The sequence below is a fragment of the Sorex araneus genome, chromosome 2 (assembly GCF_027595985.1).
Source record: "Sorex araneus isolate mSorAra2 chromosome 2, mSorAra2.pri, whole genome shotgun sequence".
NCBI classification, from domain to species: domain Eukaryota; kingdom Metazoa; phylum Chordata; class Mammalia; order Eulipotyphla; family Soricidae; genus Sorex; species Sorex araneus.
This window is the reverse complement of record NC_073303.1, coordinates 72505978-72578066: the sequence shown is the minus strand read 5'-3', so window position 1 is coordinate 72578066 and position 72089 is coordinate 72505978. Positions and strand designations below refer to the sequence as shown.

General features: G+C 36.3%; 1 pseudogene; it reads right to left on the bottom strand.

The window, feature by feature from the left end:
* Positions 1-29083: 29083 nt before the first annotated feature.
* On the bottom strand, positions 29084-44140 carry LOC129401682 (histone H3.1-like; annotated as a pseudogene).
* Positions 44141-72089: the final 27949 nt, after the last annotated feature.

Genomic DNA, 72089 nt, shown 5'->3' with positions numbered 1-72089 from the left:
CTCTGTGGAATGGACAAAATGTGTGCAACTTTGAAGTGAAAGGATATTTTATTAGCTGTTTTGGTGAGTTTTCAGTTTCTAAAGAGAGACATAGTTATCTATGAACAAAAGTATTTCTGGAGATCTTCAGTTCCCTTAACATGCTTTACAATATACCAAAGCAAAAAAAATAAGAATAACTGCACAAGTAGGGTAGAAAAAGAGTATTTTTTTTACCTTTAATATGTAGCTATAGTAGCTATAAAGAAACCTAGTAATGGAATATATATATGTATATATACACACATACATACATATGCATGTACATGTCTATACATATGCACAAGAATATGTATCCGTATGTATATATCTATTGTGTATATAGGTAGTACTGCATTGTTAGATGACACAGTTGGAATTATAAAAAGTATATAAAATTGTGTTTAAGACAAGGAGATAAAGCCTTTGAAGGAGTAGGAAGATGATCAAATGGGTTTGGATGTATGACAGGAAACCCATAGATTTGATTCTTAGCACTGCAGGCCTCATGAGCAATGCTGAATGTGACCTTGTGACTCCCAGTACCACCAGGCCAAATATAGCCAGCAGCGAGTCCTGGCTACAGAGCACTGCTGGTCTCAATGACATGAATTAAGGTTTGTGTCTTACTTTACATGTGTCTGATCCAGGTTCTATCTCCTACACTGATTGTGGTGACCTAAACACCAGCAGGAGTGATCCCAGAGCACGAAGCCTTGAGTAATCCCTGAACACAGTCAGTCGTGTACCACTCCCCCCCACCCCCCTACACACAAAAGATCCCATTAACATGAATAAAAGAAACCTAAATATTGTCATTTAAGAACAATGTATCAGTTATGGCAAACTGAGCACCAATTCATATAAATAAGATAAAATCTAAAATCATTATGCTACCTGGAGTACTCCTATTTTCAGCTGAACTAAAAGAATGTGTCAAAATCATTACTCAAGAAAAAAGTAACTTCATTTGTTTGAAAATGATACTAAGCAGCTATTAAATGAGTTTTTGTTTAGCAATTTGACTTAAACAACAAAACCACAATAACAAAAACACTTAGAGGGGGCTGGACAGAGTACCCAACAGGAAAGTCATGTATCTTACACCTTCTGTGGTCCTTGAGTTCGCCAGGACTGACGCCTGAGTGCAGAGCCAGGAGTAGACCTGCTATCACGCAAAAACCAAAACCAAAAACATGACTGTAAGCATTGTATACTCCACTATAATTAGTCAGTCTCTAATAGTCGTCAATGATATTTACGTTCCAAAACCTATCATCTATTTTTCAGTTCTCACATCCCTTTGTGTCTCGGTAGCATATCCTGTTGACTCTCCATTTTATTTGACAAACTGCCTTCCCCTGTTTTGGTTCTAATTTTTTGACATAAAATTCTCCTGTGTTTCTTTCTAAAAGACTGATCATTCCTTCTCAACTTCTATTGATAGAACATTTTCTTCTATCTTGCTTTTCCCTGTTAGTGTTGTAAACCTTGTCCTGTTATCTTTTAATCGAAGTACTTCTGTTCTCTCTCAGATTTCAAGTTCCCCGTGTATGTGAGGGTTTGGGTTTCTCTTTATTTGTGAGTATTTCAATATAATAAATTAATTCCAAAATGATCTTTCATGCTAACCTGTTCAGTTAAGTTTATTATACTTTACACTAACCTCATTTCCCGCCCAATGGCTTGTATCTCCATGAATGACCCTTATATCCACTAACTTGCATAAGTCAGAAGCAGTGACTCATTATTTATACTTCCTCTATGTTATATGTGATAAAAGATTAATCAGTGCAGAGTTTCCAGTCATATTATTCCAAAATGTGATATAAATAAATTAGTAGCAACATGTTAAACAAAAATAAGGGCAGAAATACAAGCCGTTGTGGGAAAAGTATAGTAAAAGCGGGTGAGAGTCAAATATGAATTCTTTTTTTTTATTCAATTCTTGCATTCCTACTTGGAACAAAGGAATGACAGAATCAACCAGATGTGGCTCTGTGAAAGAGAAATATCTACCCAGCTACCTCTGGGGTTTCTCTGGGAAGTGGAAAGTACTTATTGGGATGAGCCTTTTAAAAGAGACATTGTTTCTCTCAATGCCAATGGATAGGTCTGCTTTGAATCATCACTTATTATCAAAAATGCATTTGGACATTAGTGTTCAGTATGCTCGCTCATCTAACTTCAGCTCTCCCCAAACAGGGCGGGTTCTCAATTCTGGGAACAAATGGAAAGGTTTTAGCTTGTTTGTGTTCTTTTCCAGAGAACATGCTTCAGAAAAAGATACATTTTCTACTCTTTGTAAACTACTGGATAATGCATCTGAAGTAACTATCCTGGTACTTTCAGAATTAGCCGGCAAGCCTTGTTACTGCCTTAAAGAGATTTTTAATTATATAGTTTATTTCAGTAATTGCTTTATTTTATAGTGCACTTACTTCCTGTAAATGCACTTTGTGTACGTGGCAACTGTTGTTCCTTTAATTATAAGGTTAAGTATCATGTAATTATAGGGTAAATACACAGTTATTTTTGTCCTGTGTGCCAGTATTTAGGTGACTTGGTATTTGTACAAAGAAGCTGAATAGTTCTTGGTTGTCTTTCCATGATTTCTATAAAAATAGACCCCTGTAAAAAATTTCATTGTGTATTATATTATATCATTTTACCTCATAATCATTAGCTAGTGCCAACCCAAAGAACATCATTATGAAATAATTTATATCACAATGAAAAAGCTGTAGGCTTATAAAAAAGATGGCTCGAAAATTCCTTTCATAAGTACATAAGATACAGTTTTACCTTCCATTTAATATTTCCCAGTTTCAACTTACATCTAATCAATATTTGAAATCTAATGTATATCTAAAAATGAGGGTTAAATACCCACAACTCAGAGTCTGTTCTAATATTGATTCCCACAAATGGAAATACAAAAGTGCAAATCATAGGGATTCTCATTGAGAATCTGGATCTGTTAATACAACTAGTCAGGATACTGGTATTTGTGAGATTTGGGTGGACCTTCTCAGTGAAGTTCAAAGGCTCACGAATGCCACTCCCGGTTATCCTCAGCTTGGCAAGCAAGACCTGGTGCTTGGTTTGATACTCTAGTTGTGCTGCTATTCTGGGGGTGATGTGTAGCACCAGGAATACACCAGGAGTGCCAATAAGCAAACTTGGTGCATGCATGGAAACATTTATTTCTCACCTTTGAACTATCTTCCTAGACCCTCGTTGGAGATTTTAGTGAGTAGAAAAAAATTTTTTTTTGCATCAACATCAATGATTCTGTTACTGAAAAATAGTCAAATGCTATTTTTATCTTTATGTGTCTCCTTATTAGTCATGCCTAGAAACTAAATAAGGGTGGTTTATTAAGCAATTTTCATTTAATATTTATCATTCTTTCAGAACTAAACACACTGCATTCAGTGTGTTGATTATCTAGCAGGAGAGCAAACAGATACATAAAATAATTATAATTTGTATTCATTTTTACTCCATTGAATACTCACATATAACACAAAGGAAATAATTATAGCTGAGGATGAAGACAAAAGGAGTGAAAAGAAGATGGAAAATTGAGTCTTAAAAAGTAAAAAGATGGGGCTGGAGCAATAGCACAGTGGGTAGGGCATTTGCCTTGCATGCGGCCGACCCAAGTTCAATTCCCAGCATCCCACATGGGGTCCCCTGAGCACCACCAGGAGTAATTCCTGAGTGCATGATCCAGGAGTAAACCCTATGCAATGCCAGGTGACCCAAAAAGGAAAAAAAAAAAGTGTAAAGGTATCTTTACACTGGCAAGATGGACTTTCAAAATTATAAATGTATAATTACATATGATTTAGAGAAATAACTGTTCAACTTTATAGCATTATCATATCTAAATAATTCAATTAAGCCAAATGTTCTAATGCAATTGTTTGAAGTCTACAAATGATAATATTTTTTATTGGTAAGGAGCATGATAAATGCAATTTTGTATTGATCAAAGACTATAACCCAGATAGAATTAGTATTGGCATAAGGATTAGTAATGGAGGATGTGATTGTGTGTAAATAATGATTAACCAGAGAACTTTCTTCCATAAAAGGGAAAGAAGGGACACCATGGAATTAACGTAAGCAGTTGAGTCTTCATCATGTATTTTGATCTACTATTCTGAGTGAACTCAGATGTTCGGGACCTGGGGCTGAGAACTCCAAGCTTGCTCGGATCAGGACTGGGTCTTTTCTGCCCAGATTCCCCATTTTCCAGTAGCTAGGCGGTCTCACCCGGAAACTGCCCCCGGCACCGTGAAATCCCACCAACAGCCAACATACAGAGACTGTAAAATCAAGCTCCCAAGAGCTTATAGCCTAGTTCTCCCTCTCAGAGAACCTGGCAAGCTGGCAAGCTTCTGAGTTTTCCTGCCCACACAAGAGAGAGTGGCAAGCTCCCTGTGGTGTATTTACATGCCAAATACAGTAACAATGATGGGTCTCATTCTCCTGATCCTGAAAGAGCCTCTAATGGGACACTGTTGGGAAAGACGAGTAAAGAGAGGCTGCAAAAATCTTAGGGCTAGAATGAATGGAGACGTTACTGGGTCTGCTCGAGCAAATCAAGGATCAACAGGATGATAGCGATGATGATGATGATGATGATGATGATGATGATGATGATGATGATGATGATGATAGCGATTCTGAATGAAGGGAATGGAATGGAGCCATTCCCTTTTGTGGTTCAGCTAATACGCAGTACTAATAATCAATTTTGCATTGGGCAAGGAGTTGCATTGTGTTTTGAGAGTGCATTCTACAGTATAATGCAAAGATTCTGATCCTAAGTTTGGATTAGGAAACATATGTCCTCTATATAATATGGCCACAGTTAAATTTGTAAACATCTGAACAGATGCAGTAAAAAAACATAAGCTCAGAGAAATCACTCATAAGGCTATGCGCACACACTGCATGAGAGAGAGCTAGTGTTCTATGCCCAGTTGCACGATCACCCACACTCTGCAGGAATGAGCACTGAGAACAGAGCCAGGACTAGTGCCCAAGCATTGCAGGGTGTGACATCAGCTCCCAGATAAATAATGCTCATATGTATAACCTATGTATATTTAAATACCCATAATTAACTGTGGTCTTTCCCCTTATAATTTCTGCATGATAATTATATTTGAGACTTCTAATGAATTTGAGCCCTTGGATGTCCTCATGAACAGCACTTTGCATATTTTATCATTATTCTGTTTAAACCGTAGTTAAAATAGCAATATCTTATATGTACAGTACAACTAAAATCCACATAAGCAAGATGGTCAGAAGGAAAGCCCTAAAAACATAATTTAGCATAACCCTTGTGAACTGTTCAGGCTATTATGGAAAAATAAATTTGTGTAATGCACATATAGATACAAGGAATTCTATCAACAGATACAATCTTAATCCAAATCTTAACCTAGTACAAAAGACCAGGCTTGGGCCTGGAGCGTTAGCACAGTGGGTCAGGCGTTTGCCTTGCACACAGCCAGCAGGAGTTTAATCCCAACATCCCATAGGGTCCCCCAAGCACCACCAGGAGTAATTTCTGAGCGTAGAACCAGTAGTAACCCCTAAGCATTGCTAGGTGTGACCCAAAAAGCCAAAAAAACAAAAAAAGAAAAAGAAAAATACACAAAAGACCACGCTAACTACATCTGAGCTAAAATTTTTATTTACTTATCATTAAGATATCTTTGAGTCTTCTTCAGACAAAATCATTTCAGCTAAAACTAAATATACTTTCTAATGCTAAAAAAACTTCCAAATTTTGATGATTGTTAATGTTTAAATATGGTCTAAATATCACTTTATTACTTTTATGTCTAAATGCCACTTTTAATTGTTTTAAATTGAAATCACGGCTTAGATAATATGGATAATAACTTGATAACCAAATGCAGGAATACATACACATGCACATTCATACACATTACCAGACAACAGCCTCTACAAAACTAAATGGGTAGCACTGGGATCACAAATCTTTAATAGCCCTTTCCATTTGTTCTAGTGACTCCCTCTGAAAGGTATAATCACCACAGCCTACATTTCATCACTGACCAAGAATGATGTTGAACTATAGCCTGACCCTTAGGTAGAACTAAAATTACGCCCATTATAATTTTCTAATGGCTAATTATATATCCTCACATTGTTGGTGGTGACTGATTTGGGCTAGTCACTACAATATCTAATTTGGAGAACAAAATTTTTGCAAGATACCTCTCAACATCCGAAGCAAGTGTTCCTCAGTATATTTTGTTCATTTAAATTGTATTCTTCAATGCTGTTCTTCTCTGAGATAAAGAAATCTGGAGATCAGAGATTTCTTTGGGTAGCTGTCAACATGCTCTCATTTGTTTTGTTTGTTCGTTTTGCATTTGATGTTCCCAATATTAGTATTTTAAAATAATATTATCAATGTGAAGTAGTATCTTGGAAGACACACTGTATTGATATTTTTATGTTTACATGATCCCATCTCAATTCTCAGATTACGTGGCTTTTCTAAGTGCATGAAAAGAGACCCCCAAGATGTTTTTCTCTTGAAAGATTAAATTTATAGAGAAATTTTAGCATTAAACAGAATAAAAGTTAATAACCTAAAGAGGTTAATCTAGAAATTTCTTTGTATTTTACCCAAATATTTTAGTTCTGCTAATATTGAAAGGGAGTCTATATAGGGGGTGCTTTTTTTTTTTATAACACCTTTCTTTAATTTGCTATCCTCTGCTTTAACAAAGAGCTTATGTTCCCAGCCCTGGGCCATGTATATAACTACTGCAGCCAAGACAATGCAGCTAGTGGGCTGAAGCAACCCGTAGGAGCATCAATCAACTGAGCACATGTCATGTTGATAATAAATACTGAAAACCAGGAATCTTGAGTCCATAGACCCAGAGGCTGTCCTGTATTTCATTCAGACACTGTGGTTGCACTGTCCCATTCATCTGAGTTTCCTGATTGCTAGGCAAACATGATCTTAACCTCCATAATTTTGTGTGCAGCTCATCATATTATAATTCTTGGGTTACCTCTCCATGGGTTCCTATATATACTTTAGAGAATATCAGACTTGCTTCTATGGCACCTCAATGCATGCAGGTGTTTTTATATTTCATGGCAAAAATAGTAGGATTGATAATTAAAACAGCACGTTAAAAGATAGTGTTCCTCTCTTTCAAATTCTTGTCCCTAAGATTTTTCCAAACCCCAGTAAAAAATTTCCTGAGAACACAGGACTTCTTACATAGATGGAAAAAGTCAGGTTATCTACTATTTTGTGGGTAGAACCCGGAAACTGTAAAAAGTATTAGTTAATGTTTGTTATCAAGGAAATTCCTTTTAAATACTTACTAAACATATAGTAGAGCTAGTTGCTACTGGGAGTTAGGAATAAAAGAAAAAATAACAAAAATATATAAACAAAATAAGTAGAATTTCCTTCCAGGCATCCATTCAGATTTTGTACTTTTAAAAATAATACACAGAAACTAGAATACCTGCAAAACAGTAGTTGTTTCTGTTCTTCTAATACATATTTAAAAAATTGCTATGTAGTTTGTACAATTAACAATGAGGTCCATAGGTGAATCAGAGATATGGCTCAGAAGAAAAGCACTTGACTTTCATGTTTGTTGTCCTTATTTTGTTCCTCAATACCACAAGGGATAGACAGATAGATAGATAGATAGATAGATAGATAGATAGATAGATAGATAGATAGATAAAGTACTAACCAACAAAAGCATAAATATATGGAAAAAATTCACTGGTGGAAGCACTGAGGTCTAGATATATTGGGGAATTTACACACATTATAAAACTACTAAGTAATGATCCTCACTTGAGCTTGCATCTCTTCATCGATATTCTAGTCTTATGGTCCAGAGGTGGTCAGTGGCAATACCAATGTCCAATATAGGTCTGGCTTGTCCAACTCAATGTTCTTGATTTCATGATCCCCCAGTGATGGCTTCTGAAAAAAATTGTTTATTTAACAAATTTTTTTATTAGTGAATCACCGTGAAGTACAGTTACAGACTTACAAATTTTTGTAGTTGCGTTTCGGTCAAACAATAGTCTAGTGCCCATCCCTCCACCAGTGCCCATTTTCCACCACCAATGGTCCCAGCATCCCTCTTGCCACCCCCACCCCATCCCCTCCACCCCACTCCACCTCTGTGACAGGGCATTCCCTTTTACTCTGTCTCTCCTTTTGGGTGTTGTGGTTTGCAATAGAGGTATTAAGTGGCCATCATGTTCAGTCTATCGTCTACTTTCAGCCCGCATCTCCCATCCCAAATGGGCCCGCCTAGCCCCCTTTACTTGGTGGTCCCTTCTCTGAGAAAGATCACACTCATTTATGGAATATAAAGTCATAGAATGGGAGAGTAACACCCAAGAACAGTAGAGATAAGTACCAGGAGGGTTACTCCACAGCTTAGAAGCCGGCCTCTCATGCTGGGGGGGGAATTGCTTATTGAGTGATCCAGATGAAGATCTATTCTTCCCTGTACTTTAATTTCACATGGATTATGGTGTCTGCATCATAACTCCGTATTAATAAGATGGGTCTTTCTAGATTGCGTTCATACCCTGACATTCACACTCCTGGAGAAGTTCCTGCAAGGGGGAGAAAACAAGGGGGGGAAAAAGGAAATAACCATTATCAGAAATTTCATGGCTGAGTGATAATTTTCATTCTTTTTAGGCTACTGGTTGGTTCTAGGTCTCTTAAAAGTGGGTAATTTTCAACTTAGTAGATAGTTCATTAGCCTCCATCACCAGGAAATTCACTTATAGCCCAGACAAGCATGACTTTGAGGAATTTATTAAATATACATATGAACAAGAACAAGAACCACAAGAAAAATAGCTTTAATACACCTTAAAATTTGAAATAATTTTAGATTTATAAAAAAATGCAATATAGTAGAGAATTCTAACTTATCCAGCTTTCACTAGTTTTAGCATTTATTTATTTTAATACACTTAGGAACCATACCCAACCATGTTCAGGACTTACTCCTGGATCTTTGCTCAGAGATCACTCCTACTGGGAGTCAGGGGACAAGATGGGTCGCCAGGGATGCATCCTAGGTCAGCTACATGCAAGGCTCTTCACAAGTTACTGTCTCTAGGCTAATGTTAGCATTTTCTTGAAGCTAGAAATGCACTATACAGAACTCTAAATACTTTGTTCAGAATCATGAAAGTTTCATGGTTAACTGAAGTTAAATTTCAAACCATTATTTGTATTTGGAAGACTTAATATTTTAATGATGCTATTTCTCTCAGTTAAATAATTTAATATAATCCGTCTGCATGACAAATGGAAATTTTAGAACTTTAGACAACTATTTGAAGTCTCATTTTAGAAAGGGAGGTAATAAAAAGATTTTTCTCTTAGATATTAGTATGTATTATTTTAATTGGCATTGAGTGGGAAAATAAATCAAGATTGAAATTTCAGAAAAGATACAGGTAAGCAAAAATATGATAATATTAGAAATTAAATCAGTTGAAAAGGGCATGTTTTATCAGAGACTTGTTTCTTCAGATTTTTGGGCCATACTCTGCTATACTAACTGTCCTGTCTAGCCCTGTCTATCATAGACATTTTGGATAAAATTAACTAGAGATTTATTTTGACTTTGAGAATAATAAATTAAAATAAACTCTTAAAAGACTAAAATTATTACATAATTATACATGTATATCTATATGTGTGTGCTTATATGTACATGTATTTAAATGTATGTACATATATTTCAATTGAGAAAATAATGTTAAAAGTTAAAACAAAATCAGGAATTTTAAACTTTAATATTGGCTTGATTAGCAACATTTTTGATATATCATCATACAGAAAAGTAGAGAAAAAACTGTAGAAATATGGATTTGCCAAATAGGATATATGACTTCCAAGCTATACATCTTTATTTTATTATTAGTTTTCTTTTTTCTATTCATCTTTAGTTTGTTATTTTGATCTAAAGGAATTTAAAATAACAACAACAAAACAAATAACATAAAAAAACCTGCAGATGCAAATTTATTTTAGGCATGAAGAGGCAATAAGTGGGTAGGATATTTGTCTTGTATGTGGTCAAACAGGGTTAAATCCCTGGCATCCATTATGCCTTCCTCTTTCAGACCCACGAGAAATGAGGACAGAAACAGGAATAATCCTTGAGCACTGCTGGGTATGTTCACAAAGCACAAAACAAAACAAAACTCCCATACACTCTAATCTTACCCTTTTTCCTTTTGGAAGAGAGAGAGGGAGAGAGAGAGAGAGAGAGAGGGAAGGAGAGAGGGAGGGAGAGAGGGAGGGAGGGAGAGAAGGAGAGAGTGAGGGAGGGAGGGAGAGAGAGAGATCCCTGTGAAAGATTTATTTATTTATTTATTTATTTATTTATTTGTTTGTTTGTTTGTTTGTTGTTTTGGTTCTTGCCCAGCTGTGCTCAGAGCTGATTCCTGGCAGAGTTCAGGAGACCATGTGTGGTGACTGGGATAGAATCCAGAACTACAGCGAACAAGGCCAGCGCTTTATGCACTGAAGTTTCTCTCTGGTCCCCATGCAAAAAAATAAATTTTTAAAGTCAAAACAAAGGAAATTCAGAACTTTCCAATCAAATTCTTACCATCTTCAAAACTCCTTATATGTTTCATTTTTTGTTTTCCACAATTGCTTCACTTCACTTTGATCAGCTTAGTATCAAAGTGTTAGTTTTTGTAACGTTTTTGAATTTCTTTGAGTCTCATTTCCTTCTGAAGTTTCCTATATCCTATGAAATTGTTTTAAATGTGTGTCTTATTAATAATACTTATGTCACCTTAAGTCTCAAACCCAGATCTAAACCCTTTGAGAATGAAGGTAAAACAGCCTATCCCACATTCTAAATAGATTACATTTCAAATAAAATTATACATTCAAAATAAATTCTAAAAATTCAAATATAAATAATGTACTAAAATTCTAAAAAAACTTAAATTTAAGACAAATGTTTCATTTAGGATGAAAAAATGCTCTTGAATAGAACCACACAAGAGAAAACATAGCCAATAGATATCAAATTTATACTCAGCCAGTTAAACGCAATTTTCAAAAGGTACTATGGATCATTTACAAATTTCTGGAGATTCAATTTACAAAGTGTTATAAATATGGTTGTCTTGGAATAAAGAAATTTTTAAAGTAAACTAATGAAATTTATAGCAGTGTTCTATGAATCACATTGACTAATGTAGATACAGATATAAAATCATGAAAACTCTGAAATTCCATTTTTAGTACCTACCCTGAGAAAAATCTGATACATTATGATAAATATTTAATCACAAAATAAATGCAGAAAATAAATAGATAAATAAAGTCAGAGATAAAGTTTGAATTTATATAAAAACATTCAGTAGAATGATTGAGAAAAAATAGTTACTTATTTGGGAAATGTTTTTAATTTATTATAAAGTTAGGAAGCATCATGACATGTATTATTGTATAAATATATAGATTCATAAAAAGGTTTGGAATATATGGATCAGCAAGCTCAAGATTTTTGTAATAATGACTCAGTTGGTGTGATTACCAGTATCTTTATTTAACTCTACATTTATGCATTTTAATAGTTTAAATTGAAAACTAAATAATTGCTCTTCTCTATACTAGTCAGATAATACTCAAATTTTATTCATATTAAAATGCATATGAAAAATAGTCATCAGTTGCTAGTGAGCAATCATTTTTCTGAGCAATGGTATGAAAGACTTTTTAAAATTTACAGGAAATGAGAATATGTTCCATCATTAATATCATTTGAGCTAAGTTAAAAAGTCAGATAAGGCCCTAAGGTCACATGGAATCTTTAATGGAGCATATATTTGATTCAATCAAAACGTTGTAGTCAAAACATTTGCATCAATGAACTACACATGAATTAAAGATAAGTGAATCAAAAACCTTAATGTACTGTTTTGGAGCCACAAAATCTGTATAATTGTTAAATGTTTCATTAATTTACCAAATGGTACCTACTTTATGTCTTTTTCTATTTGCAAATTAGAGATAGTACAAAATACATTCAGTCTGTACACCATACAAAATGCTATGTTAATACTTAGAAGAAAACACTTAAGACTATAAAATGTATATCAATAGAAACCATATTTAACAGAGAAAGTTTTAAGACTACAAATAATTTTTGAAATTGTATTAAACTTCAAATGTAGTTTGTTATCAGCGGAATAATAATAATGATGGGATGAATTATATAGAATATACAACTGAAGCGCATTGTCACGTTTTTGAAATCCACATCAACTGTGTGGTGGATTAGTAAACTTTATAAAGCTTATTTGTAAAAAATCATAGCGCACAGAAGCTAACACATGACAGTAACACTGCTGATCAAGCAAACATGGACAGTTATTGTGTTTCTTGAAGCAGTTGATATATTTTCACAAAGTGAAAGCTAGGTTTATACCTTACATTTTTTTCCATGTGAATAACAACTAAAAAACCTTAGGAAAATTAGATTGGGGAAGACACCCAATAGACAGAGACAAAAATCAGGCTCAAATGTCACAAGGCTGGCATAGACGAAAAATTTCAAACTATTTTTGTTTTGTTTTGATGCAAAAGAAATTTTGGTTTAGAACCAGTTCTGTCAATTACTATGAGACCTACTAGTCTTGAGTTTCTAATTTTTAAAATTAATTTAATGATATTTTATAAATAAGTAGATAAAATAAATTAATTCTGTATTTCAGTGATTGGATGCAGATGGTACTTAGGATTACTGCTATCCTGAGCTGGGTCATTCCAGGCAATGGTAGGGGGACCACACTGTGTCAGAAACTGGACCTGGGCCTTGCAAAGCAGGTGCTCCATCCAGTCTACTGAGGTCTCTCTCCAGCCAAAATATATTTGAGCTTGAGAAAATAATGCATTTAGATTAAATAATACTTCAAAACAATAGCAGGAAATTTATTAAGAATAGTAGGCCTATAGTTAATTGCCTAAAATCACTGGGATAGCATCTGCTACATGGAATAATTATTAGAAAATATTTAGAGCATTAAAATCTCTTTGTCTTTTCATGTCCTACAAAGCCATTCCATCTGTAGTTAGTATTATTTTGATAAGTTGGTTGTTGTATCAAAGTTAATCTCCTGGATGAGAGTAAAGCATACCCATTTTTAGATAATTGATTTTTCTGAGTACCTGAGTTTGATTGGAAATATTAAGTACTCTGTATAATTTAGGAGGCATACTTTTTGACCCAACTAATCAATGCCCAACAAAACAATATTGAGGAAACATCTTTCTCCCGTTTAGATTAGACTACTCTTAAATTATTCTTCATATATAAGCATTACCAGTGGTAAAGATTGAAGTATAATCCAGGGATGGCAGGGCCTGAAAGTTCTAAGAACTGGTGAGAATTCTCCAGTGACCTTGTTTATTTGACTGTATAGAATTTACAAGCCATTCTAGTTCCATATAACTTAATTCCAGACATCACTAAGACTCCAACTTCAAAAGTATAAACTAAAAAAGTCTTTGAAATCACCAAACCACAAGCTTAATGTTATATATTTATAGTTTCTACAATGAAATAAGATTACTGCAACATTCATTGACTATTGACCTTGCATAAAAGATTAAATCACTTAGAACCCCAATTACTACATTTCTAAAGTAAGAATATTTAATAGTAGCTGCCTTAAAGTTCTATTGTGGGGAAGACAAGAATAAGAATATTTAAATGATCAGATTTATTGCGAAATAGAAATGTTTTCTATTAATAATTACTAAAGTGGTCATAATAACACTTTGTGGGTACAAGACCTTTTGGAAGAGCTTAGTATGTGCAGCTTGAGAATTTCTTCCAGGCTTTTCTTAGTTTTGTGGGCACTTAATTAGATTCTGGCTAGCTTTGAAATCCTGTTCAAAGTTTTCTGATTGGTAGAATTTTCACTGACAGTAGCTTTCTAAGTCTGCTTTCTCAGGTTTGGATAATGTACATATCTTAGATTGTAAGCCTTGTATACTTGGGGAAAATGTAGGAAAAATCTGTCAAGGTGAATGACAGTGCAATTTAGAAATGGAACCATTATACATAAATATTAGGGAAGAAAGAAGAGGCTGGAAGAAATGAGAAACTGAAAGGTTAGATAACTGGTTCACTGAATAAAGTGAAGTTCTGCTGAAGAGGATAGAGTCTAAATTGTGTATGGACTAGATCCTTTGAGTAAAAAGAGAAAAATAGAGCGAGGCAAAGCAATAGCCCAGGAGGTAGGGCGCTTGCTTTGCTGGTGTCCAATCAGATTGGATCCCTGAGATTCCAGAGTCCCCGGAGCACCACCAGAGGTAATTTTTGTGTGCAGGGCCGGGAATAACCCCCGAGCATCACCAAGTATACTCCACTTTCCCCCTCAACAAAAGGTTAGACTACATAAGCCAAGTTGTGTATGTATATACTATTTTTTGTAGGTTTAATACCTTACAATACCTAATTTATGACATTAGAGAATAAGAAACAATCATAACAGATAAACAAATATAAAAACATGTATAGAATTTTCCAGTAAGATCTGCTTTAAAATATTTTTAAATATTAAAAGGTAGAAGCGTTTTTAAATATATCAATTAGTTGGGGCTGGAGTGATAGCACAGCGGGTAGGGCGTTTGCCTTGCACGCGGCTGACCCGGGTTCTAATCCCAGCAACCAATATGGTCCCTTGAGCACCGCCAGGGGTAATTCCTGAGTGAAGAGCAAGGAGTAACCCCTGTGCATCGCCGGGTGTGTCCCAAAAACCAAAAAATAAATAAATATACATATAAATTAGTTGTGTGAAAATCAAAATGGCTGTCCAGCAATTGAAAAATTGCTGAAACAACTTAAAGTCTGTTCCACAACCACACAAAAATATAGAGAACTACCCAAAACATCAGTTTGTCACTTTATAAAATTATGTAAATACTAATGGATGAGAAATATAATCTGGAAATTCTAGTAATTGTAATTAAAATAAGAAAATGGTAATTATAAGCAATGAAGAAGAAAATATATATTTTTATGCGATTTGGAGATGAGCGCTGAACTGGAGCTGGCCGACTGGATTCCATGGGATGTCCAAAGAATGCCTGGACACCCGCCTACAAGATGGTCAGACTTCTTCGTCAAGACCCTGAATGAATGGTTTGAAGCTCTTTGTGTTCCTGGAGCGAGCAGACACCAGCAGACACCATTGGGTTACACTAGCAGTCGACAGGGACGAAAGGAGATGTTACTGGTGCCCGCTCGAGCAAATCACTGAACAAGTGATACAAGTGACAGCTTTATGATAGACAATAGAAAAATCCTAAGGAATAATGGAAACATTTTAGAAACAGTAAACATTGAACATAAATATGTTAAAGATAAGCACATAAAATCCACCTTCTGTACAACATAAATAATCATTTGGAAAATATAAACTTATCAACATTTTAAGAATATAAATATCAGTTTTTAAAATCATAATTCTGCATACATTTTCTTCCCAAATAATAATATTTATCTTTTCCCATGATTTATTTTTTTAATTGAATCACAGTTATATACACATGTACAAAGTTTTTCATGATTGGAATTCAGTCATATAATGTTCCAACACCTGTCCCTTCAAAATGTACTTTTTCCACCACCAGTGGTCCCAGTTTTTCTCCCCTCACCACCCCATCCCACCACTGCCCCCTGTGGCAGGCACTTTACCTCTCTCTCTCTCTCTCTTTCTCTCTCTCTTTCACTCTCAATCCACCCTGCCCCGTGTTTCTCTTCTATGTCTCTTTCCTTTTGGGCCTTATGGATTGCAATACAGATAATAGAGGTTATCACCCTTCACTTGTGTCCTTCACCCCCAACACACTCTTGTGGCAAGTTTTCAACCATTGACCCGTCTTCCTGGCTCATGTTCTCCCTCACGTTGGCTATTAGTCTCATTTATATATCCCACAAATGAATGCAATCATTCTATACCCACCCCTCTCCTTCTGGCTCATTTCATTCCACATGATATTCTCCATGTCAATCCATTTATAAGCAACTTTCATGACTTCATTCTTCCTAATAGCTGCATAGCATTTCATTGTGTAGATGTACCTAGTATCTTGTTCAGTCATCTGTTCTTGGGCACTTGTTTACAGGTTTCGGATATTGTGAATAGTTTCTCTATAGGTCTTTGAGACTGTGTAGGAAAACATCTGAGCAAGTAATTCCAATAATATTTGGAATAATTAAATTAAATAATAGGTCATACATTTTTATGAATAAAGGATGAGGGAAGATATTTAATTAGGTTACAAAGGCGATTCAATGGGTGAACTCTTTTTAAAATTGTACTGATACAAGAAGATAGTTGTGTAGGAAAAAATAAATCTCAAGGAAGGCTAGGAAAAAGAGCTTGAAGGGCTGGAAGAACACATATATTGCATGAGCTCAATCGCAAGTTCCAGCCCTGGAAATTTGTGTCCCTATGAGTGCCACATGCAGCTCTGGATCCTATGACCACTGCTGAGGAGGAATTCCTTACAAACTTAAGCTACAACTATACATAAAATTTTATTAAGTGGAATTTAATTGCAAATTATAAATGTGTAAAGCAAATGCTTTTATTTGTTTTGGGGGGCTACACTTGGTGTTACACCGGGACTCTTAATACCGAAGGGTCACTCCTGGTGGTGCTAGGAGGACCCCATGCCAACACGGGGGATCTAATCTAGGTTGACTGCGTGCAGTGCAAGGGCCTCACCACTGTACTATTTCTCTGGCTCTAAAATATGATTTTTGATTAAGTTTTTTTTTTGAAGATGAAGAAGCCATAGAATAGAGCCTTTGTGACCTTGAGCCAGGCAAAGTGTCCTTGGAAATACTGAAATCACAATCAAGAATATAAATTTTTTTTTTTTGGCTTTTGGGTCACACTCAGCGATGCACAGATGCACAGGGGTTACTCCTGGCTCATGGACTCAGGAATTACTCCTGGCAGTGCTTGGAGGACCATATGGGATGCTGGGAATCGAACCCGGGTCGGCCGCATGCAAGGCAAAAACCCTACCCACTGTGCTATCATTCCAGCCCTAAGAATATAAATTTCTCAAGATACATTAAATTAAAAAGGTTTTCACTGAAAAGAGTATTGTTACAAAATAAAAGTTGAAGTTACAGACTTGTGTACAGGAGAAAATATTTTCAAATCACATGTAAGGTAAGAACTTGTATCTAAATATTAAAAATTAATATAAGTAAGATATAATTTTTATGATTGTTATTGAAGTGACTCCTCACCAAGGAAGATTACATGGATATCAAATTGTCACAGAGAAAAGCTATACCAGCATCACATTAATCATGAGGGCAACACAAATTAAATATAAAATGGAAATTCTTTGATATGTTATAGTAAGTTTCTATTCTTTCTGTTGTGGTAATCACCAGAATCTATGCTTATCTAAATCCCAAGTGACTACTAACTCAATAAAAAGTGATTACTTTTATTTATGTTTTCAAGTTTCAGTTATGAATGAACAAATACTTTGCACACCCAAAACATTTATCAAAGTAGCTTTAAAAAGTAATTTGAAGAAACATATCAAAATATTCATTTGTAATTTAATATATAATAAAAATGAATCACTGAATAAATTGGAGAAATGAACAATTGATTCAATGATGTTGAGACAACTGGAAAACAATGCAAATGACGATAGAGATTCCTAACATAAAAATAAATCTATTTAAATCAAGATTTCAAATTATGAAAGAAACAACCAGAAGAAATTCTTCAATAATATTTTCATACTATGTGGGAAAGAAAATACTTTCTGAGTGGGACAATAAATTCAGAACTTATAAAGATAAACTCACAGATTGTACAAAAATGTGAATAATACAAATAGACAAATGATGAGCTAGGAAATGTGTAGCATCATGCAGAGAGCAATTCTGTTGTCAGCTCAGATTCTTTTTATTTTTGATAGTTTCTTGTTTCTAAAACAAATGTCTTCCCCATTGCTTTAACTTAGTTTTTACAGGTATGAGGGCATTACTCCTTCAACTCAACTCTAAGGTAACCAAGTGGGAGTAATTTCTAAAAATGATGACGGAACTATCAAGAAAAAAAACCTGTTTCCATTAAAATATATTTTTACTGGTAGAATGCAAACTTTGGAGGCGGCTGTGACCATGGAATCTTATGAGATTATGTGGAAAATGTGTGAGGGTGTGAATTAATTGCAGGAGGGAGATAAACAGTGTTTGTGCCACATATTTTTGGCTTGGATCTGTGTCTGAGAATCATTCTGGATTTATTAATTCCATCCACAAGAGCTTCAGCTATGGAATGCATATTACTACCACTCTGTGCCACAGTGAAGACACACTGAGTTTCGGTATCCAGAAGAGAAGTAACAAGAAGGAAATAATTTCTAATGTTTCCTTTTACTCCCAGTTTATCAAAAATCTTCCTTGAACCTAGATCCTTAACTCTTCTTCACCGGAAGATCTCAGGAAATTTGTATGTAGGAAATTAAGGATTTTTAAAATTTCTCACAATATATTACAAGTTTACTGAGATAAAAACATGTTCACAATGTCTGCTTTTCCTTTTAATACTTGATTTTAGATGACTAAAACAGACCTATCAAGTACAATTTGATTCTTCTCTTAAAAACAAAATATCCTCTGACCTATTTAAGTGCCCACTAAGGCCTTTGCTTTTGCATTGCATGGTGATCAAACAGTAGTTAAGCTTTTTGTCTTTATATAAGCAACAACAAAAATTCTGTTGCGGACATTATTGGCTAATTAGCAAAGACAAGTACGTGCGTTTTACTGAAAAGGATGTGTGTTCTTTGCTCCAAGTGTTTGGAGCTGTGCTGTCATGGTTGAAATATTCATGTACAGATGGTTTTTATTATTTCTATAAATTAGACATGAACACTAAATTACAAGTACTAAGACATTCATTGTTCCTAAGAAAAATACAATTAGATTCCTTCAGGCCTCTGATCACATTTTAATCAACCAATCAACATAACCTTGTTGTATTTGACTTCTGATTAGGACATCTTAGTTAATATATAGATTTATTGACATTGAATTCAACGATTCTGTAGTTTATAATTCATGCATGCACGGACAGAACCTAATATGTGTATATTCTTACAAGTCATATCACAAAATTGTGTTTAAGAATATTAGACTATACTTCATTACTGGATTGGAGCGATAGCATAGTGGACTGAAGAAATAGCACAGTGGTAGGGTGTTTGCCTTGTACGAGGCTGACCCGGGTTCAATCCCTCCGTCCCTCTTGGAGAGCCCAGCAAGCTACTGAGAGTATCTTGCTCTGGGGTATTCAATATGCCCAAAACACTAACAAGTCTCACAATGGAGACGTTACTGGTGCCTGCTTGAGCAAAACAATGAACAACGGGAGGACAGTGCTACAGTGCTACTTCATTACTGCAGTTGGAAGTCATTTATAAGAGTGAAATTATAAATATTAATCAAAAAGAATCAGAAAATAACATGGAACAAAATAAACCAAAGGAAATATTTAGAAAATGGAAACTATAAGATGTTGCTTTGTTCAACCTCAACTGGAAACATACACCTTTGGCAACTTAAACTTTTTTGTTACTCTCTATATGCACAAGTGATCCCCCAAAGAGCCTCGGGTATTGATTTTGGGATTGCAAATACATTTTAATGAGTAGGTGAATTTGAAAATACAGAATCCATGATAATGAGGATAAAATGTATATTTAATTGAAATGTTTTGAAGACTCAGCAGGGGCAAGAGGTAACTTCTAAGTTTTACCATTACCATGTTATGCAAATGAGCCATGGCACCAACTAATCAAACCTAGCCCCTGCAGGGACATGGCAATCTGTGTGCCCAGGAAGACATAGTGAGCACATTAGAATAGGGAATATGTGGACAAGAACAAACACACAATTAGAAAAAATAGATTACTATATCTATATTATCATTGCAGAGAACATTGGAACATAATGTCATTAGCTTCTATTACAATATCATTATTTTTTTAGTGTAAAAATATTTCTGTTTGATTTAAATCATACAAATAAATCTGGGCTTTTTTCTGATTTATAAACTGGGCAATGATGGGAAGGCATATAGCTTGTGCCTGATTCAAAGCCTGTATATAATTAAAATAATTCTATAAATTGAAAATGTATGGGACAGTTAAAGTATGGTAATGCTAAAATAGTGGAAGAACATATGTTGGAAATATGTAATAGATAATCAGATAATAAATTTAATTGTATTTTATCTGAAGACCATATAAATAATTTACAATTCCAAAGTTAAAAGCAAGCTTTAAGATGTAGAGCATAAGGTCCCTTGATATCTATAGAAGCAAAATAGATATCCATTGGTGGTAACTAAAAATTGAAAGTACAACCTGAAGTTGCCAATGATAAATATTTTATATTTCAAATTTTGATCATGGTTAATTTTAACTGTCTTGCAATGAAGCCCCATTTCACCTTCTTCTATAAATCCCAAAGGAAGAAACAGTGTCCTCATTTCACTAAATACCTTTTATTTTGCTCAGTGTTATAGATTGATGACGATTGCCCATCATTTCTACAGTGAGTCTTGTGAAACTGTAAAATCACTGTGGAGAATGATAGATTGCACTCCCAGTTTGGCTTCCAAAGACTTGACAAGTCTTTGGACCTTTGCTCACTAAATAATCACTCTCATCCCGTTGCTCATCGATTTGTTCAAGCGGGCGCCAGTAATGTCTCTTATTGAGAGACTTATTGTTACTGTTTTTGGCATATCCAGTACGCCATGGATAGCTTGCCAGGCTCTGCCGTGTGAGGGAGATACTCTCAGTAGCTTGCTGGGCTCTCCAAGAGGGGCGGAGGAATCAGTAGTGCATTCACCTTTCATGTGGCCGACTAAATAATCAGATACCAAAAAATCCATGAGAAAGTTCTGAGATGATAAAGGGTGTTTGGGCCTGATGGATGAATTTGGACCTGTGAATGACTATGTGTAGTAGACTCGCTTTGTGTCTAGCTTAATTTTCTTCCCACTCAACTTCCCATTCCCTCTGGTAATCACCATAGGTACAACCAAGACAGGAGTTAGTTTTACTCTATCGTGTCAATTTACTTCTAATGTTTATTTTATATATAGCACTGCACTGTAGCACTGTCATCTCGTTGTTCATCAATTTGCTGAAGTGGGCACCCGTAACGTCTCCATTGTGAGACTTGTTGTTACTGGTTTTGGCATATCGAATATGCCACGTGTAGCTTGCCAGGCTCTGTGGTGCAGGCAGGATATACTTGGTAGCTTGTCAGACTCTTCTAGAGGGGTGGAGGAATTGAACCCAGGTCGGCTGTATGTAAGGCAAACGCCCTACTCACTGTGCTATTGCTCCAGTCCTATTTTATTTATGAGTTAATCAATTCAATAGTTATCTTATACTTACTTATTTCACTTACTATAGCATCAAGAGTCATCCAGTCTGTTTTGAAGCATATTAATTTCAACCATTTCAGTAATAAACTATTACCTATTGAATATGTCCAGTTTCCTTATGCAAGTCATTTCTTGACATACATTTGAGTTAATTCCATGATTGAGATCATGTGAATATAATTATGAGTGTAAAGGTAAACATATATTTGAATTAGTGTCAAACATTTCCCTGCTATAGGTATGTGACACTGAGTTAAATAATTTATCTAAATTTAGTTCACTGTGAAAAATACATGTAATATTCTAATTTTACTCTCAATTTTTATGATAAAACTATCTATAACATTTTAATCACATTTACAGGCTGGCTATCGATGCTGCATTGAGATGTTCATATATATTTGTTCATTTATTTATTTGGGGGGTTTGAGGGACAGATCTAGTAGTGTTCAGAGCTCACTTCCTGTCTATCTTGAGATCCTATGCATGCTGGGGACCGAACTAGGGCTGACCACATACAACACAAGTGCATTAAGCACAGTTTATGTTTCTGAAACTGTGATAGATTTATTTATGTGAATGAATATTCGGTATTTGATGCTCAGATTGAATTGATGAAGAAGTATTAGTTCCTCTAGCTTTAAAATGAGGGGGGGAGTTAAAATTATATTCCTGGGGCTGGAGAGCCAATTTAGTGGGAAAGGCACTTGTTTTCAACCCAGTCAACCAGGGTTTGATCCATATGGTCCCCTGAGCACAAGCAGGAGTGATCCCTGAGTGAAAAGTCAAGAGTAACACCTGAGCATTGCTGGGTGTAGCCTAGCCTCTTCCCCAAACACATCTCACCTTGGCCCGAGAGAAAACCCAATTGGGTAGGACACATGCTTTGCATAGAGGAGGACCGGGTTCAACCCCAGAACCACATGGTTCCTGTACCTGTGAGCAATGACTCAGCTGAGATTTATCCCTGAGCACTGCTAGCTGAAGGCCCCTCCCTGCTGAGAAAATGAATATTTCTATTTCACTAAGCATCCATATCGCATGACTCATAATCTCAGAATGTGGCTGTTATTTTCAACCTTTTAGGGGGAGTGAAAAAACTTTATCTCAGACCTGAGTTGCCACTAATCCACTTGGTTCTGAGTCTCATTACTCAGCAGAAAGACTTTCTGCTGCCGTCTATGATCCTGACCTTCTTAAGGTACTTCTCGAGCAAGACTTTAGGGTACATCTGGCTGACTCCTCAGTCACTGTTTTGCATTCCAGTTTTTTTTTGATCCTAAAGATCTTAATCTTGTTTTGATTAATAACTTTCCCTTTATACTTCAGAGCAGCTAATAGTCATGTTTGGAGTGAGTGTAGAGATCTCTCACAAACAAACTTTCGTATATACTTTCATTGAAGCTACAAGCTGAACCTGGGGGAAAGAAGGCATATTAAAGACCACATTCATTTTCTTTTTTAAAAAATTTTGTATTAGTGAATCACTATGAGGTACAGTTACAGACTTACAAACTTTCGCACTTGCTTTTCAGTCATACAATGGTCGAGTGCCCATCCCTTCACCAGTGCCCATTTTCCACCATCAATGGTCCCAGCATCCCTCCCATCACCCCCACTCCACCCTCCCCACCCCACCCCACCCTGCACCTGTAGCAGGGCATTCCCTTTCTCTCTCTCTCTCTCTCTCTCTCCCTCTCTCTCTCTCTCTCTCTGCCCTCTCTTTCCTTCCCTGCCTCCTTTAAAAGACCACATACCACATTCTTAATCACTGTGTCACTGTCATCCCATTGCTCATCGATTTGCTCTAGTGGGCACCAGTAGTGGGCACCATCTCCATGCGAGACTTGTTGTTACTGTTTTTGGCATATTGAATATGCCATGGGTAGCTTGCCAGGCTCTGCTGTGCGGGTGAGATACTCTTGGTAGCTTGCCGGGTTCTTCGAGAGGGGCAGAGGAATCGAACCTGGGTTGGTTGTGTGCAAGGCAAACACCCTACCTGCTATGCTATCACTCCAGCCCACATTCTTAATAATGTTTGTGAAATCTTTGGCATTCATATCAAAATTAGGATGGCATTATTTAACAAAATATGGGAAGTCAGTTAAAAATGATGGATACTAATATTTTTTGTATAAAAATATCAAACATATTGCATGGGGAATAGTTATAAAAGAGCAGTTTTAAAATTTGAATGAAACATATATAATCAGTTTATTTTGATTTACTAGACATGGAAATCCTATATTTAGAATAATAAATTATTTCTTTGTACTAAATATTATATGTTCAGGGTCAATGCTTTTAAATCTTCAGGTTTTACTCACAGAACCAGAATGTAATGAGTCTCTCCTAGGATTGCTGTGAAAATTAAATGAGAATGTGTTTGCAAAACATTAACCATGGTGTTTGGCCTAGGTTGCGATACAGAAATGAAAATTAATTATTAATGCATGAAATACTAAATTCACTGAAATTAAATATAAATACTTCAAATTAAGGAATAAAAATAGGTTAATATGAACTAATTATTTCTAGGAAATGTATAACATTTTGGACTTTGATTTAAAAAAATGACTGCCCTTTAAAAATAAAAGAATTGGTAAAAATATTCCTATTTGATTAACTTTGAAATAGAGCTACATAAAAAATTTCTCACTTAATTTGGAAGAACCTACCATGAAGACTTTTTGACAGGTTTTCTGGCACAGAACTGTAAAATCTGTTTACAGGGGAAAGGAAGAAAATGATGATAAAGCATATTGAAAGTTAGACTGAAGAATTTAAACTTAGTGTGGTAGATAAGTGGAAACCGTTATTAGTTCTTGACCAAAAGAATAAAATGATGAAATTGGCTGCTAACAAAATTAGTTTGTCAAAAGTATGCAAGATTGATTAGAGGAGAGAGAGACTTACCAGAGAGATCAGTTACGAAGCTGTAGTGGTAACACTGCTATGAGACAATATGTACTTAGATTAGCTGGTGCCATGAGGACAGGAAAACAAGCCGATGTGAAAGATGTGTGAAAAGAGAAATGATAAAACTAAAGGAGATGACAGGAAGTCCAGGTGGTGTCAACAATTGTTAAATGTACAATTGGAAAAATGATAATGGTGGTGGAAGAAATATGCAACTGATAAAACTCACAAGTAGAATTCATTTAAAACAAACTTTAATGCAGAAATGTAGGTGATTACAATTTTTTTCAATTCTGGTTTGTTCTCTTTTGATTATTTCATGGCAAGAACCAAACCATTGTTCCACTCAGAGCTTCATGATTTGGGCTAACGTTGCTATGCTATTCCAGATAGCCCAGCAGACCATGTGCTTATCTATCAAAGATACAAAATAAGTTTATAATTAAGACAATAATCTGGGTAACAATCTAAACATCAGACACAAATTACTGATATTTATTAAATAGTGTAGTGAAATGTGTGACATAAAAGAGCAATTCTTTCGCATTTTAGAATTTCCTCTTGGATATATGATTTATCACTAGTTATATATACTGGGTTTTATTTTCACATCTGGTCATGCACAGGGCTTACTTCTGGCTACACACTCAGTGTCCATTCCTATACGAGCTCTGCAGATCATACATGCTTCTTCAGGATCAAACCCCATCATCTGTTTGCAAGGAAAGTGCCTCATTGCTCTGGCCCTACATATTATTTTTGTTTGTTTTGTTTTTGAACCATACCAGGAGGCTCTCATGACATGCTCCTGGATCTTTGCAAGTCCTTGCAACTGGCTTTTTGCAACATTATTGTTTCCAATGAAATATTCTGCATTATGGTATTGATAGATTCCCTTACTTGGGAAGTACTTTTATAGGAGACAAGAGAAAGAGGGAAGGAAGGAAGGAAGGAAGGAAGGAAGGAAGGAAGGAAGGAAGGAAGGAAGGAAGGAAGGAAGGAAGGAAGGAAGGAAGGAAGGAAAGGGTGGGGAGGAAGGGTGGGAGGGAGGGGGAAGAAAAGGAGAAAAACACAGATAAATAAAAATTTGTATCTATTTGAACAGCTACCAATATTCTACTTTCCATTTTATTTTCATTTCATAGTTTCATAAAATTTCATTTCATTTTATAAAGCTATGCCTTCAGTGGATTTAATGAAAGACATTGATATCCCAGTTTATATTGTGCATTAGCGATCTTAATGATGTATGCATTCTTACTTCCTTGCCTTTCTATCTCAATCTCTTCCTATTTTTCCCTTATCATCTTTTTCCATGCCCTTCAATATTTTATGAGAATGGTATAATATGTGGAGTAGTGGACTGGTGCAATGCTGACTAGTGATCAGTTACTTTTAGTTATCAATGTTATATTAATGTTTTCCTATTGATAATATTTTATACTAAAGGTTTCAACTAGAGGTCACCTTGTCCCAAGTTTCTAATACATATCAAAGGAAAATTTTTAATTTTATCCATGCTGCATTTTATAATTGGTGCTATCATATTGAATTTTGGAAGTTGGAGGCTAGATGAGGTACAGAAAGTAAACATTGTTTTGAATGGAATATTCTGTTTTTGAATTAATGATGACCTCTGTTGCTTGTGAAGCACATTTTCTCTAGCAGATCTTTTGATTTTTTTCCCTGACAGACTGCTGTATAACATGTTTAGTGAACATGACAGAGTTTGTAGTAAGTATTCCTGACAGTTATGAATAAATATTCATCACACTGAAAGAAGACGATGACTTCCTCTATTCCCTTCATCATTAAAGGATCCTGCACACTTAATTCATTGTCCTATGAGTGCAACAAGCTCTACTGAATGTAATATCTGAAGAGCATTGTTATTTACTTTTAGAAATAATTTTTATTTATGTGTGTTATTTAAGAATAGGCATATGTGAACTTAAATGCTACATGCAAAGAAGCAAGTCAAGTGGTTATTTTAGTAATGCTATCATGGAAACAAATTTAATGTATTGCCCAATGATTATATTTTTTAACTTTAATTTAGAATATTTAGAGTGCTCACAGTCTGGGGCTGGAAGATAGTAAAACAGGCAGGGTGTTTGCCTGGCATACAGCTGACCAAAGCTCCATTCCTGGTATCCAAGATGGTCCCCCAAGCACCACCAGGAGTAATCCCAGAGCACAGCCAGGTATGGTCCAAAGTCTCTCTTTAGTGTCTCCAAAATACAGCACAGACACAGGACAATTACGTAAGGTTTAGTTTAGTGACATTTAAAACAAACTTGCACAACATTCTACTTTGGGAATCATGTCCGGTGATCCATGGGGCCTGTTCTTGGCTCTCTGCTGTGGAGTTGATCCCAGAGTTACTCAATATCTAATCAGGATGGATCTCATGCAAAGCAAGCTCCTTAACCTCTGTCCTATCTCTGTGACTCCTCACTCACTCAAATTAATATTAAAATGGAAATGAATAATGCTGCATGCTTGCTCTTTCATACTAATAAGATTTGTGGGGGATTGACTTCAAGCCTGTCTTTTCCCTTGAATATGTGCTGTCTCTCTTATCTTGCCTCTGTCTCGGTAAGTTTCAATCAAAATTATTTTGCTTCACACACAAAAATAATGATAAAAAAACTTGGAAGAAAAAGTAATATATTAACATCAGTTGATATATTTCATAATGAAATTATTCTGACTAAATTGTGGTGGAATAATAAGCTACTAGAAATGTGACTAGGAAGTAACAATTAAATCACTATATCATTGTCATCCCGTTGATCATGGATTTTCTCGAGTGGGCACCAGTAATGTCTGCATTCATCCTAGACCTGAGATTTTAGCAGCCTCTCTTTACTCGCTCTTCCCAGTGGTGCCGCATTGGAGGCTCTTTCAGGGTAAGGGGAATGAGACCCATCACTGTTACTGTATTTGGCATATGAATAAGCCATGGAGAGCTTGCCAGGCTCTGCCATGCAGGCAGGATGCTCTCGGTACCTTGCCAGGTTCTCTGAGAGGGAGAACTAGGCTATAAGAGGTCAAGTGACTCAATCCTCCCCGCTCTGAGGGGCCCCAGTGAAGACAGCCAGGTGCGGGGCAAGAGACTCTGCAACAATTAAATAATAACTTTGAAATGGCAGACCTTCTTCATTTCATTTTACATCTTGCAATCAGATTCAGGGTGAATTTGTTTATCCCTTTTTTTCTGTTAAGAATTTCAACATAGGGAGGGAACTATAGCATAGTAATTTTCTTGCCTGAAATTAATTTTGTTTGAAAATTAGAGGCTGCATTCATCAAAACAGGTAAAAAAGTAACAATTGGAACAGGAAATGGTTATTTTCACCACCGTTATCATTTATTTCTTCATCTAAAAGTCATGGATTTACTAGTTCCATTCTCCAATAGCTTTCAAATCTACCCTGTATTTAGTATAAATAGAATAATAAGGAGAAATGAAACCTGAATCCAGGAAAGGTAGTGTGGTTAGGAAGTCAGACCTAATGACTCACTGAGAACTATTTCTTCTAAGAGTCCCTATAGTGGAAGTAGTAGAGAAAACATTAGTAAGTTATAGAACTGCTGCTGAATCAAGAGGTGTGATTTTTTGTTTGTGTAACTCTGGGCCATGATGTTTACCTTAGAGTCCACCAGAAAGCATCCCCGAATGGCAGTCATAAGGACCTAAATTGTTCTTTAATGGATTAAATGGAGCCAAAAAGATAGAACAGAGATTAAAGCTCTTGTCTTGCACATGGTCAAGCTGACTGGTGAGATCCAAACCCTGCCCTACATTTTAACTCCTTAGCCCAATCAGGAGCAATTCCTAAAACCAAAAGTAAGTTCTGAGCATTGCTTTATGAAGCTCAAAAACAAAACACAGAAAGAAAATAAGAGGATTGAATAGATTAAACAAAAAGTTTCTAGTAACAGTGAAAGCTTTTAAAATAACAATATACTGTACAAATATAAAATGTTGTTGCTATTATTTTAATTAAATTACAATTAATAAATTATATAACTAGATCCTTTGTTTCCTGGGAAGATGCTGCTTTGTTAGCCATGAGTAGGAAATGGAAATTAGGAAGACAGACATGTGGATTAATAATATATCATTAACTACTAAAATTACATAACAAGCATTGTCATTCTCTGTAATCACAATGATTATATGTAAACGTTTGATGGCAACTTATTATCTTACATTTCTATTTTGGAGACCCTCACATATAGTTTTAGGGGTGCAAAACACTATTTGCAAAGATTTTGCCCTCAAAATATATTCTAGTATCACTGGAATGTAAAGATGGAATATAATTTTGTTACTATACACAAGGATTCCTTACATTTTTATATTAAGTACATTAATTGTTTAAAATCATGTTTCATACACTTTTAGTCTTTAGATAACATAAACTTACTATTTGCTGATTTTATATGTTAAATAAACATAATATTTTATATTTGTGAGAAAACTATTAGATATTTTATTTTAACTCTTCCTAATAAAAAACAAATTTTCAACTTATGAAAAATTTAATTTACTTGAAAGCACTCTTCAAATGGCTCAATGTGCTAGCTGAAACACAAAGGATAAAGAAAATTCTGATAAAAATTGTTTACATCTGTGGACACTTTTCAAGTTCAACTTTTGTTAAATATTAATATCAACAGCTGGAAAGCCTTGTAATACTTAGTAGGGGTAATTTTTCAAAGCACTGGTTGGAGTTTGAAGCCACACTATTCCCACTAGCTTTAATGGAAATCATATTTCTAAAATCTAAGCAAATTATTTGAGAATGTGAAAATTATAGCTTATAATCTAATATTTAAGAATTAACACATAATGAACAATATATTTACTTAAATCTTCTTCTGAACATGGCATATACATGCAATTCTTTAAAAAAAGCTCGGCAAATCAGAAACTAGCTGTATCAAAAATTAAAGAATCAATTCATCTTTAAATAAATGTTTCCCCTAGTTTAAGGGTCTTTTCCCTCCTAATTATTTCCAGATTCTCAATGAAATCACTAGATGGTGTGTGCCGACATCCTTAATATCTTGCCTGGTGCCTGCTATATAACAGACTCCATACACTTTTGAATGAATCAATAAATATACAATTGTTCTGTCCGTATTTTCTCTTTAGTTAAAAGATAAAGATGTAAGTAAACATAAAAGTAAATAATCAGAGAAACAGAAAAAAAAACTCTTTATTTGACTGAAATTTGTAGGCATCTCCATTTCCAGATTTTCCAGTGATTTGTGTGCTGTTTCTGTCCTGTAAAATGAAGTTTTTTCTAGATTTTTTAACTTTAGGATTTACCACATTAGCCATAACTGATTCTGATTATTTTTACTTTCTTACCTTCCTTTCCCTGAGATGATGTTTTTTGGGGTCCACGCACAACGGTGTTCATTGCTTAATCCTCACTCAAGAGATTACTCCTGATGGGGTTCTGAAGATCATACGTGGTGACAGGGAATGAACCCAGTTTGGCAGGGTGCAAGGCAAGTGCCCTATCTGCTTTGCTATCTCTCTTGCACCTGAATATTTTTAATGTATATATCTGCTTGGAAGTCTTGTTCCCAACTTACTAAAATATCAGCTATTTTTTGCTGCATGGAGAATCACTGTCATTGTCACTATCATCCCTTGCTCATTGATTTGCTGGAGCGGGCAAACCAGTAACCTCTCCATTATGAGACTTGTTGTTACTGTTTTTGGCTTATCAAATACACCACGGTAGCTTGCCAGGCTCTGCCGAGCAGTGTGGGTGAGATACTCTCGATAGCTTGCTGGGCTTTCTGAGAGTGGCAGAGGAATCGAACCAGGATTGGCCGCGTGCAAGGGAAATGCCCTACTGCTGTGCTATTGCTTCAGCCCATTAATAAAAATAAATTAAAATGCATCCGAAGGCTGGAGAGATTGCACAGTAAGTTGTACACAGCCAATCCAGGTTTGATCTCCAGCATCTATTTGGTCCCCTGACCACCATCAGAAGTATCCTATGTGCAGAGCCAGCAGTAACCGCTGAGCAGCGCTGGTTTGGCCAAAACAACAAGCAAATTAACAAATGCCTTCATGACCAAAAAGACAGTACAGCAGGCAGGGAACTTGCCTTGCACACAGCAGTGTGGGATTCTATCTCCAACATACCCTAGATAAGCATCCTACCTGCTGCACTGGAAAATAGTCTTTATCCTCAAGAAGGATAGAAAAGACAAATAGTTATAATATGCTGATTTAAGAATTTAGAGAATATAAGAGATGAATCAGCAGTTCTATTTCTTTATTTTTTTTTTCTTTTTGGGTCACACCAGTGATGCACAGGGGTTACTCCTGGCTCGTGCACTCAGGAATTACTCCTGGAGATGCTTGGGGGACCCTATGGGATTCTGGGAATCAAACCTGGGTCGGCCGCAAATGCCCTACCCTCTGTGCTATTGCACCAGTCCCAGCAGTTCTAGTTCTTTACTCCTTAGTAAATTCAAACCCTGTGACATGAAATTATATAGGAAGCTCTGATTCATGTGATTGTTTTGTCCAATGAGATGCTGGCCAAGTAAACTTGAACACAGGAAAAATCACGGAAAGCATGATGATAATGGGTTATTTTGAAAATGGACATGTTCAAGTCAGGCTCTTGTTCCCATGAAGAGAATGAATATTGGTAAAATAAACCAATCCTATTTGCTGGCCTACACCAAATATAGGAAGAAAAACAGGCATTTTCCACTAAAATAAATAATAAATATAATAAGTAGAAGAGAAGGGAAACCTATATTCTTACTGAAAACCTATTGAATACTAAAATTTTATTCCTACAAGGCCACATCTTGGGGACCATGGTGACAGGAATTTGCTTGGAGTTACAGAGGTAATGTGGGCTCTGAACATACATAAAGTTGTGCCCTTGACTACACTTACATTCTCCTAGCAGGTCAGTTGCCTCACTCAACCCAAATGCTTTTTTTTTTAATTGAATCACCATGAGATACAGTTTCAAATCTTTCATGTTTCAGTTTCAGTCATACATGATGAACATTCATCCCTCCACCAGTGCACATTCTCCATCACCAATGTCCCCAGTATTAACCCCCCCAAAAAAACCTTCCCCCTGGCTCTATTACGGACAATTTCCCTCATACTCTTTCTCTCCTTTTGGGCATTATGGTTTGCAATACATATACTGAGAGGCTATCACATTTAGTCCTTTATCTACTTTCAGCACACATCTCCCATCCCGAACGATCCCTCCAACCATCATTGACTTAGTGATCCCTTCTCTATTCCAGCTGCCTTCTCCCCCCAGCTCATAAGACAGGCTTCCAACTGCACTGTGGCACTGTAGCACTGTCATCCCGTTAATCATCAATTTACTCAAGTGGGCGCCAGTATTATCTCCATTTGTGCCAGCCCTGAGATTTTAGCATAGCAAACCTTATGCCCTCTCACCAGGGGGATTGCCCCACAGCTGGAAGACTGCCTCATGAGCAGAGGGGAGAAGGCAGGTGGAATAGAGGAGGGATCACTAAGAAAATGATGGCTGAAGGAACCAGTTGGGATGGGAGATGTGTGCCGAAAGTAGATAGTAGAGCAAACATGATGACCTCTCAGTGTCTGTGTTGCAAGTTATAATGCCCAAAAGTAGAGAGAATATGGGGAATATTATGTGCCTTAGAAGCAGGGAAGGGTGGGAAAGGGGGGGTATACCCGGGATATTGGTGGTGGGGAATGTGCACTGGTAGAGGGATGGGTGTTTGATCGTTGTGAGATTGTATCCCAAACATGAAAGCTTGTAACTATCTCACGACGATTCAATAAAATTAAAAAAATTAAAACAAAAAACAAAAACCTTATGCCCTCTCTCCTCGATGCAGCAGGCCAGCTGGATGTCCTTGGGCCTAATGGTGACACGCTTGGTGTGGATGGTGCAAGAGTTGGTATCCTTGAAGTGCTCCACACACCTCCTGCATCGTCATGATGGCCGAGTTCTGGGAGCGCAGTTCAGTCTTGAAGCTTTCGGATGAGCAGCTTGGTGGACTTCTGGTAGCAGTGGATTTTATGCCGCACCACGGTGTCAGGCCAGTAGCTTTGTGGCTTCTTCACGCCGCCCATGGCTGTCACGCTATTGCAGGCCGCCTTGATGGCCAGCTGCTTGTGAGGCACCTTCCCACCCGATGACTTGCGCGCTATCTGCTTAGTCCGAGCCTTCTCATTCTTCCCAACTCAGCTGGAAGCTCCTTCAGGCTTCCAACTATGGAGTAATATTTCTGGCTCCTGTGTCCACTGTCCTTGTGCACCCAGCTGCGTTCACCTGTAAATGGCAGAGAATTGTTTGCGAGTTTCTTGTGAAATTTAAAAATTGTTTTCATACAACTGTGGTATACAATGCAGGGTGCTTCAATGAATACTTTAGAATTCATGAATTCAGTACATAAAATGAGTCTTTGAAAAGAAAAATTAAGGCACTTTGATTCACAGTACTACTGATAATAGGGTTTCGTGCCTACACATGCCCACACCACACCCTTAACCAGAGTATCTCCCAACTCTGTCAGGCCAGCATGATAAACTCACTTCTGTAGCTCAGTTTCCAGCTTCTGTTTTATTTGATCATGTTATTCCCTTACTATATTTCTGTATACCCCACGTGAGAGAGATCATCCTATACTTATCTCCTTCGAACTTCTTGAATACCTCCAGATCCATCTACATTGCAGAAAATTCCATGACTCTATATTTTCTTATAGCTTAGTAGTATTCCAGTTTCTTCTACAATCATCTGTTCTCAGATATTTGCTCCTTGCCAGATTGTGACTCCTTTGAACAGTATACCATGAACATAGGAATGCAGATGTTTGTTTGCAATAGAGTTTGGTCACATTTAGTGGAGACCAGAAATGGGCATAAGAGAGACAGCCTAGAATGATCAGAACTACAATAAACTAGGAGAAATCATTCAACTGAAAATGTTGCCTGGATTACTACAACTGCTATATTATATTTAATACATGGATGTAATTGAATTCCTAAAGAGAAGCCAGGCACATTATCTTGTCCAAAAAGTAGTCATTAAGGTGCTCGGAAGTGAGTACAAAGAGTGGGAAGATTAAGTAGCTCAGGAGATAGGACAAAGGTTCCGACCTGGAAAGAACCACCCCCCCACCCCCGCCAGTTTCCCTGTGCTTCCCACGGCTAAGCACCACCACGTGACCCTGGTGATTCCCTGGTGCCCCAGAGTCTCAGTAGCATCACATCCTTGGACTCTGGCACTGAACTTTGACAGGGTTGCTGAGATCACAGGGAGTGGATTCTGAGGCCCCTGAACACATTTGGGAGCCCCACCCCTGACTAATAAGAGAAAAGGTAGAGGGGGAGACTAAATAAAGCGAACATTGGGTAGTAACTCCCCTTTGAAAAATCATACTAAATGGCATTAAATTGAGAACATCATTTAATAGGCTATATTCATTATGTGTTGTAACTTTAATATTATAATTAGTATTAGCTGTACATTTAATAGCCATTTTGTCTTCTATAATGTTTTCCTATGCTCTTTTGGGGCTGGAGCGATAACACAGCGGTTGGGCTTTCGCCTTTCACACGGCCGACCCGAGTTCGATTCCTCCGCCCCTCTCGGAGAGCCCGGCAAGCTACTGAGAGTATGGAGCCCGCATGGCAGAGCCTGGCAAGATACCCGTGCGTATTGGATATGCCAAAAACAGTAACAGTAAGTCTCTCAATGAGAGACGTTTACTGGTGCCCGCTCGAACAAATCGATGAGCAACAGGATGACAGTGATGCTCTTTTGATCTTGAAGTGTGTCTTTCCTAAACTGAAGATATGATAAAATACATATATGAAGACTTAACTAGAACTAGTAAAGTCTGAGCTATTTTAGTTCTGGTTTCCAGGGACAAATAAATCTGTAAGCAAAAATGTTGAATGTTTAACATTTTGTTTGATTAAAGTATAGTAATTAGTTTTATTGCTATTATTATTATTATTAATTGCATTATACTCTTTGCCTCAGGTAGGGCCTTTGCCTTGCACGTGGCCGACACAGGTCTGATTCCTCCGTCTCTCTCAGAGAGCCCGGCAAGCTATCAAGAGTATCCTGCCCGCATGGTAGAGCCTGGCAAGCTACCCGTGGCATTTTTGATATGCCAAAAACAGTAACAACAGTGGAGAAGTTACTGGTGCCCGCTTGAGTAAATCTATGAACAATGGGACAACAGTGCTACAACAGTGCTATACCTTTTGCAAATAATTTCTGAACCCAGGTGTGAGAGTTATTAAATATTTTTAGTATCTTTCTTCTCTCCAGATTCATTTTGATATTTCGGCATCAGAACTTTTTTTTTTTTTAGTGCATTAAGAAGGATTTTTTTTAATCTTTTTGCTTTTAGGGCTTTTTCTTTCCTTCTTTTCTGTCCTACAGTCTTGGGTTTTCCCCACTGTTACACTTAAGCAATGTCTTGCAATGTCTTAAAACCAACCTCATTTTCCTAAATACTTTATTTTATATTGGATGTAATTTAAATCATTCTACATGCAATCTCTTTTTTCACACTGATTATAAACTCCTCTCAATATCTCCTGGTTTCTATTTCTAGATTGTGATCAGATAAGAATCTGTCTGTGTTATGCCTATTTCAATCGGTAGGGTAATCTAATCTTCTGTAGCTTCTCTGTGAAGCTTACAAAATGTGTCTTGTTGTAGGTTTTGGTTTTCTGTTTCATGTGTGTGTGTGTATGTGTGTGTGTGTGTGTGTTGCAATAAATTAATATTTATAAAGTGAGATAAGAAATCTATTTTTCTAGTATTTATAATGCTTCCCAAAATGTGACAATGTTTTAAGAAATAAAAATGTTTTCATTTATATTTATGTTCATAGGTTACTGTCTCAGTGCTCAAGTTGTCATTTAGTGAAGGGTCTTTACCAATGTTAAATGCTTCTTCCATTGGTTCAATAAATAGTATGTACTCCTCATAGAAAATAGTAAGTCTAATAAATAAGTCAAAATCAGATTTGAAAGTACAGTTACCACCAAGAGTAAAGAATGTTAATATTTTGATCAAATATGATGGTGCAAATCACAGTGTCTTTTTTAGGTCTAAGCCAAGAGCTAGTCTACTTCAATTCAAGTAGTCAGTGACTTAGATATACAAATAGAAACTAGACTTATGATGACTACTATACACCAATAGAGAAGAAAATAAAACTTTGCACATAATTAATGAAAACATACCTTTTAAGATAGTAAGTTAATAGAGAAAAATCATTGCTATTTTTACTTATGACTAGAGTTGCCAATACAATATATTAAAATAATTGTTATACATTTTACTTACTGAAGATACATTTGCTCACTTCCTGATATATAAAAATATGTATCAATATATATTTGAAAAAAATGGCTTGATCAATAAGTTTTATTTTTCCTTATATAAACTGTTTAAAGTTAATAATCTAGATTTTTACAGCAAAAGAAAATTATGCCACAAAAATTATTTTGAAAGCAGAAAAATGTTTTATTTTCCATTTAAAATATTTTCTCAAAACCTTTGAAGAAGACAGGCATTCTGGTCATTTAAAACATTCATAAGTAGCAACAGTATTTCCTTTTAACTTAAAAGCTCAGATATTTTATAGGCCTAAGAAGCAATTTCTAGGTGAGTAGCAATCATTGGCCTAATAAAGGTAGATTGCAGTAAGCCTCTTTCCTCCCATTTCCCTTCTTTGTGACCTTTATGCTTCCACACTTTGCACATTCTTCCTACCCCCCACCATAAAATTGTCCAGCCATTTCTCACACTCATTTGTATGATTTTCCTTAATGGCCAAATGTGTCATGCTATTCCACACCATCTCTTCATTCAGCTGAATCCACTTGAATCTTTTCCCTTGATTTCCTTTGTCTTTTATGCCTCCCCCCCCACTTTGTTTCCTGAATATCATTTGGTATCTAAGAAATTAACCTAAGTAAATACCTCACATTTGTTATGCCGGTGCAACATCTGTCTCTTCTCTTATTCCCATCCAACTAAGGTATTTCTTTTCCATGGAATAAAACTGCAAACTGAACTCAAGAATTTGCAGAACATTAAAACACCCATCTTCTCATTGAGAAGAACCTTATATCACAAAATTAACAAAACTAAGGTTACAGGCGTGATGCATAACTTTGTACAGTTTTCGGATCTTTAAATTTCTTATTATAAGCCAAATGCCTTAGGCTAATCCAGTGAGTACAAAACAGTTTAGTTTGCAGAAATGTAGACTTCTTTTAAGTGCACATCATTTTAATTTTTAAAATAACATGAAGGTCTGTTTAATTTATAATGTGATAATCAGGGTACATGTATATGTTGTTTTACTTCATGATGTTTCTGTCATTTTGATTATTTGTAAATGAAATATGCAGCATTATGCAATTGCTACCACAAGCATTGATTAAACTCTCTGCTGTTCATGAAAGCTGACAGGGATTCAAAGGAGGAAATGTAAAACTTGACGGTACAGCAAAGTAGTGACATTTCACTCTATAGAGCTGCCAATATTGTAATCTTTCATGTAAATCATTTTTATCAGTTCAATTCCATATCTTAATTTGTATACCAAAGAAATCTCTCAGTTGAATTAACTTTAATATGTAATAACATAATAATAATCATGTTGTATTCACAATCTCTTTAAACCAGCAACCACTTTTATTCTTATTGGCCCCCAATTTTATTACTTACTCATGAATGGATTTTTAAGCTATATTTTTCATTTTCCTGCTGTGAACAACCTACCCTTCATTATTTTGTTATTTAGAATCTACTTTCTCAGCTTAAGTGATGTCTTTGTCAATGATAGCATTGTATTCATTTAGAGTGATGATTGATATGGTAATAGATACACTGTGATTGAAAGCAACCTTTGTCAATAAGAAGGCCAAATACTCAAACTGCGTATTGGTCTGAATTTGCTCATTATTGGAGACCTTTCATAGTCATATTGACTTGCTGTCCAAATGTTGTTACTTACCTGATGCTTCCATTGTTTAAATGGTATAGACATTGGTTTTGAGCATAGCTTTCCTCAATATTTGTTCTAAAATACACATGACTCAATTGTGTATTTTTAAAGCATGTTATATATATGTACACAATAGAAATTTTAGCTAGAAAGGAGATGTTTAGGTTCAAAATATGAAAAATACACACAAAAAAAGAGCTACAAGTACTATATCTATATACCCCAATCAAGCCTTTTCAATTTTGAAATGCTACTTTGTATATTTTTTAGTAAAAGATATAAAAACATTTGAATGGAAAATATTTTATTATCTACCTTAGGTATTTATTTTATTATATTTGTCATAAAAGGATCTTTACAAAACACTTTGCTGCAATTGGCCTGCATTTAAATATATATAGTTAACTAAATATATGTTCTAAACTGACACAACTGTTGCCTTAAAAATACTAAGCAAAGATCACAATTGTTTAGCTTTTAAACATTTATTTTCACTCAGAAAGACTCTTTCCCCCTCACCCAGATGCTCCAGCCATTATAATCTTTTCCTATAAGATTATAGACTTCCAAAAACTAGTTTTTCTTGTTCATGTTCCTCCCAGAGATTTATATTTTGCCTAAGACTTTGTGGACCTTCTATTGATTTGAATAATTTAGGATTTCATAACGAGAGATGACTGCAATACTGGAACTTTCACATAGTACTTATAATATAAAGATATTGCTAAATTTGCTGTGAATATATTTAACTTAGGCAATAATATGCATATAACATTTTTCTTACTACAGATATGATAATGATTTAAAAAGAAGTAATTTCTTTGTTTTCTTTTTTGTTTGTTCTTTTTTTTTTCTTTTTGGGTTACACCTGGTGATGCACAGGGGTCACTCCTGGCTCATGCACTCAGGAATCACCCCTGGCGGTGCTCAGCGGACCATATGGGATGCTGGGATTCGAACCTGGGTTGGTCGAGTGCAAGGCAAATGCCCTACCTGCTGTGCTATCACTCCAGCCCCAAGAAGTAATTTCTTAATTGGTATCTATCTACACATGTAGCAATGAAAGCTCTTAAATTTTATGTTATCCTCACATATTTATAACAATAAATATTCTTCAGTTTATATAAAGTTTCTTCTCATATTGCATTTCATATTTCCTACTCTCACATTTATGATAAACTGGTTTCACAAATGTCTACAACTTTGCTTTCTCTTCTTGTTTTTCTGAATTGTTAAGGGGCATGGTCATATCCATGACCCCCTCCACAACTATTCAATGTACATCAATATTTCATTCGCATGGTTTTCATATGCATTCCTTGTTTCCTGCTTCTGTTGCTGGCTTTCTAATTCAGGTACCAATAACCAGTACAACTGGCTTACTAATTATACCTTAGGCCCTATCTGTCCTGATCTTCTGCTCCCATTTCTCTGCAGCTTGCTTGTGATCACGTTACTCAAAGGCTCCATTTGCTTACAAGGTGAAATTCAAACTCATGCTCCTTGCAGTCATGTGATTCCTTATTTTGATCCCAACCTATAATTTTAATCTTATCTGTCCGGTGGATTCTACGTGAACTCAATCTGTTTAACATATCCGACTCTTTCTTCACTCCATCCATGCTCAATTACATATTCTTCAGTAAAATATTTTCATTTGGCCATTTTCATCATGTAAAAGCCCAATTAATCTTTCCTGATTCTGTTTCAATACTCATCATGTTTTAAACTATTCTGGTTCTTCCAGCTAAAAGCAATCATCCAGTTTACCTTTGGGGTTAGTGGAAGCACAAAACACCATCCTACATCTTTCATTCTTTTCTACTCAAGGAAGAAATATTGTATTAATTGTTAGATATTCTATTGTCTATTTGCAGGACCAACTTCATGGGCAAAGGAACTCTACAGTTTAAATAGGGACATACTCTTAGAAAAGTCTTGTGTTTAAGTCTCTACTTTTTGGTATATTTCTTTGCCACCCCAAAAGTTGTATAATCAGTCCTAGTAGTTTCTTTTGCACATATTTTCAAAAACTATTGATGAAATGGAATGTGTACTTTCTTTTGAGTATATCTGATTTTGAAACAAAGCTCAAATGATATTTTATTATATAAACCTGCAATGAGATTTGAATAAAATGAAATTTTAACATGTTTAAAATGTTTTAAACTCTTCCCAATGTCTTATAATTAATTATTAAAATAAAACTCTTAGCACATTGAATTTTTTTTTTTTGCCACTCCTGACTGTTGTCATGGTTTACTCCTGACTCTATGCTCAGAAATTACTCCTGGCATTTCTAGGAGACCAGAGGTGGTGATGGAGATTGAACCCATATTGACTGAAAGAAAAACAAGCACCTCACTTGTTGCCTTTGACTCTGTGGTCTATGGAATAATTTTTAAAATTTTTTATTTAAATTCATATTATACTTACATTAAAAATAGTTTAGGATTTTGATATTTGACCCCTGAAATTGATAGATATAATTAACATTATGGCTTCCATAAGTGTTTTACTTAGAAAATATCATCAGCAATCTATTAAAGATAGCAATGATTCACTATTAAATCAACTCAATTGCATTTACTAATTTATAAGGTTTTACTCAAGTGCACTGGAGTGCTTGCAAGCACGTGCATGCAATTATTATTTTTTAAAATAATCACAAAGCAAGATTGTGAAAAATCTGAGAATTAGAAAGAAGGCTGACAACCCTTAAATACAAGTCTGAGTGGCTCATTATATGCAGTATGTTGAACGTCTCTGGCAAGAATTTTTCTCTTTGAGTAATTTTGAGGAATGTTGATCTAGAAATATTTCCAGACTATTTAGCCTTTTTATCCTCTATAGATTTTCTCTTGAGTACATGTTCAAGGCTAAACTCTCTCTGCTTAAGACTAAGAATAGGTCTTTCAAGGACATTGCAATTTTTTCCTTTCTATATTAAATGCTTCAGCTAAACCTGTGATTATTTGCCTATGTACATCTGTATCTATGATGCACAGAAGGGGAATCTCAGTTATAGTGCACTAGTAATAACTTCTGCCTTTTCCTGTTTTAGGAGTTATATATATTTTATAATCTAATATCTTTACTCTATGCCTTACTTTCCAAGTGACTATAATAAGTAAAACTGATTTTTATTTAGCTTTCATAACAAATTCCAAAGCCTACAGACACATAATTTAGAAAAAATTCTATATTTCAAACCATAAAAAATTTTGGATTTTCAAATATTAGTGAAATATGTACTCAAAATCTTTATTTGGTGAAATGTGATGTATCAAGTTCTTTACGACTCAAAGTGTCTGTACTTAGGAAAGCTTCATAATCAGGCCTTGCATTTAGATGCACTTTTATTAATGAAATTTATTAAGAAAATAAATACAATATATTTGTTTTATTTAAATAAATAAACACTATCAACATAATATTTAAATATTTATTTAAATTAATTTAATAATCATTAAATAATAATTTATAAATATTAAAAAATAATTAAATTTTATTTAAATAAATATCCAGGCATTCAATGAGACAATAAATTTACTGAAATGGTAATATTATCAATCAATATTAATAAAAACTTATATTCTATATTTGCATTATTTTGGGGCCACACCTAGTAATGCTCGGACTTATTTCTGGATGGGTTCATTCAGTGCTTGGGTTCATCCATGCAAGGGTCCAGGGGATAGTAAGTGGTACCAGGTTGCCATATAACAAGGTAAATGACCTACCTATATACTATATTTCTGGCCCTATTCTGTTTTTATGTTTTAAATGTATTTATGTACAGAAGTCTGTTGTTTGCAGAATCATTAACACATTCTTGTAGGTTCTTTTTTCACAGTAGAACATGGAAGCTTATTTGGCAAAGGTAGAATGTTTTATATAAATGACGGCTATGAATATTTTTTTAATTCTTGAAAGAAATACCAATAATAACTCTGATTCAGAGTTATTATTCTTTTGGTCATTCAGTGATATTAATAGAGACTATTCTAAATGCCTGAGAGTGCAGTATGAACAATAATGAGAAAGAAAAACCAACATGGTGGTAAATTATATATTGTACGGCAATTTCTAAATAAATAAATAAATATATTTAAAATATAGCAGGTAGGGCATTTGCCTTGCATGCAGCTGACCGGGGTTCGATTCCTTATCTCTCTCGGAGAACCCAGCAAGCTACCTGTGGCGTATTCAATATGGCAAAAACAGTAACAGGGCTGGAGCCATAGTACAGCGGGTAGGGCATTTGCCTTGCACTCAGCCAACCCAGATTCCCAGCATCCCATACGGTTCCCTGAGCACCGCCAGGCGTAATTCCTGAGTGCAAAGCCAGGAGCAACCCCTGTGCATTGCCGGGTGTGACCCAAAAAGCAAAAGGCAAAAAAATAAAACAAAACAAAACAGTAACAACAAGTCTTACAATGAAGACATTACTGGTGCCTTCTTGAGAAAATGGATGAGTAACGGGATTACAGTGACAATGATACAGTCATTGTCATTGATATATCTGTATCATATACAATGATACAGATATATATATATATATATATATATATACACACACACCCTATGGGAGCTAGCCAAGTGGAAAAATTCTGTGATCAGTATCAATACTTTGAATATATTAGATCACCATGAATATTTTTCTTAATTCTGCTGAATGAGGAAGATTGTGCTTTAATAATCCACTGGAAAAGCTAATGAATCAAAACTTAATAGGTTTTAAGTAGAAAATATGAAAAGAGCCATGTTGCAAGTAGATTAATTTTTAAGTCATATCAATATGCGTATTTGAGATCTTCTAGTGGAGATATAGAAAGAGGATAAAAAGAGAAAACAATATACTTATGGGCAAATAACATGAAATTTTATTGCCATGCTTTCATTTCCGACAAAAACCCTAAGCTTAAGATATGATGTGAAGAGAACTTTGACTTTCTAAGTAAGGAGGACCCAATACTCAGAGAACAATGGGAGGAGAAAATGGCATTGAACAAAACTGTCACGATCATGTTCAGTGATCAAATATTTACCAATAAATAAAGAAATTCTTTTGTAAAGGTTAATTAATCAATTTTTAATGTTGCACTCTCAGTAAACATTTCAAAATAAATATTTCACTGGAAACAGTGAGCCATCTTCACCTGTATGCTAATAATGCTTGCAAATAACTCTTTTCTTCATGACACATGACTTGAGTGATTCTCTAACATATCTCATCTATTTAGTGCTACCCAATACCTAATGGCATGTAGATATAAATACTAATGGAGAAAGTGCACTGCCTTAGGGAACACCCATCATGACAAGTAACTAATTGCTTTATGTACATTAGTACCAAGTGAAGCGTTTTACATCTTTTGAAAGGCACCAGCACCCTCTACTTCCTAATTTACTGAAATGTCATGTCCTCTCCTACGACAGGATTAGAAGGCTTTATCAAATCATCAAACTAACTCCCCTCAAATTCACTGTTCCTTGCAAGACAGGTTGAAAATCATTCCAAACATAATATCAAATATTTTCACCCACAAAATAATTGGTATTTGTGATTTTTTTCTTTCACTTAAAGCCTAAGCTTTTAATGTGTGTGCATCTTTATATATATATGTATATATATATACACACATATGTAGATACATGTGGATTTCACTTGTGTTTAATTTCTCTGTCATAAAACTGTTCAAATATTATCATATTCTCATTCTATAAGACATTACTATTCGACAAAATGAAAGCAAAAGCAACATACATCTCATCTTCTGTAATCACAAGCTGCAAAAATTACATTTTAGAAAATAAGTCATTCTTAGAAACAGAGAAAAAGTCAGTCTCAAACATTAAGAAAATTGCTAACGTGACACACATTATTGCCTTTAGGCATGAGTTGTATTCCGGTGTTGCTGCAGAACTAAAGTCAGCATGCCAAAGGTGGAAGCAGATTTGTTTGATGAAGTTTACTCTACTGATTCATAAAGATATTAGTGAGATAGGTAGCTACTACCATCTCTAAATTAGTCAGAGCTTAACAATAGTTATAAGTGGGGGAAACAAATTAGAATATGCTGTTCTACCCCCACCCCCCGCCAGGTTGCCAGAGCCTCACTCTGCATATTTTACCTCTAAAATGTGATGGGTTTCATTTAAAAGTCTTCCCACAGAAATTAAAAATTGAATTCAATAGTAGAATCCAGAAAAATCTGTCTTATTAGACAAAGTTCAGACTGGCACCCCTTATCTTGTCCGAAAGGAGGAGACGTGTGGAACCTTAGTCTAAAATCTTGATTTGTAGTCACCTGGCAAGTATTCCTCAAGGGCTCAGACCTTGAGTGGAATTATTGATCATGCTGGCACCACCATCCTATAATCCACCCTTCCAAAAAATGTACTTCCCTATTTTTCTTCTCTCTCAAACAATCAAATTAAATTAAAACAAACAAATAAACAATAACAACAAAAACAAAAGAGTTCTTGTGGCCAGGCTAACAGATCGTTGTTTTGACGACATGAATCTGCCATCTTCCAGCTTGCCAGCCTTTTGCCAGTCAAGTTCTTTGTCTCCATCCATTATGCCGCCTCTTGTATGATTGACGCTTGAGCTGAGTTGGATCCTATGCTTTGTGGTTACACATTCATATAAAGGTAAAGCATCTAATTAAAACCTATAATTACAACATGGTCTTATTTTTGTCGTATTCATTTTTGTGAAAAAAATTAAAATGTATCCTTCTTGTTCAGAGTATAACCATTTGCCCCTAAGGTAATGGATACGATGAAGAAGGAAAAAACAGAACATAGAAAAAATCTTGAAGATGGTGTTCTCTATATTTTTGTAGAAAATTGTTCTATATTATAAAATTATTACACTTGCTTAAGTGGTATGCATGAACTAAGTCTACTTGTTTATGGACAGAACATAGACTTATGATATGAGTAAAAGGGGCAAATTTTGATAAGAAGAAGATAGTGTACAGTGGATCAATTCTGCCTAAGCCAGATAGATTTGGATTTGCAATACTAGATTCAAGTCCTAGTTTTTCAAGACCATGGACAAATTTAATCGTCCCACAGCTCAATTATTTGTTGTAATATAGGCAATTTACATGTACTTTCAGGGCTGGAGTGATAGCGCAGCGGGTAGGGCGTTCACCTTGCATCCTGCTGACCTGGGATCAATTTCTCCGCCCCTCTCAGAGAGCCTGGCAAGCTACCGAGAGTATTGCGCCTGAACAGCAGAACCTGGCAAGCTACCTTTTGCATATTTGATTTGCCAAATACAGTAACAAGTTTCACAGTGGAGACGTTACTGGTGCCCGCTCGAGCAAATGGATGAGCAACAAGGGATGACAGTGACAGTGACACTGACACATGTATTTACTCTGTGTTTATTGTGGTAATTGTATTAAATAATGTAATTAAGATGTTGCTTTCAGTGTGGGCAAAGGCTTAAAATAATATATATTTTAATTTCTGCTGGTACTATTGATTGTGGCAATTTCACTATTTCCTGTTATAGCCAAATAGTTTATTATATACATTTCAAGTATTTTTATTAAAGTGATTTTGCTATATTTCTTTGAAAACCAAATATCAGGTTTGGAAATTCAAAAGTTAGATTTATCCATGAGAAATGCAAAAGCCAGATTTATCTATGCCAGGAAGCAACACTTTAGTTTACTAGAAGAGATGAATTAGATTAAAGATATTATAAGTAAAGATTTATTTGAGGGGGCTGGAGCAATAGTACAGTGGGTGGGTAGGACATTTGCCTTTCACTCGGGTGACATGGGTTCTATTCCTGGCATCCTATCCAGCTCCCCAACACTGCCAGGAGTAATTCCTGAGAATAGAGCCAGTAGTAACCCCTGAACATTTCTGGGTGTGACCCCCCCAAAGAAAAAAAAGATATATTTGATATGCATTAATTTATCCTAAAATAAATGTGTTAATTATTGGCATATTGGAATAGGTTAAGTAAATTACCCATTATTTGCAACTAGTATGCAAGTGTGTTTTGTTTATTCTCTGTCTTCATCATTAATAAATTTTCATCTCTTAAAATTTGGGCATTATTGTTTAGACAAGCCATACATTTGCTACATTTGCTCATATATTTGCATTATGAAAATTTGCCAGAAAACATAAGCTAAAGAATACTTTCCTTATTCTTCAATAGTTGTGAGAAAAACAGAAACCACAAATAATGGTAGTTCATTGATTTTATTTGAAAAGGATGAAAGAGAATGAAATACTATAAACATTCTTTTACACCATAAGATCTTTTAAGAATTTTACTGAAAACTATCCAGCTACTATTGTAGTAAGCAATTATCTATCAGACAATCCCTAATAGAACAAACAACCTTTGAAATCTCATTCTGTCTTCTCAAAGTGGAAATGCTTCTTGAAATTATTGATTTGTTATTTTATTTTTACATCTGATTCTTTTTCACATTTCATGTGGTAATATTTTCTTAGATACATAGACATGCCACAGAAAAATTCAGATAAGTTTCTATTTATTTAGTCTCCCAAGTTATTAGATATTTGGTGTTTCATTGACCAATAAGGCAACTCACATTTCATAGAGATTTATTCTTGTCTTTTGGGTTTGAGAACACACATGGTTTTGCCTAGGGCTTACTCCTGGCTTGTGCTCATGGATTATTCCTGATTGACTCCGGTGGGCCACATATAGTTGAGGGAATCATACTCAGATTTGCTGCATGCAAGGTAAATGACTTTCCTCCTTTACTATCTTTAAGGCCCCATTCATAAAATTTTAGACCAAGATGAGACCCTTGAGATCCAACAAATGGATCATGTCCATTTTGTTTGCTACTTTGCATCCAATCATTTAAAATTAAGAAACTATTTTTATTAACTATAACCTTTGGACTGGAAGTGTAGCACAGCGGGTAGGGCGTTTGCCTTGCAAGTGGCTGACCCAGGTTTAATTCCTCCATCCCTCTTGGAGAGCCCAGCAAGCTACTGAGAGTATCCTGCCCGACTGACAGAGCCTGGCAAGCTCCCCATGGCATATTTGATATGCCAAAAACAGTAACAACAAGTCTCACATGGGGATGTTACTGGTACCCGCTCCAGCAAATTGATGAAAAACGGGACAATAGTGCTACAGTGCTACAATACAACTCTAACCTTTATTTATTCTAATTTATATGTAAAAAAAAGTGCTATTGAAAAGTTTGAGGCCACTGAATTTTAAAATACAGATGTTTACATTTTAATTTTGCTCAGGCAATTAATTTTTTTACAAAGAAGTAGTAATTCAAAACGTGTATAATCCCTTCTTCTTTTTCCTCTGACATATAATGAACCCCTTTACTCTTTAGTTCTTCCATTATGCTCCTCACTGCGAGATTTGTCTTTCTGTCTATAGAGTGTTTCCTCAGAAGACAGCATCTTCAAGGATGAAGATGGACATTGTCATCTTTAAGGTTGAAGGGTCATTTATCAATAGTGTTCACCAATGTCCTCCAGTATCATATGAAGATAAATTTAAGTATTTTTTATGAGTTAATTTATTTTAAGTCTTGTATTCTAGTCCTAAAGTTATATAATTTCACCACTTAATTATCCCAAAAAGAAAAGTTTTGATAAATAATATTTACACAGGCACAGGTAAGTATGTCACAGCAGGGAACGAGAAGAAAGAGCACACAGTTCTGTGTATATCTAACCAGGCTCTCTTGAAAGGCAACCCAGGTTCTAAACAGCTTTAAAAATAGGTTCAGATTAAGGTAAGTACTCATTTGACTGTTATAAAAAGAAGAGGGGTTCTGGGAGGCCAGAGAGATGGTTCAGCGGGGAAGGCACTTGCCTTGCACTTCAAACCTTAGATTTGCAGCTAGGTACCACATTCGGACCAATGAGCACCACCAGAAGGGATCCCTGAGTTTAAAGCTGGGAGTACGGCCTGAGCACAGCTTTCTGTGATCCGAAGCAAACAAAAAGGCGAGCCCTCCCCAACTTTTTTCATTTCCCTACTTTCAGTGCATCTTGGGCCATGCGGCCGTTTTATGGATAACTCAGCAGTTTGTTCTAGGAGCTAAAATAATTATGGTCTGTTCCAGTAGCACTGTGTGTATATAGGCTGAGAAGGATAGTTATGAAGATCGTATTCAAGAACATGCAGCCAGCTTATTGGCACTAAAAATCCTAGTCGACGTGTACTTCTTCCCAGACTTCTCTTAATGCATGATCAGATTCCTTTATGAAGAAAAATAACATTTTAAGTGATTAGACCTTCTATAACGCTCTCATTTATTCATCCAACCATCATCAATAAGGCCTTTGATATGCCTCTGGTTTTAGAACAAAGTGTTCTGAGGTAAGATGTATACCAAGAATGGAAACAAATGATCAAACAGAAAACAGAAAAGGGCTTACGTCTGCATCGTGCCTGGTATTGAAATGATAGGGAAGGCCTAAATTAGGATTAACCTGCAGGATTCAAGTCTTAGAGAAGGAGAGAAACAGAATACTAAATAAAGAAAGCAGCAGAATACAATAGCAACAACAGCACAGGAAAGATTTTTATTGTGTGTGAGCCATTGTGTTTTCCAGTATCTGCGGCAAAGAGAGAGTCAAGGTCACCCAGATCTGATGAGTCTGTTACAGTGCGCCATTGGAGATATTTGACACAAGTCTGTGGTATGAACTTAGAGAAGGCCTGCACTGCCACGGAATGGTTAACATGACCCTGTCTGGTTACACTTGCGCACCATGTTGGACCAGAACTAGCAGGGAACATGTGCAGAGTCCCAATTGCCCAGTGGTGGTCTGTACCAATCACATTTAACAACACCTCAGGACTCGGGGAAAGCCCCCAGGACTGGGAGCAGCTTGGGAGCAAGTCCCAAAGCCCTGGGTTGTAGAAACCAGGAAGATGCCTTGGGAATGCCTGGGGGCAGCTGAGTCCCAAGTTCTTCCAGCCTCAGCAGGAGAAATGGGTTTTGAGCTACCGACTGTCCTGAGACCCAATGCACCAATATCGAGAATCCTCACCAGCAGTTAGGGCTGAAGGAAGCCGGGGTCCAAGAGGCCCTACACTGCCCTCCTGTTGTCACACAGGAATTGTGTGGCTGAGTCACCTGCAGGTTGTGGGAGTGTTGGAGGTGGGGCCCCAATCACAGGACATGCCCCCTAGAGTTAAACTGGATCACAGTAGGGGATGAATGTCCCTTTGCTAAAGTTCTATGCCTTGGAAAGCTGCTTTCTGCTTGTTCTTTTTGTGAAGGCTGGAGTACACACGACAGATTTTTGGGAACTACTCTTGGTGTAATCAGGGACCACTCTTGATGGCGTTTAGGTACCAGGAATCAAAACTGGGCTTCAATCTACCTCACAGGCCCTAAAGAAGGTGCTTTCTGATTAAAGCAATGAGCCATGGATTGGAAGAAATTGAGTCTATTTGGTTAGGCTTAAAGCAGCGCCACTCAGACCCCATGTTGTTCTATTAGTTTGGGGTAGTTGGAACTCCAAAGCTTGGAGTAGGTGGAACTCATCTCAGAAATTTGCCTCCAGGGTATATTTCTAAAAAGAAAAATGCAAAATGGCATATGCTTGAAAGCTTGTCAGAGGCCACTGAGATGGAGGGTGCGGCTGGCTCTGACCCCTAAGTATATTTTGTATATCTCTTAGCTTTCATTCCAAACTTAGAATGATAAGGTCGTGGTGCTAAACTGAAATACTTTGTCCAAGTGGAAATGATTCCATGGATGTATGGATGGTTCAATAAAGCAATTAAAATGACATGCCATATTAATAAAATGAAGAAAATGAACATATGATTTGTAACAATACATGAAGATAAAGCCTTGTACCCTATTCAGCATCTGTTCATGATACAAATTCAACAAATAAAAATAATCATTTTCTTCAATATATAAAACCCACATGTAACAAATACAGCTAACATTAAACTCCATGGTGAAAATATGGAAGATTTTCTTCATTATGGTACTGAAGGCCCCTGGCTTCAGTGTGGCCTTGGTCATCCAACCAGAACTGCATCCCCTACCCCTGGCATTGAACCTCTGGTCTCACTGACTGAGAATCACGGGCAAGGTAGCCCCAAGGCACCCAACAAACTGCTTTGGAAATCCACCCCTCCCCTCCAGACCCCAAATTAACAAAACTAAAATTGATCACAATGCAAATAGAAATGTTTGTATTGTTCCCCAAATATATTTTGATTCTTTTATCCATTAAGTATCATCATTTTAAATTTTGCCTTCATCTTAACTTTAGAATTTATCCAATATGGTGAACAAATTTTTATTGTAGTTTATGCTTTTGTTATTACAAGAGATATTAAACTTAGTATTGATTAAATGATACATTTATTTTCTACCATATGAGACTGTGTTGTCCCAAGAAATTTGTTTCTCAAATTTAAAAGTTATAGCACTTGATATTGTATGTATATCTTATTTCTAAATACATAAAAGAGATATATGTAAATATGCTCATTGTTGCTTTGAGAAGATTCAGAGCTTCCTGCATTTTTATACTATAGTTGTGGTTGCAATAACTAGTCTTATATTTTGCTACTGACTGGAGTGATAGCACAGTGGGTAGGATGTCTGTCTTGCACATGGCCAACCCAGTTTAATTCCTCCGTCCCTCTTGGAGAGCCCAGCAAGCTACCAAGAGTACCCCGCCTGCACAGCAGAGCCTGGCAAGCTATGCGTGGCATATTCAATATAACAAAAACTAACAACAGGTCTCACAATGGAGATATTTCTGGTGCCCGCTTGAGCAAATCAATGAACAATAGGAAGACAATGGCAGTGACAGTGATTTTTGTTACAATTAAAATGATGTATGTATGTATATACATATATATATATATATATATAACACATGTAAAAGTCTGTAATTTCTGCCTTATATAACAAAAGTTTCCACAAATGACCTTCTCTTCAAATTCTGTCACTAAGATTTAACCTCTATCAGACAGTAAGTTAATCATTTTCTGCTACCAACAGTTACCCATCCTAATTCTGCCACAGTAACATTAAAAGCTTCTTCCTCCCAGTCCCTCAGGGTAAATACCTTATAGTCATTTTTACTTTCCTTTTCTATCTTCCTCACTGTTTATAATCCATCACTAAGCCTTGACATTTTTGTTGCTCTTGTTGTTATTATTGTTCTATTATTTTTCTTGACCCTCCCTTTCCAACTAAACCATCAATACTTGATTCCAGGTGTCCAGGGTCTCATTTGCATGACCGTGGCTGGGACCTCAGCACTTCCTCCAAGGCCTCCTCTACTATATTTATATATTTAATTACTCTATATTACATATTCTATATGTATCCTATATAATAACTTGGCTTCAATTTCTTTTTTCTTCACAGCAATTTGCTTGCCCCTCGCGGTTCTAAATCTAACCATTTTATCCTTACTTTCAGAGATCTGCTGTCAGTTGTAATATCCAGCTTCCCTTCGTGCTCTTTAGACTTTCTGCACTTGTCAGGTTAAATATGCATTCCTTTTCTCCATTACCCATTTCACCTCCTCGCTGTCATTTCACATTCAGCTTGTGGGTCTTTCCTGTATCTCATATCCTGAGTTCTTCATCTTAACTGTTTAATAGTTGATAATGGCTAGGTATTCACAGAATTAAAAACCAGGAAGTTTCTGAAATTATCACCAACATAGTTCAAGTTTGCAATGCAATCTTGACACGAAATATTTTTAAGTGGATAAAACCTAATTGCAGAAGCATTTAAAAAGTATCTTGGGTGAGGTTTCCTAGGGAAAAGATTCAGATCAACTCCTGCCCGCATGTATTTTATAAAACTTCCCAAGGCACCAGCATTGAGCAGAAGAAGCTGGTCACTGTTGCAGCACAACAGATTGAGCCAATCTCATAATGATTTCTTCATTTCAGGGTGATTCTTAAAGAGCCACCCAGCTAAGCAGCTGAATAATGAATGCCTGAAGGCTGAAGGGGACATCTAGGCAGTATACGACAACATTCATGTAGACAGACTATACCTACATGATATGATCATAGAAGCAAAAGCTGCTGAGAAACATAGGGGCATATGTGGTATCTCAGATATTTAGGACTATAACTGACTTTTAATATATATATATTTATAATACATACTTCCTACAAAAATGGGTAGACTGTGACAATATTTATATTTACCTAAAAATCTTACCTTTGACACTTTTAATGAATTTTCTGAAATTTTTAAATTTTGCATTATCCATGCAACCTTACTCACTATTTTTATGATACAAAGTAAAAATAAATGCATAAGATTCAAGACCTAGCTGCTACTTTTAGCTGTTCTTGGGACTGGCCTTTTTATTTTACCATGGAAGATTTGTTTCTTATTTTGACATTTCAGATATTCCCAAGTCATCCTTGCCATGAAAATGGAATGATAAACCTTATGAAAAACAATTTTAAATGTTCAAGTAATAAATGGGTTCCGATGTTTCTATGGACCATAGACTTTACAGTCACTAGTAGGGTAGCATTGCTCATGAAGCAACATTTTGTGTAAGAAACTACATTGAAAGCATTTTCTGTATATTGGGTGATGAAACCTTCCAAGAAATGCTCAGGCAGCCCCACTGCCAAGCCTGGTAGTTGGTTCAATGCTTGGATCACGCAGAGCTCGAGGCCATCAGGGTAACCTGCAAGGGACCAATGGGGCCAAACCCTGGACTGATAGGGACTTATGTCATTTTATATGCAAGGCATGTGCCTCTGGCCACTGAGCTATAAGAACATTAGGATAATAAGCAAGACTGTTGAAAGTATAATAGCTTTTATTCCCCCCTTCCTAACATGATATTAGAAGTGAAAGAACCCAGAAATATCTATTTTTCTGCTCTCTGTCAAACTCAAACAAGCATGAGTCAGAGTGAATGAAACATAACTATTAGGGTCATTTAAGACATTACTTAGAAATAGCTTCAAGTTCCAAGTGATTTTGAGTTTTATGTTATTTTGTCCAAATAACCAAAATTTACCCTTTCAACAGTGGACAGTTTCAGACTCATGCTGATCACCAAAGATTCACTAAAAGTCAGATACTCTATGTGCATGTTTCAGAAGAAACAATTTGAGTGTACAGTGGAAATTCTAAGAATAAGTTCAACTAGTAATATAGTTTTCAAAAGTCTAAAGCAATAATAAATCTAATATGATTGAGAATTCTGCTTAAATATAGGTTTAACTTTGAGAGTCTATGTTTAAATGTTAATATACTGCACAAATTATCAGCAATTATGATAATGTTTTTAAAAGTTTTAATTAAAATAATCATTGTCCTGGTATTTTTTTGACTCATCTAATTAAAAAATTTACCACACTTTAGACTAAGATATTTGTTTAAATGTAAATCTTGTTATTCACTTTCTTTGGCTTAAAATATATTACTTCCTTTAACTTTTTATGTTGCTTTATATTTAAAATGCTGTGGCCATTAATCCAAGAGTTTATCATTTTGAAAACTTGTGATCTTGATGCTGTTTCCCCATTCACTTGACAATGTCTAGAGTCTACATCTTTTCATTTCTCAGAAATCACTCTCAAATTAATTGTTTTGGAAAAAATTAATGTATATATAGAGATATACAGACAGGTAACAAAAAACAGAGAGGGCAAGAGGGAGGAGGAGGAGGAAGAAGAGAGAGAGAGAGAGAGAGAGAGAGAGAGGAGAGAGAAACAAGTTTTGGGAGGGAATGTGGCTTTCTATTTTTTTCTGAATTTCTTTTTATTTTGAAGGACTCATAGCACAGTGGTTAGGTTCAATTCCTCTGCCCCTCTCGGAGAGTCTGGCAAGCTATCCAGAGTATCTCGCCCGCACGGCAGAGCCTGGCAAGCTACCCATGGCGTATTTGATATGCCAAAAACAGTAATAACAAGTCTCACAGTGGAGACGTTACTGGTGCCCACTCGAGTAAATCGATGAGTAACGAGATGACAGTGACAGTGACATCCAATGGTTGAGGTGGGGTGAGAAAGGGGCCTTCAGCTCAATTGTAGCATTGCTCAACCTAATTTTGCAAGTCTGAGGATGCAGGACTGAAACAATAGTGGCTGGTGCTTGAGGCCATCTATTCCAAAGAGTGGGGGATGTGGCATGTGGTCTCTCTCTCTCTCTCTCTCTCTCTCTCTCTCTCTCTCTCTCTCTCTCTCTCTCTCTCTCCCTTGCATTTTGGACCACACTAATGATGCCCAGAAGTTACTCTTATCTCTGTGCAAAGGCAGCATTCCAGAAGCAACTTGGGGGACCATATGGGATGCTGGGGATAAGAGCCTCCCTTGGCTGTGCCCTTCCTCCTTGACAATTACCGTGCCATGTGCTCTTATATTTGAATTATCTGCAGGGTCCTTGACAGTATAAATTTTTGAGATACCAACTAAATAATCAATGAGAAAAGTCAGGTAGGTGACTAAGTGTCTAAGGGTAACAGGATGTGCTTTACTATTGTTAATATAGATGACAAAATCAGAAATGTTGAAATAAAAGTGCTATTCAAAAAACAGGGATGCAGCTCATGTGACAAAGTGCATGTGCCTTGCCTGTGCAAGGCTCTTAGATTCATTCCTGGCACTCCATGCCAGCACTGAGCACCATGAGGTCTGACAATGGTGGCCTGCAGGCGACAGCTTCTAATTGTCCAACCTGTTTGACTGAGTATCACTGTCCATGAACTCAGAGCACCTAAGCCCTGCAGAGAGATCCCTCAAAAAACAAATGAAAAGAATGGGATATAATTTGACGGCGGGTAACTATGGAGCAGTCAGCTCGTGGATATGGAAAGGCATTTCTTCAGAAGGTAGCATGTTTTCTAATCCATATAATCACTGTATCACTATTATAGTGTATCAGTGTTATACTGTCACCCCATTGCTCATCGATTTGCTCGAGAGGGCACCAGTAATGTCCTGATTCATCCTTGTCGAGTGCTAGTGTAGCCCAATGGTGTATTGGGGGGCTCTTTCAGAATCAGGGGAATGAAGAGCATTGTTGTTACTAGATTTGGCATATCAAGTACGCCACAGGTAGCTTGCCAGGCTCTGCCATAATCCCTATAATAATTTTTTCTAAACTCTAAAATCTATTTAAAAACTCCCAAATTAATATCTGTCCATTGCAGACAACTTGGAAAATTAAAAATATGAATAACTAAGTGAGAAAGTGTGGTCTATAATAAATTATATTATCTATTTTCTAAATATTTCGATTGTTACTTAATACAAAATAATAGACACATATGTATAAATCCAAAAAAACCCCAAACAATTAATTGCTATTCATATTCTAAATTTACTGAGTAATACGGCATTTTCCAGTTGTTTGATATATTTCCCTTTTAAGTTTTGGATTTTGTTTGTTTGGTTTGTTGTCACACCCAGTTGTGTTCAGGATTTATTCCTATCCCTTTTAAGAGATCACTCCTGGAGGTGCTCAAGAGAGCATTTATGGTTCTGGGATATAATTCAGGTTAGAGTTAGGCAAGGCAAGCACCTACCTCCTGTATTCTCTCTCTAGCCTCTCTTGAGATGCCTTATTAGCTAATAGGAAACAATCATAAAATTTCATGAGCTTTCATAAAATTTGATGTCTCATCAAACGAAATTTGTCTTAAGAGCATAATATTCTTGAAAGTGAATGAAAAGGCATGATCATGACTAAAAATATTTTAAGAAAATATTAAATAGATTATAGCTGATGGTAATAAATAGGAAAAAAAGTTCATTTTCATAATCACACACTCGAATGAGTATTCTTTGAACTTCTGTAAGAGCACTTATAAAAATTTCAGGAATTCAATCTCCCCACCTACCCCAGATGGAATCCCAGTGACCAAGAACTTCCACAAGCAAGGCCCAGGTATTCGGGTTCCAGGCTGAATCTCCAGGCTTCATGGTGGCAGAGCACCTGGGACCTCCCTCCTGGGGTCCCCACCTACCTAGCAGATTGGTTGTCATGCCCACAATTTCCCTCCAGGTGCCATATTGCCATATTAGTGTCCCAACAGCCCTGGCCCAGAGAAACCCAACTGAATCCCAAAATGGATTAGTGCCATACAGAGATGGCCCTGAAGCCCAACCATTTACAGTCTAGAAATTTACATTGTAAATTTACATTTACCATCACAGCTGTGCGAGCTCTCATGATACTCAAAGTGAGCAATGGAAAACAAACTATCTAGCATCTGGCTCTGGGAAGTAGGCTTAACTGGTGGTGGGAAATTTCTAGCAAGACATAATGCCCAAAATTAGAGAGAGTGTATTGGGGAAATTGTCTGCCATAGAAGCAGGGTGAGGAGTAGGATATGCGTAAGGCAGGGATTTGGGTCGGTGGAAAATGTGCACTAGTGGAGGGATGGGTGTTCCATTATTGTATGGCTGAATCTCAAACATGAAAGCTTGGTGACTCTTTCTCGTGGTGATACAATAAAAAAAAAAGTAATGTGGAGTTCATGCCCAATTCAATCAGCTTAATCAATGGCTGAACAAATAACAGTACTACTACATTATTTAAAAATAATTCGGGAATTTTCTTTGTAAAGTTTTTGATCATTTAAAGTCATAATGTGGGGGCTGGAGCAATAGCACAGCAGGTAGGGCGTTTGCCTTGCACTCAGCCAACCCGGGTTCAATTTCCAGCATCCCATATGGTCCCCTGAGCACCGCCAGGGGTAATTCCTGAGTGCAGAGCCAGAAGTGACCATGACCCTTGTGCATCGCTGGGTATGACCCCAAAAGCAATAAGTAAATAAATAAATAAATAAATAAATAAAATAAAGTCATAGTGTGAAGTCACATTATTGTGGTAGATATTCAATCTATGGTAGATATTAAATACATGGAGAATAAAGGGTGAACTATAAACTCTGGACACCACCAAGACACAGAGGTAACCAAAGGACAGAGAGTGGAAAAGAAGGTGGAAAGCAGATTAGGTAAACTCTAGGAGGAAAGTAAGAAGGGATGATTGTCTTAAAATCTAAGAGAAATATGTTTGCTTCTTTTTGTTTCACAGAGGGATTCATTAATTGTGTTGGGAATTATTAACATAGAAAACAGCTGAGAAAGATTGCTATTGATTTTGAATGATGAAATATTTTTTAACTTCTTTGATGAGACTGGCTGGACAGAGAGAGGACACACTGGTCAATGGACAGGTTCTGGAAATAAAAAGGTGTGTGGCTTAAGGAGACTGAGACAGAACCACTATACATATGGGGAAAACTTATGGGTATGACCGTAAGAGCAGGATCTTTGGGATTAAATAATGTTTTGCATATTTTGATAAATGTGGGGTTTTTTTAGAAGTAAGCAGCTACTCAAGAAAAAAGGTTAATATGGCAAGAGCCAAATTATGATTCCAAGAACAATTGTGATCCCTTGAGAAGGTAAGAGGAACTGAGATTATAGCAGCATAAGGGATTCAATGCTGAATATTCATAGACACACTTGATCCATTGTAATGAAAGGGAAAGTGTTAGATAAAAGATTTGGTAGCAGGAAGATGAAGGTAGGTATCCCCAAGCAAGCATATTAGGTAAAAGTTGTGTCTCTCTGTGTCTGGGTATATATGCATTGATAATAATTATGTGATGTAGGTGAGGTTTGGAAGGTTGAGGAGCAGTTTTGAAAGTTTGAATTGAAAATTGATCTGACATAGTCATTTAGATGTATAAGAGTATTAAGGAATAGTAGGGAAGGGAAATGATCAGTTTCTATTGTCCTGTGTGGACACTTGGGATTTATGGTGGTGGAGTAAGTGCTTCCCTTTATTCTGTCAGCTTTACATTATGCACAAGGAAAGTGAATTCTAAGCTCCTTTTCAGGTGGCAGCTGTTTTTGTTACAATGAAGGGAATCAGACAGCTCTGCCTGAGACTGAACGAGGGCCTCACACATGCAAGGCTTGTGCTTTACTACTGAAGAGTGGCCCCACCCTGCATTTTCCTTTTAACTGTTGTGGGCTTGTTAGGGAACTACAAGAAGAAATGCAAAAGCAAAACAAAACAAAAAACTAAATAATTCAAAAAGTCATCAGAACTGAACTGATCTTACCAAAGAGGAAAGGAAAAGGCAGGAGAGAGAGAGAGTACAGTGACAAGCACGTCCAGGAGTGATCCTTGTACTCAAGGCCAGAAATAAACCCTGAGCATCACCAGGTGTGGCCCCCCCCCACAAAAAATTAAATAAAAGGAAGGAAAAGAAGAGTATCAGTAAGAAGGTCAGTGAATTCAATGGAAAGATATTGGTTCTGAGGTGGCAGGTTCAATGTGGTAAAATAGTTTGGAGAAATATAACCTTGTATTCCTGCAATATAGTCTTGTAAATCAGTGATATTTCTATAAAATACAAGAGATTAAAATATTAAAACTCCAAGACCCCATGTCCTTCCTGAATACAAAAGTCCAAAGAACAGAGATGGTCCCTCTTATCCTTGGTTAAACCATATGACAAGAAGTGGTGGCAGCCTCCTAGGACTATTATTCTTGCCATGTATTTGCAAATAACTGAATTTTACCACTGCTAGTTGCTTGAAGAGGTCTTAGGTTGATACCTGGTTTCTGTCTAACAATACCCCAAAGAGACCCTAATTAAAAGACAGCTAAATTTTCTGTGAACTTTGGATCCATGGAACTTGGGATACAATAAATATATGTTACACTTTTAACTGAATAAATATTTTTTATGATTTAACTTCCACTGTCAATTAAGTCTCAAATTATTTTGGAGATCTCTATTAAAACAAAGATATAAGAGTAAGTGATTATTGGTGTTTATATGCTTGGAATCAAAGGAAACCTTAATATCAAGGCATATAATTCTAGGAACTTCCCATATATTTGCTAATTAATTGAATTTCTGTTAGAAGGTGAAATATTTACCTGAGCTCGCTTTTAAAAATAGTAAGACTAATTGAGTTTTGCATAGTAAATGCAAAATAACTTAATTGAACCACCAAAAGAATTCTATGGGGAACATATGATTTTCACTTTAGACAATAAAAAATCAAGATCACAAAAATTTATACTGTTTGCTCAAAGGCATACATTCAGTGAGTGACTGAATGTGGATTTGAGCCCAGATCTGTCTGTCTATATAATCTGTGATTTTTTTTTTAGGTCAGGAACTTGCCTCCAGGTTTCTAACTGAATGTCTCTATCATTTTAATTTGTGCAATCATGTAATATTTAAACTAATGGATATGATGAATAAGGCATATAAACAAATAATTTGTTTGGCAAGATTTAAAATATGCCCAACTCAATTAAAATTTATTTCCAAGATTTTAAGATTAGTGTGCATGTTTGATATTTATCAGCATTTGACGTTATTTTGAGTAATAAAATTGTTTTTATTTATATATATTTTATACAATATTACATAAAAGATTATTTGCTGCTGACTGTAGAAACCACAGCTATGCTCTTTTAATTTTCTCAGCTGACTCAAATGAAACCACATAATTCCATCTGTTTAATTTCCTTTGACCCTGTTCAGGCGCCCCTAAATGATTCCAGGAAACTAGTCTTGCAGCCCTCAATCTTTTCTCAAAACAAGCTTAATGGTTCATTCTTTCCAAGATCAATTTATTAATCAGAGAATAAATTCACATTGTCTATACACTTAACCCAGTGTTTAGGAAAGATAACGTCAAGATCCTTTATCTCCAAGACATGCTAAATGATACATATATATGAACAAAATATGCATGTAGAGGGATATGCAAGAATACACATGTAAGTGTGTTAAGTGTATATATTTATAGATGGATTTTATAACAATATAGATCATTAAATTAGAACCATAGGGCTGCTATAAGTTGTACAATATTTACCCTATAAAAATTCCTGAAAGAAAATGAGTATGATCTGTGTGTAGATTAGCAATATTATTAGTAATTAAAATTCTCGGCCCTAAGTTGTTTACATAAATTTAAAAAGAAGTTATTTCCAATAATTATTTCTGGATTAAAAAAAAGACTTTATAATGAACAGTTCAAACAATCAAAAAGTATTATCTGTTTCTGTGGCATCAGCATCTCGCAACTCAGATTCCCAATGTCTTATCAACATTGCATTCATGTTCTCAGTCAGTCAGTACTGCAGAAATTGAAAACCGGGGCTCTATTCAAAGGCTAAGTTGAGTCTGACAGTCATCATAATCACCTGGGTGTTGTCAGAAAACCTATTTCCAAACTCATTCCTAAATTCTAAGTAGATTGCTGCAAAAGCTTCCTCAAGATAGGACTTTTCTTTCTCCAAGATGCAAAGTTGGAAGCCACAGCATTTGTAACTTAATGTTAGAAGTGAATATCTCCAATTTCTTTCATATTTATTTATTAAGAGTGAGTCCACAGTTTTGACCCATGATAAGGGGAATGGCACTGCATGAGGATGTGAGGACCAGAAAACCAAGTATCACCAGGGTTCAGCTTAGAGTCTTCCTTCCGCAATCTGAATCATAACACCAACAACAATAATAATGACAACTCTAAGAGTTCAGTTCAATTTTTCAGATAAGAAAAAAGGAACAATTCTATAACTCTTTGAGTTCCGCACAGGTTTATGTGGATAAAACAAATGAGGCACATGCTGGTCAAACCCAGTGTCAATAATAAATACTTGGGAAAAAAAAATGAAGTCCGCAAAAGCAGTTGTGTTAGTATAGAGTCTAAAAGATTCTTGGAAGCCAGAACAGTTAGTACACTTGGAAAGTAGAAAATACGCACAAAGACGGAGATGGAATATAAAATTATAATTAATGTTAATAGTTCAGAGAAATTGATTTAGAATTTGGTAGGCAATGTAGATGGAAAAACTGATTGATATTAGTGATCATTTTCTATATGGTTGAAGTTTGTTTTTGTAGAGTGAGAGGTCTTCATTAGAAGAATGGTGTGTGGGAGCTAAACATAGCACAAGGAGTAAGCCACTCTTACAAGTGGCCAGCCTGGGTTAGTTCCCTGACACCACATATGGTCTCCTGTCACCCCCACCAGACATGATCCCTGAGCACATATATGAGAGGGAGGGTGGGTGAGTGAAAGAGAGAACAGCCTCAGGCTCAAGTTTCAGTCAGATGTCTTCTTTGACCAAACTAGCATTGACAGGGTGGAGATGTGGGGGAAGATTATCTAAGTCTACAGGGAGAGACATATCCTCTTGGAAGATGGCTTAAGGAAGGTAAACAATTTTATGGTCATGCGCAATGCAGTACATTTTATTTCTAATTTTTGTCAACGGCCCTTGGAAACAGGTTCAGAAGAATTTAAGTAATTCACCTAATTTTGTACAACCTATGAAAGTGGTTTAAGAAAAGCCAAAATTCTATCCCACTACTACTTTTGATAGTGAAATTACTATCCTGTTTTTCCTATTTCTCACTGCAGGATACCACTAAAAAAAAATAAGGACGTTAATATCACAATGGCTGTTTGTTTAATCGGAAGTCACTCAGGCCAGACTGCAAAAGGTCAGGTGTTAGTAATTGTAGGCAACTAATATCCCTCACTCTTATCACAGTTTTGACCCTGTATCAACCTCACTCCATGCCTGATATATAGGGGCTTCAGGATGGGTGGTATTTGTCTTAATACATTTTTGTGCCATTAAATATTCTGGAAATTTAATGGTTTATTTTAGTGTTTACCAACAGAGCTATTCTTCAAAATGCCATATGCAGTTATTAAATACTTGTTTTGGAATTTTAGCAAAAACTGAAAACAATCGTATAGTTATATATCAGCATCAAGTGGAAGTTGGGATAGTGAATAATTAGTCATTTTGTAGCTTTGTTCTGTGCCATACGCAACCTCTGCAGGTCATAAAGAGAAGAGAGTTCGTGGAAAGAAAACGACTATAAACAGGAGACATAAAACGAATATTATAAGAAGACAACTGAGAAGAAGACAATAACTAAAATTATTTAAAGATAATTTCTTAAATAGGTAAAGACATGTACCCTTTCCTAAGTGACAAGAGAAGAAGATGCAGGTTAGTAAGAAAAAGCTCACCAGATTCCATATATAATGAAATGTCTTTTACTCTGCACAAGAAGTAAAAAGAAATTACCTAAAAGTATTGTAAAAAAGTTTGCAATAAATTTATCAGTGAAATGTTTGCAAACACATTTAAATATGATTACATTGGCATGCTACTCCAACAATATTTTTTATTAATTTATAATAGTCTAGAAGAGAAACCTAGAGCAGTAATCAATGATAATTTATCTCTGAAGGATTCATAGAATTTGCCAGAGTTTTCTTCACAGAGTAGATGCTTAATAAAACTTTAGGTGACAAAATTAACGTGAAAAAAGCAAACAATACATTTCTGTATTTTTAATCACAGTTGACTATCTTGTTTTGAAAATAAAAATATTATATGTTGATTTGAATAATAATTTATTATAACTGTGCTTCTGTCTTTTTAGTAAACTATTCTAGAAAGTATACATAACAACTTTAATTCTTGTGATACACAAAAAGAGTGATTGTGTTAGGAAATATAGTTGAGAAAAAAAATCCTGGGTTCATTTTCATAAAAAGGGGGAATTATTGATAAACACATCTAAATTTGCAGATTGGTTATTTTCAGAGGTTATTTAGGGTCATAATTGTAAATCTCATTACCGTGTTTGAAGGAGGTCTCTTTCATTATTATGGTGCTGAGGTCCATATCCCTGAAGCTAATTGCAAGGTAGAGCTGCAGAGTTCTAATTGTTTGCCATCAAAATAGCTGTGTAAGCTTGATTAACAGTGTTCAGCAACATTCATAATAGTCCAAGCCTGGCCCTGCATAAAATAGAAACTGGGAAAAAATCAATAAGATTTAATAAGATCAGGAACAATCACTTACAATAGTACATCAATCACACAAAGTAATAGGTGCAGGATTTGATAGGGTCCTGAACTGCCTGAGAGATTCATAACCAGTACTCGTTAATGATTTGTTCATTTGCATTTTATCAATCGCGCTCCAGCTGACAAGCAGAAGGAGCAGGGAAGAAATATGTTGACTTAAACTCATCAGCTTCGCAATTAAAAAAATAACATATAATAGCAAATGTCTTGTCACATGGAAATCTGATGTTATTACAAAGATGTGTGCAATCCTTGACTCCAGGCCTGGCTGCAGTTAGACTTGCATAATAGGGAAGATGAGTGTGTCCCTTTGGTCACTAGGATGTCTCAAAGGTTAGAAGGAATGTACATATGAATATAAATTTCCTATCCATCTCTCTTAGATTTTGACTACATAAGACTATGCAATGCAAGATGTGCATTTTCCCTTTTTTCATCCTTTGATATCAATGTAACCCCTAGGTTTCTTTAGGCAAATCTCTCAAATGTTAGAATAATCCATAATTGGATGGCTTTCTGATGATCAGAGCTTTTCATTATACTCTGTTTCAGTTGACTTTATGGTTATATGAAATGATCATTGATATATTTGCCAAATATATAAAAACACATTTTAAAAAGAAAGATAAATAGTCAAGATAAAATGTTCTAAACAATTACATGATTTTAAATTAATGGTAATAAGATGGGGATATAATACCCTACGGACATAAAAAAACATAATTTAAAATTTGATCTGAGTACAAGAAATTCACATGGATTCCAGCTTTGGAAAATTTGCATGATTTTTTTTTTTATGAAGAGAATTGTGTGAGTGGTTGGATGCAAAGCATATTGTCAGAAAGCATCGGATGAACCATCCCAAACATGGATTCATTCGTCTCTGTTCAAAACTACAGTAAATAATGTGCTTCTGCAGACAAACACATTTTGATTGAGCTTCTTGTAGATGAGAGATAAAGAGCTGATTTCTATGAAGAATTGTTTCATTCAATTAGGGGTAAAAAAAATTCCTTTCTAATAGATTTCATGGGGCCTCTTTATGTTTTGTTGTGGTAGAATTTGATTAAAATGAAAAGCATGTATCACATTCCTTGTGTGTAGTACATATTTGAGAGATTAGAATCCCCTGTCTGCTTTGAGTGGGTGGTGGAACCAGGAGCAAAGTTCTATGCTTACAAAACCTTTCAGACTTGTTCTGGGACTTTGTATCCAGAGAGGAAGGGGATTGGGAGGGAGTTGGGACTATGTTTAGGGGTGTTCAGACCCAATTTCTGGCAGAGTTCCACAGTACTTGGCATCAATCATGGGCCCTTTCCATGAAAAGCATAAACACAGCTCCTGGTTTATCTCTCTGGACCTTTTCCTAAATCTTAAATGACTTCCCAAATGTTTGGAGCATTGATATAAGTTGTATTGTTTGTACGTGGATTTAAAACTCACGAGGCCTGGAGCTACTTCCCGTGATATGCTAATTAGTTCAATGTTTGCCGAGTTGTGAGGTGTTGTTGTTGCTGCACTGGGTGCCACTGGGCAGCACTGCCAGTTTTAATGGAATATCGAGCAGTGCTCGGTCATCAGCAATATGGTTGTAGGGACTGAATGGCATGTGGAAATGAACCTGAACCCTGGTTTAGCTTTCCCACTGCTCAAATCCAGGTAGTATTATTTTATTTTCCTTTTTAAAAATAGGGTTTTATAGACTGAGTAGGATTTGAAATTGGGGGGCCAGAGAGATGGCAGAGTGGGCTTTGCCTGCAGGAGGCCTAGATTCAATCTGAAGCACTGCACTGCAGTTCCGTTACTGCTGAGCACTGCCTGGAGGAAAACCAAAGCCAAAAGCATCCCCTGAGAACCACTGGGGATGACCCCCATATCAAAATACAAAAAAAAAAAAAATTTAACTTTGAAATATGAGACTGAAGAAAACACGATAAATTGCTATTTATTTATTTATTTCTTGTCCCCCACCCCTGGGTATTCAGACCTTCTTCTTGGCTCTGTGTTCAAGGATCAGTCCTGACAGGGCTTGGGAGACCATTTGGGACACAGGACAATGAAATTGGGTCAGCCACTTGCAAGATAATGTTCCTGACATCCTGCGTTACCTCTCCTATCCCTGTTATCTTCAGAAGAATAACTAAAGAAATTAAGTATTGCAACTTAATATTCTCTCCTTTAAAGTAAAGCAGAATCAGATGCCTCACTAATATAGATTCATTTATTCTCAAACTACTAAACAAAGAGAGAGAGAGAACATTTGTAAATTTAACAAGAATCAACTCATAGGATGCCAACTTGCCTAAAAGCAAATTCAAAAATGATAGATATTTTTGTTTTTGGGGGGCTCACACCTGGTGGTGCTCAGGAAGTCCCCTTGCCTCTTGGTTATGCCTGGGAGAACCTGCACTCTGGCATTCTGATCCAGCCTCCTGCATGCAATGAACGCAGCCCAGCTCTCTGAGCCCTCCATCTAACCCACAAAGATGGAGATTTAGTCAAAGACTGGTTCACACTAATTTTGGTCATTTCGTGATGTGTGTATGTATGTGTGCGGGGGTTGGGGGGCAGGGGCCCCCCTCCCGCCCCCCAGGTCGGTCTCATGTTTAGTCATTAGTGCCACCAAACCCAAACCAAGTTTTGGTGTTTCCCATTTGAAAGCCAATTAATTACTCAAGAGGGAGAGTTGCAGGATGTGGGGCTGAAGGAGGTTTATTCAAATGCTACGAATTTGTTGTCTGCCCAAACCATCAGACTTTCAGATTGGGACACAAGGTTTCAGTAGGGTTGGTTTAGAAAGGAAATGTGAATTAAAATGGGCAGTGAGTCAGCAGGAGAAAAAACTGTGCCCTATCTCCTAGCTATTCAGCCTGCAGCAGTAGTTTAAAAAAATGCCTAGGGAATGGTAGTCTATTGTTTGTGAGAATTTAAGATAACATTAATAAACAGCAGCTTCCTGGGGACAATTTAAAACCTTTAGGAATCTTTCCAGTGGGCAGAGCCTGGCAAGCTACCTCTGGCATACTTGATATGCCAAAAACAGTAACAACAAGTCTCACAATGGAGACGTTACTGGCGCCTACTCCAGCAAATCTATGAACAACTGGAGGACAGTGTGACAATGCTACAGTGCTGGGAAGTATATATATATATATATATATATATACATATATATATATATATATATATGCCTCTCGGAGAGCCCAGCATGCTATGGAGAGAATTGTGCCCATACAGCAGAGCCTGGCAAGCTCCCCATGGCATATTTGATATGCCAAACACAGTAACAATAACAGGTCTCATTCCTCTGACCCTGAAACAGCTTCCAATCCTTGGGAAAGATGAATAAGGAGAGGCTGCTAAAATCTCAGGGCTGGGACAAATAGAGACATTACTGGCACCTGCTCGAGTAAACTGATGAACAATGTGATGACAGTGACAGTGACAGTGAGAGAAATACAGTGTCTACCTAATTTATTTTCAACTCTAAGCCATATTCCTGTTGAACATGAAAAGCACACTTAATAGTCCCTTGGAACAGGAGAAGTTAGCAAAAACTGTTTCAAGTGAGCCAGAATATGGTTACATAAGCTATAAAAGGAGATGAGGGTGAGGAAACTGGTGGCATTAGAGTTAAGATGTAAGAAATAAGTAGATTTTTTCCTAGTCTTGAGGAATAAAATTTTTCCTAAATTCAAATGAACATGAGCAGCCTTACAGAGTCAAGGAATTGTCTTGCATGTCCAGAATATATTGGATAGTAGATCAATAGCCTAATCATGTAAAACCATGAGTTTAGATCTTTTTTCTTTAAGATAGAATTATTAAATCAAAGTAGTAGTATAGTGCAACGTGTAGGACACTTGCTTTGCAAGCAGCTGACCTGAATTCATGTCCCAACCTCTCCTCTCTTCTACATGACTTTTAACCCACACCTGTAACTTTTGCTCCAATTCCCTTAACTTCAACATGTTGTTGTGGGTTTTTTTTTAGTTTTTGCTTTATGTTCATGGGTTTCTGTCTAAGGCTCTGTATGATAGGCATAATAATGCCTCATTTTATATAGATTGCTTGACGTCAGTTTTGAAACCTGTGCCAATGTCACATACCATGACAAACAGATTTCGCAGATGTTGTTTATGAACCTTAAAATAGGGAGACTTATTTGTTTGGTGTCAATCTAATACTAACAATTCTTAAATACAGGAATAGTGCTGCAATTGGAAGTAGGAAAAATAGAGAAATGAAAGAAACTAGATGGCTATATCAGAGATAATAAGAGAAATTTCAATGGGAGGCATCTGTACTTTCTCTGGCTCTGAGAGATAGAGCAAGTACATGCAAAGATAAGAAAGAGATTCCTACGGATGTTATGAGTAGCCCTTGATAGACAGCTTAGGAAATATAGGCTTTGATTTTACAACTGCAAGGCACTGAATTCTGGCAAGAACCTTCATGAACTTGGAAGCAGATTCTTCTACAGAAGCTCCAAAAGGAAACATAACTCTTGATTGTTGTCTTCAAGGGCTTAGGGCAGAGGAAGCAGTTGAATCACAGTATATCTGGACTTTAAATTCAGTAAAATTGTAGGATCTTAAATGTGGAGATGTTTGAAGCTTCTAAGATTGGGGTGATTTTTTTTTTGATGCCCACAATCACTATATTACTGTATCACTGCCATCCTGTTGTTCGTCGACTTACTCGAGCGGGCACCAGTAATACTTCCATTACACTCAGCCCTGAGATTTTAGCAGCCACTCCTTATGATTGGAGGCTCTTTCAGGGTCAATTTTTTTGGTCCACAATAAAAATCCCAAATGTTCTATTCCCTAGGTTCTGTTATTTGCAACCGTCTTTTATAGGATACTTAATGCATCACTGGTAACTGTTGATGTTGTTGTCTTTTATTTCATCCACTAATGTAGTAACCAATTGTACAAAAAACTGATGAATGGAATTATCTTGACATCCTACAGATGGCATGCTGTCATGTTGGTTTAAAATATTGATAACATTTCAACTGGACTAGGTGAGCAAGAATTGGAAAATAGGCTTGATGCTACAAAAAATCACATTTGTTTGAGAGGAACAAATAGTCAACTTTAGGGAAAAATGGGGGGAGGCAGATGTGGAGAGGTAGTACTGTAAGTAGGGTGCTTGCATGCACCATCAGACCAGTGTTCTATTTCTGACATCCCATATGGTTCCCTGAGCATTGCCAGGAGTGATCCTTGAATACAGAACCAGGAGTAAACCCTCAGCATTTCTGAGTGTGCCCCATTCAAACAAGAAAAAGAAAAGAAAAACAGTGAATATTTTAGGAATTTAAGGCATGTGGCCTCCACTTTGGGGCATCAGGATATCTTTTTCATCTTATCAAATAAATGCCATTAGCAATTCACAATTTCCATAAAGAGAGAGATTGTTTAGTGAAATTCTGCGCATTCTTTTGAAGGTAACTTAAGTTTTGCTTGGCACTACAGATACAAGCCACTTTCTTGATTCACAAAGTTGATATATCAAATTAATTTGTAAATCATGGTTCCTTAAAAAAAAAGTGGTGAGTTTCAAAGAGGACCCAGATCAAATTGCAGTCTTCTTTGGCAGGAGATCCATCCTACAATAAAACCAATTAAATGATGTTGGTATTTCTCTAGGAAGGAGACAGTGCCACTGAGTTCCAAAGCAGAGCTGAAGTGAAGAATGGGTTCCAGAACAAGGGCATAAACTGTTGAAATAGTAAATGTTTAAAATGCCACAGGTAGCTTTAGCTACTCTAACTTTCTCGCAAAATCCTTACTGAAAAATCAGAGATTATTATCCACTGACATCTAAACTGACCTGGCCAGCCATTGACCATATGTCTTACAAAAACTACAGCTCCCTATAATAGGATTGATAGAGATAAAATAGGATACAATAGGGTAGCGTAGATAACTATACTAAAAGTATGAGGAATCTGAATGACAGTTTAGTTTATGTGTTGATCACTTCTTCCACACTACTTTTGATACTCTATTTTTCACCTGTATTTGGAAACCTCTGTGAGAACCATCACATGAAAATCTAGTTAGCATAATTCTAGGTAATGTCCAAGATGGGGCTGGAGCGATAGCAGATCAGATAGGGCGTTTGCCTTGCACGTGGCCAACCCGGGTTCAGTTCTTCCATCCTTCTCAGAGAGCCTGGCAAGAAACTGAGAGTATCCCGCCCGCATGGCAGAGCCTGGCAAGCTACCCGTGGCATATTCGATATGCCAAAAACAGTAGCAACAAGTCTCACAATGGAGACATTAGTGATGCCCGCTCTAGCAAATCGATGAGCAACTGGATGACAGTGACAGTCCTAGATGAGATCATTTCACTGCAGCCCGTGGAGCAGACCTCCAACTTACTCCCCAGGATTTCTCTTTGCTTTTATGGTGTTGAAGGAGATGAAAAGTTCAGCACCTCCACCTGTGCAACTTGGAAATAGTAAAAAAAGTTAACACCCAGTAGGAAATCCTTTAAAACCAAGGATGTTAGATAATTTAAAAATACTTCTGTTTGGATTTGTGGGGTGGGGGGGGGTGCCCACAGCGTGTTGTTCTGGGCTTGCTCCTGGATTTGTGCTCGGGGATTATTCCTGACAGTGCTCAGGGGACAGGGGTCCATATGCGGTGTAGGCGATCACACACTCCCTGCTGTACCATCGCTCTGGCTAAATCTACTTTTCTTATGGTTCCTATTGAATCATAAGAAAAAGCATTTCACACATTCACACAATCAGGAAGTTGTCTTGAACACTCATTTTAAAATTTAAAATTAATAATGAAGCTACCTGTTTTTTTTTTTTTTTGCGGGGGGGGGAGTCTCCCACTTTGTGCTCCAGGTCCAGGGTCACCTTCACAGTGATTCTCAGTCAGACAACAATGGGGCCCACAGGTCAATGTAAGGGCCCCAGGATGTGGCGTTGCTCAGTGCTGGAGATTCCTTCGCCCCCTGCTGGTGTTCACGGGTCTTCCAAGGAAACACTCAGTAGTGCTTGGGGGACACGTGATGCCAGGGATTAAACCCGGGCCAGCTGGATGCAAAGTATAACCCTTAAGCCGTGTACTGTCTCCAGGTCCGAACACTTATTTTTAACCAACTGAGATCAGTGTGATGGTATGACATCCCATTATACACCAAATGTTAAGCAAAATCTAGAAATTTTCCTACATAACCATATTATGATGCTAGTATGGAAAAATTGTATGTCACCATAGACATCTATCCATTTTCTAATTATCTTATTTATTTTTGAGCCAAAGTATTCAATCTGGAAGGATGTTGCTTTTAGTTGCCATTTTTATTTAATCTACAATAGTCAGTTTCTGCCACTGACACTTAAATAGATCATTTAGGTGTCATAGATCATTGCATCATGTAGTATGCCTTTCAAGTTTGGTTTGTCTGATGATTCCTTATGAATATTTCATTTTGTACATTTTTGGAAAGAATATCATAGAAGTCATCTTGAGTTCTTCATATTTCATGAATTATCAGGCAGTACATGATCCTGATTTGTCTCATTAATAGTTAATTCTGAAAATTTGATTAATGTTTTATATACTTAGTTTTTTATTGGAAAGTTACTATTTTGGCCTCTGTAATTAATATGCTTTGTGTTTGGAAGGCTCTTTGAAGATGCAGAAATATTTCTTCAATAAAAATAACTTTCCACTCTAGTCCCAGCATCTAATGATGTTCCTTTTCAAAGTACTTGTTATCTATAACAACTACTAAATATTTTTATTTAGATAAGCCTACAACATGCATTATTTAGCATCACATTTTAAAGAGAAAAATTCATTTTATTTTGTTTATGCACCATATCCAGTTATGTTCAGCTGCTTTTTCTGCTTTGTTGTTTAGGACTTGCTTCTGGCATGCTCAGGGGACCATATATCAAACCTACTACGTGTCTTATTTTTCAAATCATCCCAAACTTCTTGAGCTAACTTCTGATTCTTTTTTCACATAACTAATACTGCTTTTAGCATTTTATATACTTTTTCAAAGCAAATTGTCCCAGGATCATGTAATACTATACCAGACCTGCTTCCTTGAAAATGACTATTTTTAAGAATTTTCATAAATTTTTATGTTCTGCAATCTATACTGCTCCAAGTAGCAGTTATAGTTTTCTCCTGCAAAGCCCTCCTAGATTAAAGTGAAAGATAAAAAGCAATCTATGACATTAAAATTATAAAATTTTGAATACATCTTTGAAAATTAAAATATATGTGATTACACATATACTTCTGAGCAAACAGTTTGTGTGCTGTGATAAAGACATGTACGGTTACCATGATGGTAATGTGGATGCGTTTCATTTCCATCACTTCTTTCCGATGCTTCTCTTGCTATTCCTTTTATTTAAAATTCATTCCCAACCTCTGGTAACTAATCATCCATTCTACATTCTGATAGTTAGCAAATAATAAATAATTCACTGTATAATTTTGTCATGTGTAAAATGACACTTGGTATCATGGAAGATGTAGCTTCCCCTGCTGCCCCACCCCCTCCACTAGCCCTGTGTCATTTGTGATTGTCTGTAGGGGTCCGGAACTCTACCCCAGAGCTCCAGTCACTCTGGGGCAATAAACAGCCATTGATTAGAGCAATACAAAGGGTCTCACCATGTGTGCTGCTCAGGCCGCTGGTACTGGAGGCCATACAGGGCATCCTAGCAGTTCTTAGAGACCCAGAGGTCGTCCCCATTGGTATTCACGGAATCATGTAGTGCCAGGATTGAGCCCAGGGCCTCTAGCTCACAAGGCATGTGTTCCAGTCTTGTCATCTATCTCTGTCCCGCATTTACGATTTATTTACCTTGTTGCATACTTCTAATTATGAACTTTGAAACATCATTTGTGTCTTTATTCATTAGTGGAAAGAACAATCTTATGCTATTAGATGTATGGATGCACAGTCTCAGATTTTCTGTGTAAACATTTAACTATACTATTGCTTTGCAGAGTGATTTTGCATTTTCATCATCAGTGTATAGGCACAGTTCAAGTTGTTTTACATCCTTGTCAGCACTTAAAATTGTCTGTTTTAAACTACAACACCCAACAGGAGAGAGAACAAAAGGGAATGCCCTGCCCCAGAGGCAGGGTGGGGTGGTGGGGGTTGGGGTGGGGGAGGTGGGAGGGATACTGGGAACATTGGTGAAGGAGAATGGGCACTGGTGGAAGGATGTAAACCAAATGCAAACATGAAAGTTCATAAGTTTGTAACTGTACCTCACGGTGATTCACTTTTTTAAAAATGTCTGTTTTATTTTGTATTTCACCACTTTTCTTTAACTCATTTCAGATTTAATTTGCTCTTTTTAAATTTAACCATCAATCCAATGACTTATGATTTTAGATATAAAGTGGAATAGTTATATGAAGAGAAGATGCTATACGGAGTAGTTTTTCTCACCTGGTAACACAGTTGGGATCCAAAATACCAGACTTTCCCAGGTGATTAAATGGTGCTATACAGTCAGCACTTGGTGATTTTCTTTGAATCCCCAAACAGTATGCTCTCAATATTCGAGTTAAAAATCAATGACCACTAAAGTAAAAGAAAGCAAGAAAAATTTG